This window comes from Mesocricetus auratus, unplaced genomic scaffold (assembly GCF_017639785.1).
Source record: "Mesocricetus auratus isolate SY011 unplaced genomic scaffold, BCM_Maur_2.0 Super-Scaffold_100013, whole genome shotgun sequence".
Classification (NCBI taxonomy): domain Eukaryota; kingdom Metazoa; phylum Chordata; class Mammalia; order Rodentia; family Cricetidae; genus Mesocricetus; species Mesocricetus auratus.
Genome location: NW_024429196.1, coordinates 19,320,189 through 19,392,277, shown reverse-complemented (window position 1 = coordinate 19,392,277; position 72,089 = coordinate 19,320,189). Strand labels below are relative to the sequence as shown.

Below are 72,089 nucleotides of genomic sequence, written 5' to 3'. Positions count from 1 at the left end.
TTTTGATGGCTTCCTGAAATTATAATGCTTCAAACATCTTTCCTTTTAGCTGTTGGCCACTTGAATGATTTCTTCTGAGAACTGTTAATCTAGAGACTCCAATCATCTGTCCATTTTTAAATTCAGTTTTCTTGTCATTAAAGATTTTTAGAAATCTTCATGGGACCTGGCTCAGCAATTAGGAGTCCTGACTTCTCTTCCAGAGGTGCTGAGTTCTAATTCCCACTTCCAACATGACAACACTTAACCGTCTATAATTGTAGTCTGATTATATCTGATGCCCTCTTCTGTAGTGCAGATGTACATGCAGACCAAACACCTATATACATCAAATAAAATATATAAATACGTAAAATGTAAACTATTTGAAAAAATGGCTTCATATATCCTAAATTGAATTCTCTAACCAGATATGTGCTTTGCAAGTATTTTTCATTCTATGAGTGTTACAATTTTTTTTATAAAAAACAGGTGACATGATGTGTGCTTATTCAAATAACAATGCCAGTAAACTCATGCTTGGATATTATTCTTTACACTCTTAGGCTTTTCTCTTCAATTCTTCCCTTCCTGTTTAAATTTCTGTGTTGTCATTCTACCTTACTTAACATGGAACTGTCAAAAGCAAACATTGCTTTGACATCGTACACATAGTGGAAGTCCGCCCTATGAAACACTCTTTCTTTTCATCTTATACTACAGGTTCCATTTCTCTGTATCAGTAACCAGTCTAAAAAGCAAAAGAGAAGGATGCTTCTAATAAGGACTGTCATCTTTTATGTCTCACAGAACTGAGGCTAATACTCCATCTTACAGCTCCAAGTAGTCCCCACAGGTTGCTGCTGTCACATTCTGAACAATTGAGGATGAACTTTCTGCCCTACTTGGCAAGGCTACTTTTTACTTCTTTCCTGCTGTTGGTGTTTGCTGCTGTGCTTTTAAACATGAAAACCTTCCAAGGAGCCATAATCCTTAATTGTGCAGTGGATAATCTCTATTCAGGCTGCCTTGGAATTTTAATAGCCTATAAATTTATATGAAAGGAAACATCAACCAAAAGAATTGCCATGGAATAAAGGAACTATTATACTTACACATCTATGATTATCAGTGCCTGCATAGTACCACCCTGACTACCCCCTTCCTTCTTTCAATTTTGTCCTTTATTCTCCTTCATCACCAAAAAGCTATTGACAAGGTACCACATCTAATTCCTATTTCTTTCTCTCAGTCTTTCTACGGAAAGACCCAGCCTGAGCCTTTCAAACTGCTTTTAATGCTTCTTCACTCCCAGGGTATTTCTTAGAACTCCAACTGTTCCTCCCTTAGGACTTTTCTTAACATTTAAGGAGTCATTGAGAATCTGTGCATTCTCCAATGGTCATACAGCATAAGCTCAGTATAGAGTGAGCTCAGTTCACTCTGTACTGAAGAATGTGTGACCTTCTCTGATTCAATTTTGTAATTGTTTCTACGAGTTTAAAAACACTTAATTTCAGCCGGTTGTTGGTGGCACATGCCTTTAATTCCAGCACTTGGGAGGCAGTGGATCTCTGTGAGTTCAAGGCCAGCCTGGTCTACAGAGCGAGTTCCAGGACAGCCTCCAAAACAATACAGAGAAACCCTGTCTCAAAAAAAAACGACAACAAAAAAGAACACTTAATTTCTTGGAGGAAATATTTGAAAGCTTATAGATGCAATTATATAAATAAAAATTGGGGGGACTTAGGAACAGTGCAGTGGTAGAGCACCTATTTGGCTTGCATAAGGGTCAGTATTTAATCCCCATTAACACACAAAAAATGTTTTTTTAAGACAAAGGATATAAGAATCTGGAGGAATGTTCAGCAATTAAGAGCATTTGGTGCTCTGCAAAAGGACCCAAGTTTAGTTCCCAGCACCTATGTGGGGTGGCTCATAACCTCCTATAACTTCATCACCAGGGGTTCTGACACCCTCTTCTGGCCTTTGCAGGGCCTTACACACCTGTTTTCCACCACCACTATTTAAAAGTAACAAAGATAAATGTTTTTAAACAAAGGAAATGTAGTGCTCTCATATAGCTTAAATAAACATTGCTTTGTTGTCAATAATTTGTAAGTTTCCACAAATGCACATTTGCTGACTTCAGAGCATTCTTTGTTATGACCGATCTTAACCAAGCATCCTTTGTAAGGATCCATCTTAATCTGAAAATGACCCTTCTCAATTATTACTGGATAGCATCCTGATCGCCAAGAAAACTCAGGATTATCTAGAGAAACTGAATTTATAATATAAATTTATAATATATATTCATATACATGAGCTATATGGATGAATATGTATGTATACATATACATACACATATACATATACATACATACATATATATATAGCATTTATTAGAACAGCTTACATGCTGTGCTCCTGATGACCTAACAATGGCTGTCTAACAATGGGAAGTACAAGAGTCTAGTAGTTGTTCAGTCCGTGAACTGAATGTCTCTGCTGGTCTTTGGTATATGCTGGAATCCCGAAGAAGTAGTTATGGCAGTGAAAAAATGTACTTGCCAATGGGAGCAAGCAGGCAAAGAAATAAAGCTTCCTTCTTCCATGTCCTTTGTATAGACTGCCAGCAGGAGGTGTGGTCCAGATTAAAGGTGGGTCTTCTCATCTCAAGATCTGGATTAAAGTTTGTCTTCCCACCTCAGAAGAGCTGGATTAAAAGTGGGTCTTCCCACTTCAAATAATTTAATCAAGGAAAAAGAAACAAACCTTAGAGGTGTACTCAGCCACTTGGGTCTTAGTTAATTCTGGATGTAGTCAAGTTGACAACAAAGAATAGCCATCACATCAAGCTATAGGACAGAGTTGTTAAACAAGTCAGTAAATCATCATTTATCGACTACTGATGATGCTTGAACTTCTTATTAACAAATATTAGGCATTTGATTGCTGGAAATATTGTAGTTAGCTGTGACCTACCTTAGCACACAAACCCCCTCTTCCAACCCTAGGTGTGTGGATATAAGCATTTTTGCTAAAGAACAAAACACACTTATGTCCATACAGCCATACTCAAACATTACATACATACACACATCACTGCAGCTGTTCTCCTAGTAGTTATTTTCTGTTTGATTTAATAAAGGGCAGCTATGTTAAAATAAACTGAAAAGATTTAGGTAGGACTATGGATCACTAATGAAAATCTCCATAAAATTAGAAGATAACCTTAAAAAGTGAACATAAAGCCAGCTGAGCTTAGAAATGCCAAACAGAAGTTCCATGTCCTTCAGAAGCCTGGGATCTGGTTTGCCCAGATGTTTGCTATCCATTTACCTCCTTGCTGAGTTCTTACCATGGATGAGGTTCAGTGTGGCTGAGGAATTAGGTCCCTGTGGCTTTGCAAGATAGTTGTGTTAGCCTGTGAGTCTCCACAGGACCAGCATGAATGGGATATGTGCGTGTATATACAGAAGAGAGAGGCTAATTTTTAAAGAATTGGTTCCTGTGATTGCACAAGTATTAAACTGTCAAAGCATGCCAGCCTGAATGAGAGCCTCATGCTCCACCTAGAGTCAGAAAGCAGCCAGGAAATAGAATTCTTTCCCTTCTGGGGAGAACAGTCTCTTCCTCTTAGGACCTTCAATTACATGAGGTCAATACACATTGTCTGCTTTTCTCAAAGTCTACAGATTGAAAGGGCTAATCACATTTTTAAACATTGCTTTATAGAAACATCTAGACTGGTGTTGAACCAAATACCTTGGTACCAGATTGACACAGACAATCAAATATCAGGATAAGCAAACAGAGTTTGGATCAAAGGAGTGAAATTAGATTTAGGCTCCCGGAAAGAGGAATTGGAAACAAGCTTGTAAGTCTAGGTGAGCAGACAAAAAATGTTACCAAGCTGAGAAAGGAGTTCCTAGAGTCACACAAGTCTAGCAGGGGCCTTATTTCTTGTTTCTTTGGGGCATGGCAGAGTGATCCAAAACTAAGATCCTCACATCTTGTTGTTTTACAGAGTGTAGTCCTGAGAGTGGCCAACTGTTTTTAGAAGAGGTGTCTTAATGGAGGCCCAAGCCCTTTTGTGTTTTTGGAAAAGGCCCCTGGCCATGTTGCCCAGGCCAAACTCACACTCCAGAACCCACACAATTCTTCTACTACAGCAGGCTACAGGTAAGCATCATCACACCTGTATCCCTCTTCTCACAACTTGAAACTTATCATGAATTTAACCAGAGGGAGCTAATGTCTAAGAGATTGCAAACTTCTCAATTCCTACCTGGGGAGACATTGCTCAGAGAGATTTGTTGTATAAAATGAGTGCGAATCACACAGAGGAATCCAGTGTGATCACATTTATCCCGGGGGAGGGAAACCAAGAAAACGATGCTGGACTCTCAGTGGAAAACTCACTGAGTACTTGATTGGCAGCTAGACGGTATTTTTGGTGTCAAGTTCCTCAACTTATAGGAGAGAGATGCTGCCTCTTTACCTCATGGAAAACCTTCCATCAAACTGTTCTTTTGTTTGAGGTTAGGCCTCTACATGTGTCTGTGTATGGGTATGTGTACATAAGTAAGTGCAGTGCTCACAAAGGTCAGAAGAGGGCATCAGATCCTATGGGAATGGAGTTATAGGTGGTTGTGAGCCACTCAACAGGATTGCTGGCAACCAAAGTCCTTCTGAAGAGCAGAAAATGCTCTTAACCACTGAGTCATCTCTGCAGCCTCCAGGCTGGCCACTTTGAATAGGTAATGTTTAAAGAAGGTGGCCTCAAGCTGTGAACTGCACAAGCTCAGGAATGTGCCTGCCTCTATATCTATGCCAAGTCTTTCCTAAATTAGTATGTGTAAGTCTCCCCAGTAAATGCCTCTTCCTTTCTTTTTTGGAAGTGAGGCATTGCTTTGAGACCTGTTCTAGAGGTCTCATATTTGCTGTGAATATTGTTCACTCTGTCTTCTCATTGTACTTGTCTGTGCACTCACCCAGAGAACACACTGTACTCAATCACATCATCCATAAACGACAAACTCTTTAACCATCATGCATAGGATGGTGGACATGTTCCTTGGCTCTGAAGGTAAAATGAAAGACAAAAGAATACTTACTGAACACTTGGTATCTGTCATTTAGTAAGTTAAGGAGTTTGTATGTGTTATCTTAACCCTATCCTTAATTATTAGCATATTTATATGTAACTATTATTTTTATGTACACATTTTATGTTATCTCATTCCTATATAATTGAATGTTGTTATTAATTCAGTATGAACTGAAGTTCCCAGAAAAAAAAACTGCACCTGTGTTGAACTTCTCCAGGGCTGATTGACTGGTTAGAGTGTCTGTGATTGCTGGAATGTTTCAGGTCCAGAGCCAAATTATCTTGGGCTATCTTTAGTTCCCATAAGCCATGCACTACCTACAGTGACCTAACATACATCCTTGGGATTATTAGATAAATCCTTTGGAATATAAAAACAAATCCCTTAGCTTCCAGCAACTCTAAGATTTAGCTGTCTCTAGATAACAACTGAGGATTATAACAGAGACTTCTCCTACTTTGCTGCAAATTGGATATCTGATGTTTTCACAAATGTATTTTTAAAATGTCATTAGCCATTACCATATCGAAACAGGTATTTGGATAGCTCAATCTGTGCTCTGGGCTGTGGTACATTATATGGCTCCAGGATAAATAATTTCTTATTCCTTTTGGAATAAGAGCTGTGTTTTTGTGTTGACACTTCTAGATCTCTGAATGTAGGGCCCCAAGAATGATCCACTTTCACTAGAGAAGTTATCTGAGTTGGCACCAGATGCCATCATGGGTCTGTTGTGCCCAACCCACCAGCATTGTCTCCTTGGGTAGAAGTTGGTGAGTTTGGGGGAGGGTGCTCATCCCACCCTTGGTTTGGTTGAGTGTTTATTGGTTCAGTCTAATGGCACTTGATTTTAAATTTAAGAACTCTGTGTTGCCTTTCCCCTCCCTTCCCAGAACACATGGTTTCAGAGCAGTTGGTTTCTTTCGTTCGTTTTTGTTTGCTTTCAGAACATTCAGTTTAATTTTCTATCGCCCAGCCTTTTTCTCCTGCCACTCCTCCAATATGTCTAGGAATGACATAAATATAAAGAGAAAAATTGCCATTTGGTACTCCAGCTGGTTTTGTTTTTGATAATTACGTTAATTCTACTTGTAAGTATGGGGGGGGATAAGAAAATCTAACCAGAGATAAGTCGACTTCTCTTGGCTGAAAACATTTGGTCCTAAACTGGTTCTTTTTTTCCAGACACACACTAAACTAGAACTCCCAGGCAATAAAATTAAAGATCATTGTGCCAGTTGGCCTTTTTGTTAGCTTGACACAAACTACAGTCATCTACGAAGAGGAAATCTCAATTGAGAAAATGTCCCAGTCAGATTGGCCTGTGGTCAAGGCTGTGGAGCATTTTCTTGATTGATGGTTAATATAGGAGAGCCAAGCCCACTGTGGGTGGTGCCATCCCTCAGTAGGTAATCCTGCATTTTATAAACTATAGCTGACTGAGCCATAGAGAGCAGGCTGTAAGCAGCACTCCTCCATGACCTTTGCTACAGATCCTGACCCCAGGTTCCTGCTTCTGCCCCTGCCCTGACTTCTCTCTATGATGGACTGCAACTAAGGTATGGCATAATATGAGAGGCAAAGTTACATTTTAAGTTTTAATTACTATGACTAATAGATCCACGAAACAAAAATGTCTCTGATCTGTTAAGAGAAGCTTTTTCTTTGAAGAGAAGCCTTCCCGCCAGCCTGGTTCTAGAGCCGCATCAGTCCCAAATAAACACACAGGAGGCTATATTAATTATGAAGCTGTTGGCCTTGCTTGTTTCTTACTGGCTAGCTCTGACATAAGTAATTACCCCATAATTGTTAATCTAAGTATGTTTCTTACTGGAGAATAGTTCCGGGCTTCCTACCCCATGGCGTTACATCTCGACTCTCCTATGTTTCTCTTACCCAGAGTCGCTCCTATCTAGATTCCCTATTGGCCAGACAATGCTTTATTGACAAATGCACAGGACTTCCCCAACAATGATCTGCAAGCCACTTGCTCAAGGACAGATAGTTCCTGAAATGCTGGAGGCTTTTGTTTATGGGACTTAACAAATCACATGTTTTTCACTCCTCTAAACAAGTTTGTTTGACCCAATTACACCTGATGTGCTTGGTCACATGCGGGCAGGAGGTTCCCAGGCAGGAAATACTTCAGGATGTATGCTTGTGCTTTATTTGATCTGATAGGAAATATTTAAGACCCTGCAAGATATGACTTGGGGCTATTTCCTGGGATCCTAGGTATGCACCTAGCCAGAGCCCATCCACATGGTCAGTATTTAATTAAAGCTTGCTTCAAATTTGACTTTTAAACTATAGTAGTGGTCTTATGCTCAACCAGATGGGATTAACATTTTCTCGAGGCACCAGGAAGATTCAAACCACCCACCCACATTCTAAAGCTGGACTTTTGCTCCCATCTTCCAGGCTGAGAAGCTACTTCAGGAGGCACATGGTTTAAGATATTTCAAAAAAGCCTGTCTCGTAAAAAAAATAAATAAATAAAATAAATTTTAAAAAAAGATCCGGGAGCCTTCATCCTGTGACTGATGAAAGCAGAGGCAAACACACAACTAATCACTGAACTGAACCCAAGGAACCCAGTGACAGAGAGGAGTGATGAGCAAATTGGCAAAGAATGGGCTGGCAAAACCAGCAGAGACAGGTGATCTGAACAGGGGAGTGCTCTTGGACCCCAGACCGACAGTGGGGAGGCCAGCAGGGGACTGATCTGGACCCCCCAAATGTGAGTGTCAGTGAGAAGGCCTGGACAACCCATGGGGCCCTGAGCTGTGGATCAGTGTCTATCCCTGGTATACAAACGGTCTTCATGTGCCTATAGCACAAAGAGAGATGCTCTCTCAGCCTGGACTCTTAGGGGAGTGCCTTGACCCTACCAAGAGTAAAATGACAGACTCTAGATATCCCCTATGTGGAAATTTGGCAATAGGGTGGGGGGGGGAAGGGGAGTGCAGGAAGAGGGGAGGGAGAGGGAACTGGGATTGACATGTAAAACAAGCTATTTAAAATTAAAATAAAAAATGATAAAAAAATAAAATAAAAAAAAGATATTTCAAGGCTCCAAGACTGCCTTCAGTTGTGGACTATTGAAGTGAGCTGCCATGCTGAGAAATGCAGCAAGCATCTGTGGAGACCTCCTGGTGAGTCATAGTCTGGATCCGTTATGTGGGATCCCTATTTGGGTCATGGAGGGGGTTCAACAGGACCCCAATACTCTCCCCTTCAGTGCAAATAGTAAGACATTGCCTGCCCACCTGGTTCTGGTTTGTTGGAAAGTTTTCTCTGTCTGTGTTTTCTGGTATGTCTGTAAGTTTTGTTGCAAGCATGGAGCTGAGACAGAAATGGGTCAGATATTTTTGCTGTCTCTGCCGCTGACAGCAGCGTGTCATTGTCACTGTCAGGGCTGCTTTTAGTCCGGGGCTCAGAATTTATCTCTGAGTCCTCTGGTCATTAAAAGCCTCCTCTGTGTCCCATGTCAGTTGATCCACCTGGCACTGTAGTGGGGGAAAAAAAGCAACGCAGAACAGCCAAAAAATAAATAAAATAGAAGATGGTTTATGTGACTATTCTGTAACTCAAGATTTATAAGTTTATTGGTTACGATTAAATATCTGTAAACATCATGAGAAAACAGTTAACTTAAAACGAGCAGCACTGCACATTGATAATTTAAAATCTATGAACAGATGATCTTAAAGGAACCAAATAGCATGATTTCATTTTGGGATATAAGCAGCACATGGCCTGCCACCACCTTTACACAGTCACATGACTGACAGTCACCTTTGCTAGGACTGAAGAGGGTGAATATCATGTGACTTCACCAACATTTTTCGGTAAAGGTGATCCCATGGAATGGGCCTACCAAGAAGGCAACAACAGGTCTCCAAGCTAATTTGGATTAGGATGGATTTCTATATGATAATTTCAGCCCTATCCTGAAAACAAGGTTTATGAAAGATAAGATTTAAAAATAATGCTTGTGCCTGGCAGTGGTGGTGCATGCCTTTAATCCCATCACTCGGGAGACAGAGGCAGCTGGATCTCTGTGAGTTCAAGACCAGCCTGGTCTATAAGAGCCAGTTCCAGGACAGCCTCCAAAGCCACAGAGAAACCCTGTCTCCAAAAAGAAAAAAAAAGGCCAGAGGATTCCCTGACCTGACACTGCAGCCAGGTTGACTCGCCCCCCAATAGCTGACCAAGTGACCAGGAGCCTGCAGAAAGAGCTGGTTAACTTCTGTCCACACTCAGGGCAGAGGACAGAGGACAGAGAGCAGAGGCCAGAGAGTATTAGATTTGCTTGCACCCACCAAAAGGGAACCCTGATTGCCTGCCCACCAGGAGAAGAAGAGGCTCTTTCTACACTCACTGGAAGAAGTGATGGAAAAGGGGGCAATATAAGAATACACTCAGCAACCAAAAAACAAATATGACACCACCAGAGTCTGGAGATTCTACAACAGCAAGACCTGACCACCCCAGTGCAGATGAAGCAGAAGGGAATGACCTCAAAAACACATTCATGAAAATGACAGAGGACCTCAAAGAGGATATGAGAAAATCCCTTAAAAAGTGGAAGAAAAAAAAAGCCAGAAATTCCAACAAATGCAAGAAAGGGAGGAAAACACAAAGCAAAACTTACAATTCAAACAGCACAAGGGTTGAGAGTTGACATGGAGACAAAAAAAAACACAGAAATAATGTAGAAATAGAAAAACTGGGGGAAATGGTGAAGTGGTCAAGTACTACAGATGCAAGTATAACCAACAGAATACAAGAGATGGAAGAGAGAATCTCAGGTGTTGAAGACACACTAGGAGAAATAGATTCATCGACCAAAGAAAATCTTAAGTCCAACAAATCCCTAACACAAAACATCCAGGAAATATGGGACACTGTGAAAAGACCAAACCTAAGAATAATAAGTATAGGAGAAGGTGAACAAACCCAACTCAAAGGGACAGAAAACATATTCAACAAAATCATAGAGGAAAGCTTTCCCAACCTAAAGAAAGGCATGCCAATGAAGGTACAAGAAGCTTACAGAACACCAAATAGAGTGGACCACAAAAAAGTCCCCTCACCACATAATAATCAAGACCCCAAGCATACAGAATAAAGAAAGAATACTTAGAGCAGCTAAGGAAAAATGTCAAATAACCAAAGGCAAACTTATCAGAATTACGCCTGACTTCTCCATGGAAACTCTGAAAGCCAGAAGGTCCTGGATAGATATTCTATCAACACTAAGAGACCACAGATGCTAGCCTAGACTACTATACCCAGCAAAGCTTTCAATAAATATAGATGGAGAAAACAAGATATTCCATGACAAAACGAGATTTAAAAAAGACATATCCACTAACCCAGCCCAACAGAAAGTTCTAGAAGGAAAACTCTAATCCAAAGAAGTTAGCTACAACCAGACAAACATAGGTAATAGATAATCCCACTTTACCAACAGCCAAAAGAGAAAAGGGGTGGAAATCCACACACAATTCCACCACCATCAACCATTCAAAAACAAACAAGAGTGAGCAATCAAAGGTCATTAATATCCCTCAACATTAATGGTCTTAACTCGCCCATAAAAAGGCACAGGCTAACAGAATGGATTCGAAGACAGAATCCATCCTTCTGCTGCATACAAGAAACACACCTCAGCTTCAAAGACAGATTTTACCTCAGAGTTTAGGGTTGGGAAAAGATTTTCCAATCAAATGGACCCAAGAAACAAGCAAGGATAGCAATCCTAATATCTAACAAACTAGACTTTAAACAGAAATCAATCAAAAGAGATGAAGAAGGTCATTTCATATTCATCACAGGAGAAATCCACCAAGATAAAGTCTCGATTCTGAACATTATGCCCCAAATAAAAAGGCAGCCACATTCGTAAAAGAGACATTACTAAAACTCAAACCATACATAAAAACCTCAAACACTTATAGTGGAAGATTTCAACACCCCACTCTCACCACTAGACAGCACTATCAGACAGAAACTTAACAAAGAAACAAAGGAACTAATAGAAGTTATGACCCAATTGGGTTTGACTGACAACTACAGAACATTCCATCCAAGCACAAAAGAATATACCTTCTTCTCAGCGCCACATGGAACCTTCTCAAAAATCGACCACATACCTGGCAGCATATCAAACCTCAACAGGTACAAAAAAATTGGAATAACTCCATGCATCTTATCAGACCATCATGCTTTAAAGTTAGAATTCAACAACAACACAAATTGCAGAAATCCTACAAACTCATGGAAATTGAATAATGCACAATTGCATCACTCCTGGGTCACAGAAGAAATAAAAAAAGAAATTAAAGACTTCCTAGAATTCAATGAGAATGAAGACACCACATACCCAAATTTATGGGACACTTTGAAAGCAGTGCTAAGAGGAAAGTTCATAGCACTAAGTGCCCACATAAAAAAATTGGAGAATAATCACACTAGAGAATTAACAGCACAACTGAAAGCTCTAGAACAAAAAGAAGCAAACTCACCCAGGAAGAGTAGACGCCAGGAAATAATCAAATTGAGGGCTAACTCAATAAAGTAGAAACTAGGAAAATGATACAAAGAATTAATGTAACAAAAAGTTGGTTCTTTGAGAAAATCAGCAAGATAGACAAACCTTTATCCAAACTCACCAAACGGCAGAATGTGAACATGCAAATTAACAAATCAGAAATGAAAATGGGGACACAACAACAGACACTGAGGAAATCCAGAGAATCATCAGGTCATACTTTGAAAACCTGTACTCCACAAAATTTGAAAATTTAAAGGAAATGGACAACTTTCTGGATAGATATCACCTGCCATAATTAAATCAAGAACAGATAAGCAATTTAAATAAACCTATAACCCCTATGGAAATAGAAGCAGTCATCAAAAGTCTCCCAACCAAAAAAAGCCCAGGGCCAGATGGCCTCAGTGCAGAATTCTACCAGAAATTCAAAGATCAGCTTATACCAATTCTCCTCAAAGTATTCCATGCAATAGAAGCAGAAGGGTCTTTGCCAAACTCTTTTTACGAGGCTTCAATAACCATAATACCCAAACCACACAAAGACACAACTAAGAAAGAGAACTTCAGACCAATATCCCTCATGAACATTGATGCAAAAATACTCAATAAAATACTGGCAAATAGGATTCAAGAACACATCAGAAAACTCATCCACCATGATCAAGTAGGTTTCATCCCAGGGAAGCAGGGATGGTTCAACATATGAAAATCCATCAATGTAATCCACCATATAAACCAGTTGAGAAACAAAAATCATATGGTCATCTCACTAGATGTTGAAAAAGCCTTTGACAAAATCCAACACCCCTTCATGATGAAGGTCTTGGAGAGATCAGGGATAACAGGAACATACCTAAACATAATAAAAGCTATATACAGCAAACCAACAGCCAACATCAAACTAAATGGAGAGAAACACAAAGAAATTCCTCTAAAATCAGAAACAAGACAAGGCTTGCCCACTCTCTCCATGCCTCTTCAATATTGTACTTGAAGTTCTAGCCAGAGCAATAAGACAACAAAAGGAGATCAAGAGGATACAAATTGGAAAGGAAGAAGTCAAACTTTCACTATTGGCAGATGATATGATAGTTTACATAAGTGACCCAAAAAACTCTACCAGGGAACTCCTACAGCTGATAAATACCTTCAGCAAAGTGGCAGGATACAAGATCAAATCAAGAAAATCAGTAGCCCTACTATATACAAATGATGAAAGAGCTGAGAAATCAGAGAAACATCACCCTTTACAATTGCCACAGAGAACATAAAATACCTTGGGGTAACCCTAACCAAACAAGTGAAAGACCTATATCGAAAGAACTTTGAGTCTTTAAAGAAAGAAATTATAGAAGACACCAGAAAATGGAGAGATCTCCCATTCTCTTGGATAAGTAGGGTCAATGTAGTAAAAATGGCAATCTTGCCAAAGGCAATTTACAGATTCAGTGCTATCCCAGTTGAAATCCCAGCACAATTCTTCACAGACCTTGAAAGAACAATTATCAACTTTATATGGAAAAACAAAAGACACAGGATAGCCAAAACCACACTGACTTCTATTATAGAGCTATAGTCATGAAAACAGCTTGGTATTGGCACAAAAATAGACAGGTAGACCAATGGAATCGAATTGAAAACCCTGATATTAACCCACACATATTTGAACACTTGGTTTCTGACAAAGCTAAAATTATACAGTGGAAAAAATAAGGCATCTTCAACAAATGGTGCTGGCATAGAAGGATGTTGGCATGTAGAAGACTGCAGATAGATCCATGTCTATTGCCATTCACAAAACTTAAGTTCAAATAGATTAAAGATCCCAACATAAATCCGGTAACACTGAATCTGTTAGAAGAGAAAGTGGGAGGTACCCTTGAACTAACTGGTACAGGAGACCACTTCCTGAGCATAACACCAGTAACACAGACACTGAGATTGACAATTAATAAATGGGACCTGCTGAAGCTGAGAAGCTTCTGCATGGCAAAGGACACAGTCAACAAGGCAAAAAGACAGCTCACAGAATGGGAAAAGATATTCACTTATCCCACATCTAACAGAAGACTGACTTCCAAAATCTACAAAGAACTAAAGAAGCAAGTCTCCAAAGCACCAAAGGATCCAATTAAAAAGTGATCTACAGAACTAAATAGAGAATTCTCAGTAGAAGAGGATCAAAATGGCTGAGACACACTTAAGAAAGTGCTCAACATCCCTAGCAATCAGGGAAATACAAATCAAAACAACTCTGAGATATCATTTTACTCCTGTGATTTTTAGAATGGCTAAAATCAAAAGCACCAATGACAGTTTATGCTGGAGAGGATGTACAGAAAGGGGAACACTCCTCTACTGCTGGTGGGAGTGCTAACTCATACAGCCACTATGGAAATCAGTATGGAGATTCCTCAGGAAAATGGGACTCAGTCTACCACAAGACCCAGCAATTCCACTCTTAGGCATATACCCAAAAGATGCCCATTCATACAACAAGGATGTCTGTTCCACTACGTTCATAGCAGCATTATTTGTAATAGCCAGAACTTGGAAGCAACTTAGATGCTCCTTAACTGAAGAGTGGACAGAGAAAATGTGGTACATTTACACAATAGAGTACTACTCAGTGGGGAAAAAATGGAATCTTGAAATAAGCAGGCAAATGGATGGCACTAGAAGAAGCCATCCTGAGTGAGGTAACCCAGTCACAAAAAGACAAACATAGTATATACTCACTCATATATGGATTTTAGACATGAATCATGGGAGTGCCAGTCTACAGTTTTACTGCCAGAGAGGCAGGGAAACAAGAAGGACCCTAAGAGAGATATACATGGTACCCCAGAGAAGGTGGAATAAGGCAAGATCTCCTGAGCATATTGGGAGCACAAGGTGGGGGAGGGGAAATGGAGCCAGGAAAAACAGAGGGAGACAAGAGGAAGGGAGAGGAGGACATGGGGAAGCAGGAAAGAATAGAGGAGAGCAGGATGAGAGATACCATAATAGAGGGAGCCATTCTAGGTTTGAGCGGGGATCTGGCACTAATGAGAACTCCAGAGATGTATAAGGATGACACCAACTGGCAAATTATGCAGTAGTGGAGAGACTACTTTAAATGCCCCTCCTTAATAATAACTTTGATGACTATCTTACATACCATCCTAGAACCTCCATCCAGTGACAGACGGAAGCAGAGGCAGACACCCACAGCTAAACACTGAACTGAACTCCTGGAACCCAGTGACAGAAAGAGAGGAGTGATGAGCAAAGGTGTCAAGACTGGACTGGTGAATCCCAGAGAAACAGCTGACCTGAACAAGGAGGAGATCTTAGACCCCAGCCTGATGGCTGAGAGGCCAGCATGGGACTCATCCAGACCTCCTGAATGTGGGTGTCAGTGAGGAGACTCAGGCAATCTATGGGGCTTTTGGGGTAGCAGATCAATATTTATCCCTGGCACACAAATGGACTTTGGGGACCCATCCCACAATGAGGGATGCTTTCTCAATCTGGACACTTTGGGGAGGGCCTGGACCTTCCCAGGAATGAAATGGCAGATGCTAGAAATCCCCCCTTAGAGAATGGAGTGGGGATTGTGTGGGGGACTGGGGTGTTGGGGGGAGGGAGTGGGCATGGAGGGGGAGGGAGAGGGAGCTGGGACTGACATGGGAAGCAAGCTTGTTTCTAATTTAAATGTATAATTTTAAAAGTGTAAAAAAATAAAACAAAATAAAAAAAAAAACAAAAACGCTTGTATTAAAGCTGCTCCTCCATGCTTTCATATGCAAGGATGTACCTTGCTGTGGCAGCCAAGCTTTGTAATGTAGGAGTCAAGGAGGGGTCATGGGGAACAGCTGAGACTTGCAAATGTGTGGCAGGGCTAGAGTTTCCTAAAGAGAGCCCAGTTGCATTGGTGGACCCCAGCAGTTTTGGAAATGCCAGTGCCATGTGACAGTCACCAGAAGCACCAGCCACAATGAAATGGAGCTGGCTAGGATCTAGAAGGCAGGCTATGGCTATGCTGCTGTGGGTGGAGCCAAAGAGGTGATCCAGATTCATCAACAAAAGCCAAAGAAATGTGAATGAAATCTAGATATTGAGCTTTGAATTGTTTACACTTTTGGAGCTTGTTTTGCCTTATGCAGATTGTGGTTGTGCCCTGTATCTTCCCTCTTGAAGTTAAAAAATAAAAGTACTTTAGTTTTTACTTTAGGCCCACCCCACAAGATGTTCCCCAACAGAGTGACAATGGGTATATCCACCACCAACAGATAATAGACTCCACACATTTTCTTGTTTTTTCTTTTTTGTGGTGTGTGTGTGTGTGTGTGTGTGTGCGTGTGTGTGTTTGTGTGTGTTTATTTGGTTACAGTTTGGTGGATTTGGGGGGTATTTGTTTTCTTGGTTTTGGGTGGTTTGTTGCATTGGGTTTTTGTTTGTTCTTTTTAAAAAAACTTAAATTTGGGTGAATTGGGAGGAAAGAGGATATGTAAAGACTTGAGAGGGAAGAATACAATCAAAATATTTTTTCTTTTTTTTCTATTTTATTTTTTTATTTAAATTAGAAACAAGCATGTTCACATGTCAATCCAAGTTCCTCTCCCTCCCCTCCTCCCCTGTTCCCGAGGATGGCTGGGAGTGAGAAAGGTGGCCTTCCCCAGGGTGGCGCACACTACTTGGTCATTCAGTGCCAAATGGTCAGACCTGAAAACCTAGATAAAAGTAACATTATATAAACTGAGTAGCTTAGATTTAGGAATGTATATGTATATACATCTATACACACACATATACCTAATCAGAGACACCAAATACATGCATACACACACACACACACATATATATATATACATATATATATATATGCGTGTAATAACAATTAAGGAAAGAGGCCATGAATTTGAAGGAGAATGGGGAAGGGTATATAGGAAGGTTTTGGAGGGAGGAAAGGGAAATGTTCTAATTATATTATAATGTCAAGAATCTTATTTTAAAGATATTTGCAACTATTAAATAAAAGAGCCACATTAAGTTCACAGTTATATGGACAAAGAGGCCAACTCAAACTCAGTGCCTGTAAATACTAAAAAGAAAAGCCTGGTATGACTTGAGCAGAGAGTACACAGAACCTAGGCAACGCCTACAGCTCCCATCATCACCTTCATCACCACTGTTGCCTCCACTTTCACTCAAGTGGGCTTCCCATAAGTTATGGTTTGGGAACTAAGAGCAGAAGATAATATGGGTGCTGAACACAGGCTTCAATGAGTTTCATTACAGGAAAAAGAAAAATGTGCATCAGAGCAATTAAATCTAATGCCACCAGCTGTGAGCTGGCCAAAAATGCAGATAAAAGTCTCCACACAAGTGTCCAGTGATTCAGAAACCCATCAACGATTGAGCTTTTAGACAGCATGGGAGCCATGCTGAACCAACAGGCAGTTAAGTAAATCAGTGACTGTGACCACCCCCGAGAGTGAACTCTTAACCACTGTAAATGTGGAGATTTTCTTAAAAGAGAAGGCATGGAGGGGACAGACAGCTGACTCTCTCCTGGCAGTATATGGAATCTTCATTTGTCCTCCCCAGTTTATCCTCTCCACACCAATGTCACAAAGACTTTCCCTTCTCCCTAACTGACAGCATCCCAGTGTCTCAGCAATAGAGGTTTAGAGACAGCACTATGGAAATTCAGTCTCATCCTAGGAATTGCTGATGATGACCCACACAGACTGTAGTTTTAGCTCTGAGAATCAAATTTAAGGTTTGTCTTTTTAATGGAATGGTATCAAGGAAAGTAAAAGTGAGGCACAAACTGTCCATAAACCATCTGTAGGAGACTATTCAAATAAATATTGGACCTGGGGGAATAGATTCACTGTCCTCCACCATTTGACGAGATCCCATGTAAAAGAATTAGACTTCAGATAACAAACAAGGAGTCGATGTGTGAAAGACAGAAGGATACAAAGTTTGTTTTGATACTGGGGATGAAGAAACCAGGTTTCAAAAAGCACACAAGAGGTCTGAGTGAAACTTAGAAGAATGTATTTTCTGTTGATGCTGTGGACAGGAAACTTTCTAAAGATGGTACATGGATGGTTTCCCTCACTTGACTGTCTGTGCAGAGACCAAATATTAATCCACCAGTCTGCCACAGAGGGAGACCCAACACTGGAACAAATTACTGTATTGGCCTTGCAATTCCTCTGCCTGGGATCAACGTGCAGTTGCATGAACTAGGAGACTGTCTGAGCTAGAAGGTGGAAGATGGCCTGATGCACCTGCATAGCAGGTGATGGGGTAAGTCCTTCTGTGTATATGTAAATAAAGCATTGTTGGCCAATAGGGATGCAAAATAGGTGAGACTAGGAGTCAGGAGGATTCTGGGAAATGTGGTCAAGAGTAGGGAGTCCCTGTAGGGAAAAGGAACCAGCCAAAGAAACACACCCTGAGCAGAGCCAAAGAAACACACTTTGGCCCTGCAACCAGAACCAAAGAAATGTACCCTGACTCTGAAACCAGTGCCAAAGAAACACACTGTAAGCTGCTATTCTTACTACAACCTGTGGTAGCCCTTGGCTCCCGAGCTCCAGGGTACCTTTCCATCTGAGCTGTGTAACACTCAGTATTCTGTGACTCCCGAGTGCCAGAATACCTGTCCCATCCTATCCGACCGAAATGCCTACAGTCTCGATGTGATCTCGGGAATAGAGAATGCATTAGGTTGTGTCCTCGATAAGATAAGTCCTTGTAAAAATATATAGATTAGTAATTATGGGTTAACAATTAAGTCAGAGCTAGTCAATGAGAAACCATAGCAAACAGCATTATAATTGATATAGTGTCCTGTGTGTTATTTGGGGGCTGAGACAGTGGCCGGACCCAGGCTGGCGGGAAGAATGCACATTACATATGGTGCCCAACGTTACAAGCAGGTGATGCTGGCTGTTGACTCCCTGCTTCATAACTACCTTCCTCCCACTCACTGGACTGACTTGGTCACATGTTTTAGGACAGTGTTCCAGAAGGGTGAGGAAACAGCTGCTGGCCCTCCTGACACCTAAGCTCCAGAACTCACCTAACATTAATTGTTCTTGTTTATGCATTTGGTCAAAGTCAGATATCATTGTATGAAGAAAATGTCTCCACTTCTGAAAAGAAGGAACGGCAAAGCAATGCTAGCGTGAGTAGATTTTATGTGATCTATGATATTTAAAGAAATTATCTGAATTCTGTGGGGCAATGGTGGCGCACGCCTTTAATCCCAGCACTCAGGAAGTAGAGGCAGGCAGATCTCTGTAAGTTTGAGACCAGCCTGATCTACAAAATCTAGTTCCAGGATAGCCTCCAAAGCCACAGAGAAACCCTGCCTTGGAAAAAAAGAAAGAAAGAAAGGAATTCTCCTGATTCCAACATCATATCCTTAAACTTTGGTGAAGAACAATGCAAAACGGAATATAGTGGGGTATTGTGGAATATTGCTTTAATTAGGCAAAGTTACATTACATGCGCTTATGCTGCATTTGTTTAACTGTAAATATGTGTTGCTTTGCCTGCCTAAGGCACATGAGTGGTCTAATAAAAAGCAGAATGGCCAATAGCTAGGCAGTAGAGTGATAGGAGTCGCTGGCAGGCATAGAGAATAAGTAGGAGGAAGAATCTAGGCTTGAGAAAACAAAGAGAAGGAGAGAGAACTTGGGAAAAAAGAGAGGAAGATGCCCAGAGCCAGCCAACCAGGCAGCCACCAGTCAGGCAGATACAGAGTAGAACATATGAAATGAAAGAAAGGTAAAAGCCCCAGGGCAAAACGTGGATGAAGAGAAACAGGTTAAAGCAAGTTATAAGAGCTAGTAAGACAAGCATAAGATAAGGCTGAGTATTCATAATTAATAAGTCTCCATGTCATGATTTGGGAGCTGGTTGGTGGCCCACGAGAAAGCCTGTTACAGTGGGGCATGTCCATAATGCCAGCACTTCAGATCCTAAGGCAGGAGGGTTGGTAGAAATTCTTTGCCAGTGTGATCTCATAGCAAGTTGCAGGCCAATTTGATCAGAGTGATACCCTGTCTCAATGGGGGTGTTTGGTGAGAGGAGGGTGTAAGACACTGTCTGTCAATCCTGATGATCTGAGTTTGGTCTCAGGAATCCACATGGCAAAAGGAGAGAACAAACTCCGTCAAGTTTTCCTCTGACTCCACACGTGTTGTGGCATACTTGAGCTCATACATGCGAATACATAATAAGTAAAGAAATGTAACTTTTAGAAAGAAGGGCTGACAAGATGGATCAGTCAGTAAAGTGCTTGTCGTGCAAGCATGCAGACTCGAGTTCAGATCACCAGAGCCCACTGTAAAAAAGCCAACATGGCAGCAGAATCACAGGGACTTAGTGGTCAGTTCGTCTAACTAATTGACATACTCCAGGTTTAGTGAGAGACCCTGTTTCAGAAAATAAGATGGAGAGCAATAAAAAAAGCACCCAGTGTCATCCTTTGGCCTTTGCATGCATGTACACACATGTGTGTACATGTATAACCGAAAAAAAGGAGGAAAGAAGGAATTACAATGTTTAAAGGAGAACTCTACCACATCCAGTGGGGCCTTGGGGTTTCTAGGAAATGTTTTTTTCTCTGTGCCTAGCTTTGAAACACTGAAGGTTCAAGGTTGAAAGCATGACTTACTTTGACTAGCTATGGAGTCTGACACAACGCTCACCCACACTGTAAGGCTTGAGAATGCAGCCACCCTCACACAGCCCTGAAGATGCAAGGCACACTGGACCAGGTGCTTGAGGGGTGCCACTCCTGAGCCCTATCCTGCCTTTAGAATCTTCATCTGCAAATTAGGTGACTGGCCTCTGTGATTAGCCAGAGACTCCCAAATTTCCCTGGAAAAAGCATTTTCAGTGTTCAGATCTATAAGGCCCAGAGCAAACTGGAATGCACTGGTCTCTCTGGGTGCAAGAAATACTTAGAATCATGGCATCCTTATATTTTATCACTAAGAATTGCATATGAGGGGCTGGAGAAGTTACTTGGTGGTTAGGAGCACTCCTCATTGCTCATCCAGTGGGTTAGGAGCACTCACTGCTCACCCAGTGGGTTAGGAGCACTCCTCACTGCTCATCCAGTGGGTTAGGAGCACTCCTCACTGTTCATCCAGTGGGTTAGGAGCACTCACTGCTCATCCAGTGGGTTAGGAGCACTCCTCACTGCTCATCCAGTGGGTTAGGAGAACTCCTCACTGCTCATCCAGTGGGTTAGGAGCACTCACTGCTCATCCAGTGGGTTAGGAGCACTCACTGCTCATCCAGTGGGTTAGGAGCACTCCTCACTGCTCATCCAGTGGGTTAGGAGCACTCACTGCTCATCCAGTGGCCCGGGATTCACAGCTCAACAACCACCTGGAAGCTTACAATTCCAGTTCTGTAGGACCCCACACCCTCTTCTGAACTTCATAGTAATGAATCACACATGGAGGCAAAAATCATATCCATAAAATGAAAACAAATAAACTTTAATAAAAATTACATGTAAACTGTCACTTCAGGAAAACAGCCTGCTGCCCTTAGATACTCATTTTCCCTTGTTTCATGCCAGCTTTTAGGAATATAATACATTATAAACATGAGGCAGATTTTCCATTTTCTGTTGCAAATTTGTTACATGGCTTTGAGACAGACTAACCTATATCGTCTTCTAAATCCATCTATCAAAATAACGAGTGGATAATAATGCACTTAAATCACACCATCAGCAAACAGTCTTCTGGAAAAAAAATTGTATAGACAAGTTGAGCTCTCTAGGGAGTAATAAACTAAAAATGAACAAAATTAATACTAATTGTTTCAATTTGCATAAATGTCTCATAAAAGGCCCTTTCATAACACATGAATTAATGTTTACAAGGCACATGGAAATAGGGGAAGCTGCATGCATTTATTAAATTAAGGGTTAAATGCTATCACACCAACTTTTCTTGTTACTTATATGACTTTATCTGTGTTGTCTACATATGTATCTTTAAATGTTAAACAGAAACACTATGACATATTGAATTTGTTCATTGTGAACAGAAAATTAAGACGGGGTACTATAAATCACAAGATAGCTACAAACTGCTAGCTGATATTAGCCTGTGGCTTTCAGTGACTTGTCACCTGAGGTTTATGACACTACTCTCTAGGAGTTTTTTGGTGCTTGAGGATGAAAAATAACAATGTAAGTGAAAAGTGTGATGTTGCAAACAATGTAGCTTTCAGAGCATGATCTTAACCTAGAAACCTCCACTTTCCCTTTCAGTCACACAGTCGGTGCTTGTGTCCAGACTGTGGCTGCTCATTTTAGCCTATGGCTACTTAATTTACAATTGAGCAAAAGAAACCATAGTTCATTAAAATCCATTTCACCATTCAAAGGACTGCCAGCCATACAAGCTGTCCCTGTGATAAAGGAAATTGTAATGTAATTCTCCACCACGAGGAATGAAATCAAGTCAGAAACTAGGCCAGCAAATCATTTTGCCCATACAGCTTCCCAGAAAAGCTTTGGCAGAAGGCAGGACCTGACCATGCACTGCAATAAATAGTAGAATATTTGTTGTGCCTAGCGTCTATATATTCACTACACGGAAGACCTTTCTTCCCTGGGTTGAACTAGACTCTGGATTCTGCCCAGCTTCTGCACACTGTCAATAACTGTTTTAAGCAACATTTATATGATCAAGGAATCTGATGAGTCTTAGGAATGACCACATTGGGCACATCAATGTTACCCACTTCAGTTCTGAATTATCTTCATTTGGTATTCAAATAAGCCTCGGGCAGCTGTACTACCTGTTAGTGCATTCTCATGGCTGAAAGATAAAGTTCTTTGCTCTTGAAGTGTTTTTGTCTTTCAGTATGAGTTCTTTGTGCAATTACTTTAGCATTATTTTAAAAATAATTTTTCTTATGTCTTTCTGAAAATGGAAACTATTTTATTAAATACCACACCACTACCCTCCTGGTAACATTTTTACACGTCCTTAGCTTTGATTCCATTCTAGGTGGCTTGCTTGATTCTTTCTAGGGGGTACAATTCAAGAACCTAAATTTAGTTCCTTGACATAATAACTCATTTTGAAACATTGTTTGAAGCAAACATTAATAAGCAAAGACAGAGTTATCTATCAAGACTGCCAGTTAAGTTTGGAATCCATGAGACCAACAGATGTGTGGAATAATTTGGTCAATGAAACCTAGGGGAGGCCATTGCTTTGCATTGAGCTCCTGTGCTAGATTCTAGAAGACCAAACAAAAAACAGAAATGACCCAAACAACCAAATGAACCAGTTCTCCAAATCATGGGAGATTCACAGTGACTTATCATGGTCTTACTGAAACTTTTTTGGGGGGATTCCAGGCTTCTATTTCCTCAGCCATTCTCCCTCTAATGTCCATGAACTCTACTCAAACATAGATGAAATTCTGCCCTGCCCATGTCTAACCCAAGCCTTTTAGGTTTTTATAACATAAACCCTGACTTACCAGCTCTTCAGCTCTATCCCAGTCCCCCACTATTTCTCACTATTTTCTTCTGACTATCTTTATCTACCCTCACTCCGTATAGACACACAGGCACAACCTTGCCTCTCTTAGAGACACTCCTATCAGCTGAGTAAGAAAACTTAGTTCAGAAGATCAGCTGGCTGCCTTCTCCTTTCATCTTGCTCTCATCTCTGGAATATGTTCCTACCTATCTAACATGAAAAATTGATGCAAATGCCAAAAATATAAAGTACAAAGCCACACATAGATCCTACAGCTGATGGATTTCTATGCTTTCAAACTACATGGAGAAACATTAAAACAAAAAATGTAGACAGCATGTACCCACCAAAGCTCCTGTCTGAGAGGGAGGGGATTGGAAAAGCCCTGTGCTTAGAAAATAAGACAGATGAAGACAAATTACAGCCAACACAATAGACAAATGATCAATCCCTTTATCAGATAAACAATTCTTTCAAAAGATGTAAGAAAAATACCATGCACACAAATAAGGAAAACAGATATTCATTTTAGTAATCAAGGTTACGGCAACTGTAAGTATCATTTTGCACTTAATAAAATAACTGAAGGAGATGCATTATAATGATGGTGAGACTTGGATGAAAGGGTAAATTTAATACCAGCAGACGTGGCTAGATAAAAGGTATGCAGGGATGGTTAAAATATTCATACTAATGAATCCAGTAATACAATTGGTCAATATCAAGTCCAAGGAGATAATTCAATATAAAAACTATCTGCTGAAATACACTCACTTCAGAACTGCTTATACAATAATTAAAAAGTGTAACCAAAAAGAAACCAGCTTAACAGAAGCAAAAACTATCTCAGAAGTTTCTCACTCAGGTCTTACATATGAGACAAAAATATCTGGAGTTAAGTTAGTACAAAAGTCAAAGTATGTAAATGATGATGCTGGCATCATGGACTGTGGTACATCTATTTCAAACAATAATTTAAACTACAGATATTTCACATATGTATGTGTGTAGTGTGCATGCTTGTATGTGTGGTGGCACACATCTGTATAGCTGTTTATGTGGAGGCCCAAGTGTCTACCTTGACCCATTTCTAATTTTTTTATTGAGGAAAGACCTTTCGCTGAATCTGAAACACACTGATTCCAACTAGGCTAGCTATGCCAGCTTGTCAAAGGCATTCTTTGCCTCCACCTCCCAAGGACTAGGATTACAGGTAGTCACCACATTCACACAGATCTTAAGAGGGTTCTGGGAATCTGAACTCAGGTCCTCAGCAAGTACTTTATCCAATGAGCCACCTACCCAGGCTCAAGCCATATTGGTTTTTTTTTATTCATTTTATTTGAATTTTTAAGTAAAAACTATTTCTTCATCACCATGAAATCATAGAATGCAATTATGATTTTTTTCTTCAAGTTTCAATTTTTTAGCATTTCATTTAAAATAAAGATAATGGACACTTTTATAAGGTGTTAATAGACCACAGGCCCTAAGAAAACACGTCTCAGTCAAAGTAAATCAGTGGTATGTCGTTCCTAGGAAAGTTCCTCCTGGACACCAGAGTGCTTTCAGTCTGTGTGACTTTGTGACTCAGTTTTGTCAGTGGAATAACTTTGAATGCTATTTCCTCACTGGTCCCAAAATATCTTTCCACATGCAGATTTGTATGTCTCTTCTGATGTTGTAGCTTGATACAAACAGGCACATGAGTGCAGACAGACTTTTCTTTCCCACCCGCCAGTTCCCAGATAACCATCATGGAGAGAGACTTAATATAAATTATAAATGGTTGGCCAATAGCTCAGGGTTGTTACTAACTAGCTCTTACAACTTAAATTAACCCATTTCTATTCATCTATGTATTGCCATGCGACTCATGATTTTACCTGTCCTCCATCAGTTCTTGCTTCCTCTGCATCTTCCGGTGACTCCTCTCACTCTTCCCTTCTTCCCAGTGTCCATAGTCTGGTTTTCCCACCCAATCCTATCCTGTCCAACTATTTGCCAGTCAACTTCTTTATTAAACCAACCACAGCATAACTTACACAGTGTACAGAAGGATTATTCCATAGCACATGAGCTATTCATATTTTATTGCTGTGACAAAAATACCTGAACATACTAACTGCAGAGAGGGAAGGTTGACTTGGACCCAAAGTTTCAAAGGTTTCACAGATTTTAATCCATCGTGGTAGAGATGCTGTGGTATGGTCCCTGAAGCATCTCCCATCATGGCAGAAAACAGAAACATAAAAATCTCTGTCCTGGCTGATATTCTGCTTATATTTCAGAGGTTCTCACAGCATGATGCATGATGCTGTATACATTCAACATGGATCCTCCCCATCTTAGTTAACATTCTCTATAATTATCCAGGTGTTCTTTACTATTTGAAGTGCTTCTCAGACCAATCAGGTTGTCAATGAAGATCAACCATCATAGCCATTACATTCCATCTCAGCCCCCAAAGGTTCTCAAGAACCTCATAATGTAAATTCATTCACTCCCTCTCCAAGACTCTCCATAATATTAAGAATTCCAACATTGTTCAATGTTCAAGTTCAAAGTCTCCTCTGGCATTCGGGGCAAACTCCTCTTTCAAAAAATAGAGATAGGGCCATAGAAATGAGGGATGGGACCAAAGCAAGATCAAAACTTAGTAACACATATGTATACCTGTAAGGCCATCATTGTGGTGGTTTGAATGGGAAAGCCCACATAGGCTCATATATTTGAATCATTGGTCCCCAGCTGGTGGAACTGCTTGAGAAGGATAAGGACGTGTGGCCTTGTTAGAGGAGGTGTGTCACTGGGGGCAGGCTTTGAGGTTTCAAAAGCCCACACCATTCCCAGTCATATCTGTCTGTCTGTCTGTCTATCTATAATCTATCTATCCATCTGTGTGTACCTCTATCTGTGCATGTGTGCGTGCCTTGTGCTTATGGATAAAGATGCAAGAGCTAAGCTTTTGCTCTAATACCATGCCTATGCCTGCTCTCATGCCCCCTGCCATTGTGGTCTTGGACACTAATCCTCTGTAATTGTGAGCCTCATCTCTTCTATAAGTTGCTTGGCCATTAGAATCTTTTTATCACAACAATAGAAAAGTAACTAAGACAAGCATCCGGAGGAAAATTTCAATATCTGCTGTCAGCTATAGCAGAGCTGGGCTCCCTTGGACTGCGACTATAGTGGCTTCCAAGTATCTATTTGGGTGAATGTGGGGAAAACCACCCACAACGGACCAGAATGAGAAGGGAGCCCTAAATCCTCTTTGCAAAGCAATGTCTTCAAGATTATTCAATATACTCATGCTCTTGCTTAGATAAACTTTCTTTGTCTACTATCCCCTGACATATTATTTGAGAATTCATAATCATCTTTAGCAAGGGATTAGAAAGCAACAAAATGGAGATTTATTGGAAATTTTCCAAATTAGAACTTCCTAGTTTCTATGCAGATAACCCAGAATGTGTTATTTCTTTCTCAATTTAAACTCTTCCTGTCACTCGTCTGTCCTCTCCCTTATTTTGACTTAGATTGTGTGTGTGTGTGTGTGTGTGTGTGTGTGTGTGTGTGTGTGTGTGTGTGTGTAGCTTTTTCAGACAGGGTTTCTCTGTGTAACTGTGTAACAGCCTCGGCTGCCTGGAACTTGATTTTAGACCAGGCTGGTCTTGACTAGTTTTTATATTTTATCTAAGGAAAACATCCGAATCCTTTTCATGTTGTTATGCCAATATAAGCACTTAGAAATGTCCTACCCCATATCACAGAAAAGAAGAATTATTAATTGCCTACAGCCAGTTATGTCAGGTGGATGTCTGGTAGGCATAAGTGAGCTCTCTACAGCCCAAAGATCAAGTCTCTAAGAAAGGAGAAGTTTGAGATCTGAGGGCTGGGAGGGGCATTCAAATATTCTAAAAGTATCAATGCAAATAACAAAAATTCATCCAGAAAATACTTGAAGCTCAAAAATTTTAGAGAGACATTCAAGAACAGTTGTCAAACTTCCTGCCACTGCTGCAAGATGAACTATCAGAACTTAGGTTCTTCAGCAGCTGTGGTTTAGAGAGAGGACACAAGTCATTGTTACCTGATGGTCACAATGACCAAGGCTGTGTTTCAGGCTGATCCTGAGACCTCCATGCAGCTTTTTAACGGCCATGACCCATGGTTAGATGAGACAAGGGATCACTGCCCCTGTTCCTAATGCTAGGAATGTTCTCTAGATGCTCTGTAGCTGTAATGTAAGACTTCTTGTTGTTCAGTGTGGAGCGTTTTGTGTGACTGATACAGTGATTTAAGTTAAATCAGAGATAAGAGATTTAAAGCTAAATTCTTTTGTTTATGGATATGTGTGGATGTTTGTGTATGTGACAGTTTTTGTGTGTGTGTGCACTTATGTGGCAGCCAGAGGACTATCTTGGGTGTCCTTCCTCAGGCACTGCCTATTGGTTTTGGTATGTTTGTTTTGTTTTTTGGTTTGGTTTAGTTTCGTGAAAAAGAGTCTCTCAACTAGTCAATGCTGGCTGGCCCAGGGATCTGCCTGTTTTCCTGCCTCTAGTCCTGGGATTACAGGTGTGCACCACTCTCATGCATGCATGGCAAGTGCTGGACCAAAAGAGTTATCTTCCCAGACCTCTAGAAATATGAATCTTTGAACAAAATATTTTTTAGAATCTCACTTATATCCAGGCTGGCCTGGATTTCATAAACCTCCTGTGCTATGATTACATGTGTGTAGTATCCTCAGTAAAACAAAATTTAAGATCTTCAAAAATCACAAATCATTAAATTGCCACAAAAAGAGAAATGTGCTGATTTCAGCCTATAATCAGCTCACAAATCTAATGAAATTTGATGTGTGATCACAGGAAAAGTATATTTTTAAATTGAACTCAGAATTCTATAGAGTATTTTTTTAAAGCCACTGAACTTCTCCTGAACTGGAAGTTGAGTATGAATGGCAGCATATGTCCACTGTTCACGTCTCTGATCAGGATGGGTCTCTTCTGTCCTGAGGCCTCCTCTTGGAATGGTTGCTCACTCTATGTCTCCTGCTTTTACCTGAGGCCTCCTCTTGGAATGGTTGCTCACTGTCTCCTGCCTTGGCCTGCGCCTTGCCTATGCTTCACCTCTCATCTTTTATCGCTTCAGAGAAAATGCCGTGGGTCTCAGCCTTACAGAAGAATTACATGAATTTTCTGTCTCAGTCCATTACTGCTGCTATCACAAAATGCCTCAGATTGATAATTCGTGAACAATACTCATTTATTTCTTACAGTCATGGCGACTGGGAAATCTACTATAAGAGGCTAGCAGACTGAGTTCATGGTGAAGGTGTGTGCTCTGTGTCCAAGATGGATCCTTCCTGTAGCATTTTCATACATGGCAGACTTGCTAAAGGAGGCAGAAGAGGACAACATTGTATCTCATGCTCTTCTTTTCATTTTTTTATTAATTAACTTTTTTCATTCATTTTATATCCCAACTGTAGTATTCCCTCCCTCCTCTCCTCCTGTTCTCTCCCCCACCTCCCCTTGTCCCCACACCATCCACTCCTCTTTTGTTTTTGTTCAGAAAGAGTCAGACACTCATGACACATAAAGTTGAGGTAGGACTAAGGCCCGCCCTTTGTATTAAGACTGGGCTAGGCAACCCAGGATGGGGAATAGGTTCCCAAAAGCTGGCCCAAGTGTTAGAGACAGGCCGTGATCCCTCTATTAGGAGTCCCACAAATAGACCAAGATACACAACGGTCACACATGTGTAGAGGGCCTAGGTCGGTCCCATGGAGGCTCCCTAGTTGTCAGTCCAGGCTCTGTGAGCGCCTATGAGCCCATGTTAGCCTTCTCTATGGGATAGAACCCTTACAGCCCTACCACCTCCCAAAAACCCATCTAAAGGGAGCTCTAGTTTCTAGCGTATGAATCTCGAAGGGACTCATATATTCAAACCACTGTATTTTTCTACATCATACTCCTTCAGAACTGTGAGTCTTTGCTCAGGCCACAATTAACCAGAACACCCAACAGCTAAGTAAGACCCCCATAGTCTTTCAAGACTGAGTTTCAGCCTGGCCTTCTCTCCAGGTTCCTTCCTGGGTTGGCGTTCTCTCTCGTGTTCCAACAGCACACTCACCAAGCACTTGCAAAGATTAATTTTAATTCAAATCAAAATATTCTCTTTCTCCTTGTCTCTATCTTTCTCTCTCTCTCTCTCTCTCTCTCTCTCTCTCTCTCTCTCTCTCTCTCTCTCTCTCATGTGTGTATGTGTGTGTGTCTGTACAGATCTCTGTATGTACACATTCATGTACATAACTATGTGTGCACATGCATGTAGAGGCCAGAGGTTCATGTCATGTTTTTTCTTCTACTGCTTTCCACCTTACTTTCTTGACAGGGTCCCTCACTGAATGTGAATCATAGATTTTTTCCAGACTAGCTGTCCAGAAAGCCCCAGGGATCTTCCTATATCTCCTTCCCCAGTTCTAGGATTATAGATATATGCCACCACATTACAACTTTTTACTTTGGTGCAGGGGATACAAGCTCAGGACTTCATGCTTTCATGACAAACATTTTACTGATTTAGCAATCTCCAAATTTTCCTTCCTTGCTTGCTAACATCCTTCCTTCCTATTTTTCTTCTATCATAGACTATAAACTTCTTGTGGACAGAAACAGCCTTGCACCTTGGCAAATTCCTGTACCCAGTTGGCATCTGTGATTAATACAATTGTTATACTGTTATTTAAATAAATTGTGCAACTTAAGCCCATTTTTAAAAAATGATACCATGACCACTTGCCTACCTAACACCTCAAAGTTTGAGAACAAGGCCAAGTGCCATATCACTAGAGCACTGTAGCAACTAGGCTTTGTGTTTGTTTATCTTAGTTATTTGGTTTTGTTTGTTTTTGCCAGTTAGATTTATAAATAATTTTCTGAAAATCCATAGTAATCTGTTCCACTCTATATATCAAAGACTGTCAGCAAGCATGAACAATGGGAGGTTCTGACACATACTTCCAGAATGCATCCTTCTGCTGAGAGAAGCCATGCACTCTGAGCTGGGAATTTAGGACAGTGATAAGGCATTTGCTTAGGATGTGGGTGACTCTTGGTTCAATCCCCAGAAACCCTAGGGAAATCAAAGTGCAAGAACTCATTCATTTACTTATTCTATAGACATTTCAATATTTACTATATTCCCAGATAGTCTTGATGTTGAAGATGGGACAATCAATGAAAAATGGAAAGGTCAATAGGCTTGCCCTCCTTCGATGTATAATCCAGACCCTCAGAAACATAAACTGGATAGATATGTTTTATCAATTGTTCTACAAACAATTAGGTAGAGTATAGTAAATATAAAATACAGTGGAGTTATAAGGTCTGCTACCTCACAGGGTGATCAGAAAAGACCTTTCTGCTAAAGTGACTTTCTCTTTTTATATGTATGTGTTCCTGTGTGTGCACCTGAGGTTGACAGTGGGTGTATGTATCAGTTGCTCTCCACCTTATTTTCGAGGCAGGATCTCTCACTGAACCTGAAACTCACCAACTGCCTAGACCAGCCATCCAGCAAAGCCAAAGAAATCTTCAGTGTCTGCCATCACGGTGCTACAGTGCTGGAGTTACAGACAAGCCCTGATTTGCCTGGCTGTTATAGAGGCGCTACAGGTCAAGCTTGGGTCCCTATACTTTCGTGGCATGAAGTTTACATATTGAGCCATCTCCCCAGCCCATGAAGAAACATTCTGAGCAGAAAATCAACAGGAAGATGTCTTAGAGTTTCTATTGCTGTGAAGAGACACCATAACCATGCTAACTCTTATAAAGGAAAAACATTTGACATGGCTTACATTTTTCAGAGCTTTAGTCCACTATCATCATGGTGCTACATGGTGGTGTGTGTGCAAGCAGATATGGTGCTGGAGAAGTACCCCAGTGTCCTACATCTTGACTTGCAGACAACAGGAAGTGGTCAAAAGCACTGGGTGGTATCTTGAGACCTCAAAGCCCACCTCCACAGTGACCTCCAACAAGACCACACCTCCTAATAGTGCCACTCCCTTTGGAGGCCATTTTCTTTCAAATCACCACGGAACAGATAACAAGTGCAAGGGTCCTGATGCAGAACTATGATATTTCCTAGGAGGAGTGAGGAAGGTACCAGTATAGCTGGGGCACAGTAGCAAATAAAAATGAGGTTGAAGGCAGTTGTGATTGTGATTGAAGAAGCAGCTAACTGGGGAGGGGTCCGCAGGCCTTTTTAGAGCTCTGTGTCATGGAGAATCACTGCAAGGTTTTGAGAAGAAAGAAGAGATTACTTGGTAACTCTGCTGTGGAAAAGCAGACCTTAAAGACAGAAGGGTACATTGGGAGGACCCTGTTAGGAGACATTGACAGTGATACAAGAAAAAGAAAATGATGACCCAGCCCAGAATGTTTTCTGCTGAGGAGACATGAAATGCTTTGTTATAGAATAATCTTTTTTGTACACTGTGAAGATATGTCTTTGCCAAGGCTCCTGATTGGTTTAATAAAAGAACTGACTGGTCAGTAGCTAGGTAGGAGGTATAGGTGGGACAGTCAGTTACAGAGGATGCTGGGAAAAAGAAGGGTGGCATCTCAGGAGTCACAAGCAGATGCAGAGAGAAGCAAGATGAATGTGTCATGTTGAAAGAAGGCACTGCTATGTGGCAGAGAGTAGACAAAAATTCTGTTAATTTAAAATGTAAGAGTTAGCTAGTAATAAACCTGAGCATTTACAATTAATAATAAATAATAAGTCTCTGGATGGTTATTTGGGAATGGCTGCCAGGACACAGCAAAACTCTGCCTACAATGCTTGATTCTGGATGTGTCTTGAAGATCAAGCTAACAAAAATGTGCTACGTGAGTGATAGAAAAAGCCATATCACTAATGACTGCAAGGTCAAAGAAACAGGATGCATTGACATGTCTGATAAATTGAATTATTGTGCATCTTCAGGAGAACTCAATGTCTTCATTTTCACTCTTTTGCATTTGTATATGTAAATGTGTGTGGTTTGCATGTGTAGTTATGTGTGCTTATATGTGTGGAAGGCATGTACATGTAGCATATGGAGACCAGAGGTTGATATTGACTCTTCTTCAATAGCTCTCCACTTATATATTGAGTCAGGGGTTCTTGGTGAACCCAGAGGTCACTGTTTTGACAAGTCTGGCTAGCCATCTAGCTCTAGGAATTCCATCTCTGCCTCCTGGGCATACTAGGATTGAAGGTGTGCCACCACACTCAGAAATGAACCTTGGTCCTTACACTTGAATGGCAAGTGCTTCACCCACCAAGTCATGTCCCCATCACTCATTCCAATTTTCTATCAGATGATAAGTCCTATTGATAATCTTTATACTAGAGGATTATTTCAAGATATTCTGTTTCCTCTGTATTTTTTCCCAGAAACTTTTTTCTCAGTGCTGGCTTCATTGTCACATCTATCTTTATAGTCTTCACTCATGTTTTCCCCACTTATGCCCTCAGGACTTCTTATTTACAATGATGCAGCAAAGCATCCTCCTAATTGGTCTCCAGCCTTTGGCCTTTGATTCTTGTGGTCTCTGTCACAATAAGGTGTATATGGAATTCTCGAATGTTCAAAGATCTCATATGGTTTTGGTCTGCTTACTATGTCTCCTTGAGAGACAAGAATCCACATATCCTTTCTTAGGGCCTATGTGCTGTTTCCTCTGACTTGTTCGCGATCATTTGTAGTATAAGACATATTGATTGGTAAATCATTATTTGCAATTTGTGCTTTCCAACTCTGAGAACAAGACAGACACCCTTGTCTCAGATTTGAGCATGTTTGTCTGAACCTCCTTGTCCCAAAGCAGGCTGGTCCCCCAATCCTGTAACAGGGAAGAACAGAAAACAGAGAGGTGCATTAAAAACACTGTACCCTTGAGAACAGTTAGTAGGTAAACCTCTTCCACCTGAGGTTATTGTTGTTTATCTCACGATTTAAATGTGCCTATAATGGAAAGAGAAGTTGGAAGCTCATTTGTGCAGAAACCTCTCTGTTGCTCAGAAATCTCTCAGTCTGGAACTCCGGCCAACTGTTTCAACAGGCCTCCCTTAGTTGTTCCTGCAGGTTGTTCTAAGTACCTGATTTGATTATGTTTTGCTATCATTGCTACTAGCTATCTCTCCTTTTACTTTTGCTAGCTGCATACTGAATAAATTCACTCATTCAAAATCAAAAGCACAGCTATTATAGATCATTCTCTAGGCAGAATACCGTTGTCCTGAAATCAGAGCAGGCATGCTCACCCACAAGTGACCTCATGAGATCAGGTGCTATTAACACCCCCTTGAAGAGGCTCATGAGTCTTTATAAGATGCTCACAAGACCCTATCTTCTTTCCAAGGTGACAAAAGAGGAAGGGTGACTGGGGGATGGGACTCACAGGAAGCCTGGCTGCCAATGTTACCCAGGTGGCCTCTTCAGTGGAATAGCTTTTGACGAGTCATTCATGCTGCAGGTAGGACTCTTCATGCTGAGACAGTCATAATTTCCCAAGGGAATTCCAAGTGGCAGAGCTGCTTTTGAGTCACTTGTACTCTCATGAGTAGCCCCAGTAAACTCATTTATTCACCAAGCTGCAGAATCCTTTATTTGGTCTGTTGATGCTCTCCCTATTTCCCCAGTAAAAGCCATAGGACCCCGGCTTTGTTTCTGGAGGTAGTGTCTAGAGGAGAGAATTCGGGTGAACACTGGACTTCAGCTCTGCCACTTTCAGCTGCCAGGAGGTGAGCAGCTTTGCTCCGCCATTGCCCTCTGCCGCAATGCTCTACCTAGCCACAGGTCCCAAATCAGTAAGTCAACCATGCACCAACACCTCTGACACCAACGAGTCACAGTAAATCTTCGTTTTTACTGGATACTCTTGGGTGCTTAGTCACAATGACAGGGTCTGAACACAACTCTCAGTTCAGGGACTACATGCCCTTTGTGTCCTACATGCTCTGATTCTTTGTTTCAGTTGGCTGCATAACCAGCTCTTCCCAAACTCTCCTCAGCCTCAAGCTCACTTCTCACTGTGCATGCCAAAATGCTACCGACCCTTTAATATGCAATTCCCTCCCTTCAATGAAGCCCTTCTGCATTGCCCAGGAAAAATTAATCTTTTCCTCCTTTGCATGCCCACAACCCTTTGGGCCTCTACTTAACACATTTTTAGTGTTATTTATTAACACTTTTGCACATTGAATTCTTTATGCATATGAGTCCACATCCTCTTTGAAGCAATGACTTACTATGAGAACAGAGGATTTGTCTTGCAAACCTGCTCTTCCACAGAGTTCTACAGAGTACTTCTTATAATAGGGTGTCAATAAATATTCACAGTGGGTCTTAACAGCAAATTGCTGCCGCAGTGAGAACAGTCTTAATATTGAAGAAAGATCTGCAAGATTTGTGGCTAGTCCACACACTTAAACGTTTGAACCCCTTACATTATTTTTCCAAATGCATTTTTTATAGTGTATTATTATTATCATGGACTGCTTAGAACAAAATTACCAATGTATTTTAAAGGTCATATTCAGATACTATCCATAAACATAAGCTTCTCTGGAGAAATATTTAGAAAACATTGTAAAATAAATTAGATGTTTTGTTCCTCTGAGGCCAAGTATGTTTTCATTTTCTTGTGCAAATAAAAATATATTGATTTTTCTTTTTCATTTCTGGGGTAAGAAAAAACACGGCTCTTTAAAGCATACTAGCATTGCAAAGGCCAGTTGTCTAAGGACAATGAAATAGAAAAATTAGCTCTGTATCTCATAACTTAAGGACATCTTAAGGGAATCGTGATAAATGTTGATTTGAAGCTGGAGGCTAGCTAGTTCTACTCTGTTTAATATCAGGAATGCCTCCGGTCTCCACTTCACTGCTGTATGTTACTGCTATTGGTATAAATGTATTATACCCACTAGATTATTGCCTCCAAAGCCTCACTACACTCCTGCATACTAATGTTATGGATAGAAGGCTGGGGGTGTAATACTGTGGCATAGCAAGAGCTTAGCATGTACGTGGACCTGAGTTCAGCCCCAGTACCAAAGATAAGGATGCATAATTAACAAGTAAGCAAATGTATTTTCACTAGAGTATAAATTCCTTAACTGCTATTGTCCCTCAGCCCTGTGTGCTGTTACAAACTAATTTTTTCTCTGTATGTTTAAGTTCTGGGGGGGAGCAAGACCTGTCCTTTATATTTCTTATCATAAAACATTGTACACAGCATCTACTCACACATCGGAATCTCACCTCACCTCTTGCCCATCACTCCTTTCAATTTCCCCTTCTTTGGTATTGGAAACACCCAAATTATTGTCACTGGTTGAGGTCCTCATGTTACTCATATAGATTCAAATGACTTCCACGTGGACATTTCCCAAGACTCATTCCTGCAATATGTCCTGTGTGCACAGGTGGCTCATGGGTGCTGCATGTGGTTGTGCAGGCTATGGTATTGTGGTTCCATGAACACTGGTCTGTAGGAATGGTTTCTGTTGTCCTAACACAGTGTGTTTACCTGCACTGCTGTTCCCAGGCTTCTCCCTGGAGGCACAGATTACACTTGCTCCTATTGCTCTACTGCTTCCAGGACATTCCAAGATCTGTCCTGTTCAAACTGGATCACCATCACCACACTCACATTCCATTACAAATCTGGTCATACGGGGCTGGGGAGATGGCTCAGTGGTTGACCCTAGTTCAGTTCCAAGCACCCACATGGTGGTGTACAACCATCTGTAATTTCTTTTCCAGGGTGTGTGACACACTCTTCTGGCTTCTATAGGCACCAGGTACCCATGTGGTTCACAGGCATGCTTGCAGGTGAAACATCCATACACATAAAATAAAAATAAATCTTAGGGAAAAACCTGGGTCATAAGGTACTGCTTCACTCACATCCCACTGGCAAGGGCTTAGTGACACAGCCATGCGCAGTTGTCAAGGACACTGGAAAATGTCTTTATTCTCAATGACAAGTTAAAACTGAAGGGTTCCATAGACTAGTGCCTCACTCAAGCCTCATCACAGGCTTCTTATAGTATGCAGGAATTAACAAATGGACAGTGTGCAGAGTGAAAGAATTTGGAACACTTGGTTATAAATGTGAGGTCTTCAAACCCTTCCCCTCAAGGCTCAGGGAGCTATGCAGAAGAGGGGGCTGAAAGACTGTAACAGCCAGGAGTGACAGATGACTCCAGGAAACAGTGTCATGCAGACACAACATGCTAATGCACATATGAACCCACAGAGACTGTGGCAGCATGCACAAGCCCTGCACAGGTTCCAGTCAGATGAGGTCCCAGCACTAAGAGGGAGAAGTGTACAAAGAGACCCAACCCTCACCAAGAAGCTGTCTGCAATTGATACCGGCTGACAAAGGGAAAATCAGTTTTCTCCAGCGGAGTCTCACTGAGTGTATTAACCACACTCAGGGTAGGCCTGTACCCAAGAGTAGCTGCCCAACACAAAACAAAATCAATGTTATTGCTGTGGACTTTTTCATTTTGCTTTGCTTTGGGTTTTGTTTGCTTGCTTGCTTCTGTGTTGGTGTTATTTTCCTTCTTTGTTTTGATTTTGTTTCTGGGGGGATATTTTGTGTTCCTTTCTTGTTTCTAGTTGTTTTGTTGATTTGTTTTTTGAAAGAAAGAGAGGAAAAGTTGGGTAGGTGGTGAGGTGGAGAGGGATTTGGAGGAATTAGGGAGGGGGAAAACATGATCAAAACATACTATACTAAAAGAATGGGTTTTTTAAAAAGTAAAGGATTCAATTTCTACAAAAGCAGGGACTGGGTTTGCTTGGCAAGCCTCTCCCACAAACCAGAATGCTACCTTCCATCTCTGCAGTGCTTCCTACAGCTAACACTCCCCCTTCGTAACTAATAGCGTGGTGTCTGCTGCCTGCTCCACCTGCCAGTACTGCCTGAACTCCACAGTCTCAGCTCCAGCCCATGGCTGAGGTGGTGATGCTGAGCCTAAGCTGTCTTTCTTCCCTGAGCATTTCCTGCTGCCTCTCCCATGGCCTCTCCTTTTGTTCCCATTGGTCTCCTTGCTGTTCCTTGCACACATTCTGTATTTCCCACCTCAGCATTTTCATTCAACTTGCCAAGATTGCCTTCCTGCTCCTAGTTACCTGTCACCATTGTAACTGTTTTAAAACGTCTACTTCAAGAGTAACCCTCCCATAGTGACTTAATCCCTAGTCAGTTTTCTCTTACACGGCCACATAGTAATTTTGACTTAACTTTATGTATATGTGCATGGTTGGGCGAGTGTGGTTGGGTACCAGAAGATAACCAGGTGTCATTATCCATTGCTGTCTACCTTACTTTTTGAGACATGGTCTCTCAATGAACCTGATGCTCACTGATTTGGTTAGACTGGTTGTACAGCAAACCTCAGGGACCTTCTCTGCCTTCACTGGGATTACAGTGAATACACCCACACCTGGCTTTTACCTGAGGGCTACGAGATGCGAACTCAGATCCTTGTGCTTGTGAGGCAACTACTTTACCACCTGATCCATATCGCCAACCCTGACTTAACTCTTTATTGAAATACAATGTTCATGTGGAGAACTGGGCTTATTTAAGGATCCAGCAGAATGAATTTTTACACTGCATATGCCTGTAAGTGTGGTGTAAAGGGTTCTTCCAAAAGTTGAAGGACTTAGTCCCCAATGATCCAATACAATGATTGTGAATCCAATCATTGAGAGGTGATAAGATGAGGGAGACTGTGATCAAATCAATGGCCTAATTCACTGCTGGCTTGAGTCTGCTCGCATTATCAGGGTGGTGATGGAAACCTTCAGTGATAGGGACTAGTTGGAGAAGTAGGTCACTTAGAGCATGTCTTTGGAGATGCATATTGTCCCAGGCCTTTCTCTGTGTCTCTGTTTCCTGGCAACTGTGAAGTAAGCATCTCTGCCTCACTGTTCCCTGTCATGCTGCACTTCTCAATGGTCCCAGAAACAATACAATTTAATACCGTGAACTGAAACTTCTGATACAGTGAGCCAAGATGAATATTTCCTCCTTTCAAAGTTAACACAAAGCCTATTACAGGAAACTATATTTTGGTCTAAATGATGTTTACCTCCTACTGTCTTGTGGGTGATTATTCCAAGTGTGAGAAGGATTTGATGTAACACAACTGTTTTGGAAATAAATGAGACCATGTGAGGAGTATGCTTTGTGTGAATTATGCATGCATTGCCCAATTTTCAAATTCACCTTTCCATAATCAGTATATGTAATTTCTTGGTGCTCCACAACTTTACAATGAATTTTAATTTCATCCTTTTTTATGTGTCACATCTCATAGCTTTAGATTCTTCTGTGGTAACTAGTCATGTGCAATGAATATTTGGATAAGTTTTGGTGAAGTCTTCAGTCTCATTTTTTAAAATAGTTTTTCATTTTTAAAGGCTTATATGACTAGCATTTTACCTGCTGATCCAATAGTTATTTTTATATGTGATTTTTGGTTGCACTTAGTATACAGACCATATGGCCCACTTTGGGTATTGACCTTGTATTTAGCAAAATTGATAAATTTACTTGTGAGTGTTACCTATCTTAAGAGTTATTTATTTGTACAAACTCATCACCTGTGAGTGATGATTCTTTCTCTGTCCTCACTTTCTACTCCCTTCTTTACTAATTGAAATTTCTAAAAGGTTAAATTGGCAACAGTGGAATGCTTGTTGCTAGGAGGAAAACATTCATTGTGTACTCATTTAGTGTGGTGCCCACCGTAGGCTTCCTCCAGAATTTCCTCTTGTTGTTAATTTGAAAAACAGGGAGTATACAAGTTTGTGACTTCCAGGATGACCTTTCTACCCACTTATGACTTTTTAGATACTTGGGAGATCTGACAGTCCTTGGCTCTGTCCCATGTTCACAAACTCATGCATTCAGTCCTCCGAGTGTAAATTTAAATATCTATCTCCATCAGTGACTAGTGTTGTCACTATTTATGAATTTGTTTTGTTTAGTTTACAAACAACTTTCAATTTACTAGGACCAAGCTTTAAAAACATATATGAATTAACCTTGTGGAAACTACAGCTAATGTACAAAACACTACCAAGGGAGTCAATGTGTGAGTTCATGCAGCTCATAATCCACATCATCATTAAGTTCACATGAAAGTCTTTACAATTTTAATCTAATATATTGTAGGCTTAGTATTGACTGCAAGAAATGATGATATCAATTATTCATAGGCCATAGGAATTTCCTAGCACTAGGATTTAAACAACACCAAAAACTTCTTTGGTGCTTTAATAACTATCACATAGGTCATGGAAAGGGCATATCCAGGACTCTGAAACACAGCAGAGTTACTTTGCTTTCCTTCAGTAAGAAGAGAGCATAATTTCAAAGTAGAACTCCCTGAACGCAACTGTCCAAGCTCCCAAAAACTTTACACTAGATATTCTGTACTAATGATGCTCTTCTTCAAGGCATCAGGGGTTATGGGAAGGGATATTTGTTTCCAGGAATGGTCTTAACTTCTTCAAATACATTTGTAATTCTCTAGCTGGAGTGCTTTTTTTCTAGTGAGTTGTTCAGTGAACACTAGTTATGTTTAATTTCTAATAAAGACTTCCTTAATTCTTGTGATGGACTGAAGATGGTCACAAATGTTCTGCACTCTCCCCATGAAAATGTGGCTTAATTTTCTTTCTCTTTAAGTCTGGTCATGGGTCTGCCTAATCCATAAAATGTGGTTCAAGTAACATATGGCCAGTTCTAGGGGTAGCATTCATGAGAGCAATTTCCCCTTTTTTTCTTTGGTATCCAGATCCTCAGAACACGGACTTTAGAGAAGCCTAAGCCAAAGAGAAACATCATACACAGACAGTCCAACTGAGATAACAGCCAGCATCAGATGCCAGTCACATGTGTGAGTCATTATGGATAGCTCAGGCCCACTGAATCCCAAAGCCTAGAGTCTCCCTTGACATCACAGGGAGAAAACACAAGCCTACCTGCTAGCCAGTACTGTTTGGCAAGATGGTGGAAGATGGTGGTCGTTTAACAGGTGTTTTAAACTACCAAATTTAGGCTTGTTTATTAACTTGGTTGTGTCTATATAAATGTATGTGTAATTCATAGCAGCTTTCCATTTCAGAAGGCCTGCTACATAGAAACAAACACATGTCGGTTATGATTCATCTGGCCAAGAACTTATGATTGAGAGGCTTATAGGCCCCAAAGTTGAACCTATAGCTATTAGTCTGCTACTGGGACTTAGTATCAAACTACCTTCTAAATGTGCATCTCTCTATTCATAAATTGGTGCAGTTCTTAGGCCCTAGCAGAGAAGTATCTTTGTCCAGTGGATGGCAGTTTATGCAAAAATTAACAACTGACCAAGTGAAGAGAATAAGTGTCATGGAAATAAATATTCAGCCACAAATGGAACATCTATAGCACACCCTCCCTGACAGAGCTCAGGGACCAGCACAGAACATGGGACAGAAGACTGTAAGAGCCAGAGGTCACAGAGGAACAGAGCAAAACAGTGTTTTCTGGACAAGGACTGTTTGTACTCATGAACTCACAGCAGCTGTGGTTACCTGCACAGGACCCAAACATGATCAAGTCAGTCAACATTCTAGCATAGAAGGAGAGGGGGTTTACAAGCCCCCAGCCCTAGGTGAGAAGGTATGGGCAGTTGATGGCTTCGGGAGGAGGGAAGGTGTGGCCCACGGTAGGTCAACCACACTCCGATCCACTTGTGCGGATGGCTCCACAGAAAAGAGCATGCAAGAAGCGCAAATTAGACTCAGTGGGTTGTCTTTTCAAAAGGACACACAGCAAGAAGTGGGGGTGGGAGGAGAGGTGAATACAATCAAAATACATGACATGAAATTTCTGGTGAATTAATATAGCATTCAAAAATAAAAATATCGTTTCATAAGAAACTAAGAAGACGTGAAACTGCCATCAACACATCAAGGGTTGACATGAAGGAAAGGGCTGAAGAGGAACCCAGACTTGCTTCCTGTATCCTTCGTTGTTTTAATTGTGTCCTCTCTAAACAGCCAATAAAGCTCCCTGATCTCATTACAGCCAGCAAACTCTATGCATCCAACCACAGCCACTGGGCCATTTGGCTTCAGTCATTTCGAACCAATCTATTTAACCAGTTTTTCAGGTTGGAAATAATGGGAGATGTTTTATGAACTACATTTTGCATAGCACTCAGAATTAACGAGATTTACAATTATTCTCTAATTGAGATGGTAGACAATGAGCTGAAGCTTTGGGATTTTTTTTTAAAGAAAATCATCCTATTGCTGGCAATGACAGATTAATGAAGTGGTTCTGACCAAAACTATTTTAGCAGATTCTGATTAAGGAACTCCTCATTTGAGAAACCCATAAAACCTTTTTAATCTTCAATTAATGGCACATATACAAATTATTAACAATACGAACAATGTGCTGACACCACAGAATTCTCTAAAAGGGTCCATAAAGTAATAGTCCATAGGGTTCCTGTCAGTGGGTCAAAGTCCCCTCTGTCTTTCCTGAAACCATTGCTGTGGGTGGAGGATGGAATGCTTAGAAATCCCTCACCACACTTCTGCCTACTCAAGTTTCCTATCCAAGCCCCAGCACATACATCTCCAGTGCATGTGGCTGATGAAAGATTGTAAAAACATGTCACCAGAATCCACTAGCATCCTAAGATGCTCTCTGTAACTTTTAAATTTTGTTAATATTTAAGAAGAATATCTAAGCCTGGTGGTGTTGGCAAATGTTGTTAATCCCAGCACTCAAGAGGCAGAGGCAAGTAGATCTCTGTGAGTTTGAGGCCAACGTGGTCTACAGAGTGAGTTCTAAGACAGCCAAAGACATAGAGAAACCCTGTCTTGGAAAACAAAACAACAAAAAGTGAATCTAAATATATGGGGAGTGGTGCAGGTGGTTCTGGATGTTGAACCCAGGCCCTTGTGTACACTAAGCAGGTACTCTACTATTGAACTACTCACCCAGTCGAAGCATGTACTTCATCCCTACATAATTCTAACTTTAAATGAGTCAATTTCATTCACTTTAAAGTTATAACTAGGGACTGGAGAGATGGCTCAGAGGTTAAGAGCACTGTCTGCTCATCCAGAGGTTCTGAGTTCAATTCTCAGCAATCACATGGTGGCTCACAGGCATCTATAATGAGATCTGGTGCCCTCTTCTGGCCTGCAGAAATACATGCAAGCAGAATACTGTATACATAATAAATATCTTTTTAAAAAATGGAGCCAGGCGTTGGTGGCACACACCCTTAATCTCAGCAGGCAGAAGCATGAGGATCTCTGTGAGTTCGAGGCCAGCCTGGTCTACAGAGCAAATTCCAGGACAACCTCCAAAGCAAAACAGAGAAATCCTGTCTCAAAAAACCAAAAAATAAAATTAAAATTAAAAATTAAATTATATTAAAACTAGGTGTGCGGGGCAGGGAAGAGAGGCAGCTCAGGGGTTAAAATATAAAATATCTACTACTCTTGCAGAGGACCTAGATTTGGTTCCCAGAACCCACATTGTGCTCACAATCATCCATATTTCTAACTCTAGGGGAATCAGATACCATTTTCTGGATCCTCAGATACCAGGCACACATATGAGGTACACATACATACGTGAGGCAAGCACACACACGAAAAAAAGGAATACATTTTAATGCTATAAATGTAATTACTTTATAAAATATCTGGTATATGCTAATGTCAGAAAAAAGAAATTCCAGGCTTTAGAGAAAATTTTATGCAGATAAGTTTCAAATAAAGTTGTAATTTTGTAAAAAGTTAGTATTTGATGTCCCTCCCAAACTACATTCTCCAAGCTAAAAACTGTTTAGGTTGATGGGTTTTTTTAAGGGGGGGGTGTTTTGTTTCTCACTTACTGTTAATCAATCTATCAGTTTCTTTAGTTCTTAAGATTGATTTCTGTTGTAAGGGTTTCAGTAAAGTTCAGTTAAATAGATTCGGGTTCTGTGCACATTAATGAAGACACAGGCCTATTCTACCCAATTTATGATAGTAGAAATTATCCAGGCAAATTAGAATTACTTCCCATCATACACATACGTATCTTGATACGGTCATTCCTCTCTAAGATGGTGGTGTGGGAAGAAGATTTACTCTAAAAACAGAAAGAAGGGAAGGAAGGGATGGAGGGAGGGAGAGAGGGAGGGAGAGAGGGAGGGAGAGAGGGAGGGAGAGAGGGAGGGAGAGAGGGAGGGAGGAAGGAAACACTGGAGGGTCTCTGGTCCTATTTAGTTATCAATATCGCTGTGTGAACTATCTTTTAATTTATGCCTGTTATTTCATGCCATTGCACACAATATGAGAAAAATGGACTTGATTTCACTATTGGTATTTGTCACTAAAAGCATACACAATATGTCTCACGGCTTCATGGTGTGAAAATATTGTTTTTAAAACTTAAAGCAATGATGTTCGTTTTGACAAGAAACAATGAGGAATAACTATAAAAATGCTGGTCTTTCGTTCTGTTGGGCACATAGATTATAGCACTTGTAAATCATCATTTTTCCCTGACCCTGCCCTGATTGATGGTCTTCTATTGCCATATTTCTTCCTTTTCCTTTCATTCTTGTTTTTGCTTATTATGGTGTGTATATGTGCATATGTGTTGGGCAAGCACTCTATCACTAAGTTACAACCCCAGGTTTTTTATTTTGAAACAGAATCTCGCAATTTACCCAGGCTGGCCCTGAACTCACTCCATAGTCCAAGCAGGCTTTGAACTCAATGTTCTTCTGTCTCATCCTCCCAAGTGGGGAGGATGTTACATCACCAGGTCAGGCTTCTGCGGTGTTTCTTAAGGCTGGTGGAATGATTTAACCGTCTGCACTGAAAACATCATTTCTGACCTCATTGTCACTGATGCAAGAGTCCCTAAGGAAGGGACTCCAAGGTGCCCAAGCTACTCTTTTTCTTACAAAGTATGGACTGAGAACAATTCTACTGAAGCTATCCTCAAAGTTAAACCACAAAGTGGTTTTGAGACTATGTTAACATTTCAACCTTTATAAAATGCATTTTAAAATGAGGGGAGAGAACATCAGAAAAGATGAAATAAAATATATTTTATGGTAATCTCAGCCTTAAATTATACAAAATGTTAACACAGTGCTATCAAGGCAAGAGTATATAGTAGAACAGAATATTGTAGTCAGGGATATTCAAGCAAAATCAAGGTGCATCAATTACAGAATTTCACAGAGTACAATCTAGTGGCATAAAAGTCAATATAAAGGTTGAGTTAATAAATTTCCAGGAAAGTGTATATAAGTAAAGGACTGAGTACTTTTTCATCACTTAGACATTAATGCTCATGCACTGTATCCCTGGCACATTAATCTGGTTTTAATAATTTTTAAAAAAGACTCAATGCTTTATTTTACAAACTCCAAAGAATCAGAACAAAAGATTTTCTATGGAACTGGGTATGTTGGCACACACCTGTAATTCCAGCACTTGGGAGTTGAGGCAAGAGGATTGCTGCAAGTTTGAGGCTGGCCTGGGCCACATAGCAAGGTCATATCTCAAAAACAAAACAATGACTTTCCTCACTAAAATCATTATAGGAAATACTCTCAAACAAAAACCTTAACAGATCAAAGCTAGTGAGAGTGAAAAAGAGAAAAAGAAATATTCCTACCAAGAGTCACATAAGCTTATCAAGGAGAAACACTGTACAACCCCCAAAATGAAGGACTTCCTACAAATCAACTGTCTTATACTAAAACACTGTGTAACCCCCAAAATAAAGGACTCCCTACAAATCAACTGAACTATACTACTGAAAATCATCAAAGTCATGAGGAGCCAATGACCTGTCTCCAGAGGTAAAGGTGTTTTTCATGCAAGTCTGAGAATCTGAGTTCTGACTCTGGAATCCACATAGGGGTAGGAGGAATCAGGTCCACAAAATTGTCCTCTGAACTTGGCTTAGAAATTGACCCAGAATGTACACTTGTGCCTGCACACCAAGACTAGAAGCAGTGGTAGATAGCACAAATACATGACAACATTGGTTGCCTAACTATGGTCACTAAACTGGGAAGATGTAAGAAGTGTTCCTAGAAAATACACAATAAGGAAATTAGGCACTGATATTTTCAACTTAACTCTGAAATATGGAGAAAACTGTGCTAAGAGAGAAGGCGCCACAGACAGAGAATTCTCTGGAGGCTCTAAGAGCTCGCTATGCTGTCCTTGCAGCCTGCCTATTTGTCTGCAGTTATTTCAAAGCAAAAATCAAGCAAAATATTCTAGAAGCTGACACGAGAATACTAAAAATCTAAAACTTTTAGGATATTCAAACTTCATCTCTGAAGGAACCATTTGTGTCTTAGTATTTTATACAATTATACCAAAACATGAACAAATCTAATTTTTCTATTAAATGCCTTCCTCCTCCATTGTGTTGCTTTGGGGGGTAGGAATTCTTTCACTTTTGTATTTTATTTGGTGTGGCATGTACATGCTACTGCAGATGGAGATCAGAGGGCAACTTGGAAGAGTCTATCTTGTTTCCACCATGCTGTGTGCTCCAGGCTCATGGCGGATGTATGTCCTGTCCCTGTTTCCCATCTAGACACAGGGAGTGCTGTGGTACCAGATGCATGCCACTCCTTCAGGTTACTTCAGATGGGTTCCAGGGATCCATCTCAGATGTCCAGGCTTTCACTGCTAGCATGTAGGCCCAATGAGCCTCTTTGCTACCTTTTGTCTTTGTTTTATCAACTGTGGGCATAATCCAGATCTCCAGTATGTGCCAGAAAAATATATCAACAGCCCAGGTACTAGCTTGAAAATACATTAAGTGTTGCTTTTTTGCAGCTACCCTTTCTTTGAATGGTCCCTTAATGGTTTATTTTCAGTTTGTTCTGAAGTAGCTCAAATACAGAATGGTGGGTAGACACACAAAACAAAAACCCTGCCACATTGTCATATTAACAACACACTGTATTTTGTTAAAGTGTATATAATATTCCACAAAGTGACCTCATAATTGTACCAAAGGGTTTCTGTTCAGGACAAGGAAAGACAAGAGAGAGCTAGTTGCCCACCCTGTCCCCACAGTACTAAGCAAGTAAGAGGCTCAAAATAATATTGGTTATTATTAATAATAATGTATAATTAGGAATCTGGAGCCAGGTGGTAGTGGCATACACCTTTAATCCCAGCACTCCAGAGGCAGAGGCAGAGGCAGACGGATCTCTGTGAGTTCAGAGCCAGCCTGGTCTACAGAGGGAGTTCCAGGACAGCCAAGGATCAAGGATACAGAGAGAAACCCTGTATTGAAACTCTAGAAAGGAAGGAAGGAAGGAGGGAAGGAAGGAAGGAAGGAAGGAAGGAAGGAAGGAAGGAAGGAAGGAAGGAAGGAAGGAAGGAAGGAAGAAAAGGAAAAGGAATTGAGTTCTGTCCCTGGAACTCATATAAGGCAGGAGGAATCAGATCTACAAAACTGTCCTCTGAAACCGTGTCTAGAAGGTTACTGAAAGCATGTGGCAGCAGCATGATAAACAGATGCACAGAAATCTCAACATGCAAACACACTTCTGAAAGTGAACAGATCTCAGGCAACAAAGGCTTTCAATGAGGGCACATTAGTATTTATTTTGCCATTTTTGTAAGTTGCAGCTATCAGGCCTTTTACTGATACTAAATCAGCATTAACACATTCAAAGTCTTTCAATTTGCATATTATATAATTTATTAAGTTGTCAAGCTTACATAAAGAACTGTCAGAATTTTAGTGATTGTCATCAAATGTAACCAAATGTTGCTGGTAACAAAATTTCTCAGTGTATATTTTCAAATGCTTATGGACTTCAAATTCTATTTGATTCTAGTTCTGCTTCACAGGTTGGGATGACTTCAGGAGAATATCAGAGGTGCAGTCACAGCACAGTGAATTTCAAAACCTTTTTTTTTTTGTCCTAAAATCAAACCACCACTTAGCACTTGATACACAAATTGAGTTTAAAATCGCTTGATTCTAGGGGATACCAAACTAAATCTAAAGCTTACACATTTTAAGTATATGAATGTAAGTCACCAAACAGTTTAAGAACTCACTTTTATTAAAGCTGATGATAATTCCTACTTCAGGATAGTCTATAACTGGAAGGGGGGAAGTATTAATTACAGCTTCTTGGAGAGAGTGAAGATTAGACAATGCATGCTTTAGGAATATGCTTGAAGACATTCCCCTAAGACAGGCATTTAATAAATGTGAATGTTTCACACTTTGTCACCCAAAGTGGGGAAGTTCCCCAAAAAACTCTTCATCATAAAACTCAAGATGAAAACTGGCCAAGCAGTGTCAGAGCAGAATAAGGGGCAGCACTGATAATGAGTGATCTACTACACAGTACTCATTCAAACCGTCAGTAGCAGAGGTAACGGCAAAATGCAGTGTAACAAAAATAGCACCTCTGAAGAAAATCAAGTCATTGACACAAACCTGAAAAACTGTTCTGAACTCCAAACCACTATATGAAGACTTTCTATAGCAGCCAGTTCCACACAAGCCAGGCTGGATAGGGTGTGGTAGATGTTGACAGCAAACACACACAAGACAGAACACTTACAGCCACAATTGCATCTACATAACTACTGTAGGCAAAAGGTTCCTTTTCTTATCACATCTACATTAGCTCTAAAGTCAACCAGTCAATCCTTCCTATATTTTACCATAGGAGGGAAACCTCTAAAGATCCCTTTTAATTAAAGCAGAGGTGAGGTATTCTCCTTACGTCTTTCCATTAAGCAAGAGGTCATGGGCTTTGTTGTGAGACTTTTGCTCCCCAGTGTAATTCAGAATAAAATGACTGTTTAGATGACAATATAAAGTACCACCGAAGATTATCATACCATGGTTTTATAAGATACTTCCACAGATCACAGCAGCTTTCTCAACTAAAAATCTAGAAACAATTAATATGATTGGATATGTTCGTTAAACAGTAGGTAAAATCAGTGGTTTATCTAACCTCTTACAATCCTTATGATTGAGAAAGCTTTGTCTAATCTCTTACAATCCTTCTGATTGAGAAAGCTGTCCTTGAGTGACCAATGCAAACAAGAGTTGGTTTGCTCAATAAATAATGTCAACAGTCTAGAAAAATCCTCAAAGAACATTTTCCTGTAGCCGAGGATTCCACTCGGTGACAGGGCACTCGCCCAGCGTACTCAAGTGCCTGGGCTGTGTCTCCAGCAACGCCAATCCTCTCCCAAAGTAAATGTTTTCCAATTGTATCATTTACTCAGATATTTTTATGTTTCTTTTTATATCAAGAGCTTACCATATAAAATTATGTCCACACTTCCAGATATTGCTATTAATCTTAAATGTTGCCCTAGAATTTGAAACAATGAATCAGGGGTTCTAATACATTATTAATCACTTGCTACAGTTCTGTGTTGGCCTTCATTTATAAGTAAAATATAAATGTCATTGGTGGGTATCATGTTAAATGAAGCCAATTTCAACCTATTGATGTTAAAGCCTTGAGCATATGTTATAAAATATATTAGTAAAGGGAGCAAAACGTTCTTTTTCTCAGGTAATATATCCAATTGTTTTCTAAATGATTCACCCTTACCCCTCACCCACCAGTTTCAAACATTTGCCATTGTCAGAAATAGACGCAGCACAGCACGAAGACAAAGGCTGGCAAACACCACGTTCTTCCTTATATTTCAGGAAACAATACGATTCATGGTATTCATGAAGTTGTTTATTCTCGTTATTAAAACTTGGACTCAAGTAATCCGGTTTTTCTGGAAAAAGCACCTTGTTTGTAGGGGTCATTTAATCGTCCTTTTCTACAATCACCTCGCCATGAAGCACCTTTCTTCTTTGACGTAGCATATGAAAATAGAGTTGAGGAAACACTTCATTGGAGAAAGAAAACAAAGAAGGATGAGCTCTTGCTTTAAACTGCTTGAAGCCTGTAAAATGTGAGCGATCAGCACTTCATATAGGACTACTACACATACAACCTCCCAGTGCTTGTGGGGCTCACTCTAAGAGCAAAAATGGAGGCCACACGCTATGTAACACAGAAACTGCTGGAGGTTTTCCTGTCCTAGAAAATTCACATACCTTGATAAATACATTTTACATAAGAACATAGTGGCCATGTTTATTTTTAGAAATCAATTAACACTGAAATATATCAGAACCAAGGAGAGCGGGCCCACTCTCTGCTTTTCTCTGCTCTGTCAACTGTATTCGGCTCCATGAGTACCTACACGCACATGCAGGTGCACGTCCCAACACGCATCCAACCTTCATCCATAGCCACTATGAACAGCTACCCCATGCTCTCAGGACAGCACACATTGGTGACACAGTTAACCTTTGGTTTAGGGAAGGGAATGGATGGAGGGACTTCTGTCTTGCACACACATAAACATGTGCATGGATAATACCAGCTGGGTACATGATTATCTGTACAGGAAATCTGGAAAAATTTTAGCTGATATGAATCAAGACTTTTTTTGTTGTTGCTTTCAAGACAGAATTTCACTGTATAGCCCTGGCTGTCCTTGAACTCACTCTGTAGACCAGGCTGGTCTCAAACTCACAGAGATCTCCCTGCTTCTGCCTCCTGAGTGCTGGGATGAAAGGCGTGCGCCACCATATCCAGCAGAATCAAGACTTTCAATCACAGCATAAAGGCTGGTGGCTGAACAAATATATGACAGATACAAACTCCAAATGCAAAAATCTCCCAGAATGGCAAGGAAATTGATCACAAAAATTTTCAATATCTTCTCCAGGTAAACTTGTGGAAAATATTTTCAAAACATTTTTTTAATTTAGGCCAAATACTACAAGAATGTGAAATGGGTTTGATTTTTATTTATAAACTTCCCATCTTGATAAATGCAGTCATAGTATATCTAGAGGTCTAAACATTCAGGTCATGTATATTTAAAGCAAACTGAGCAATTACGATGAGCTCTCCTAGAAAATCCTAAGTAGTTTAATAGAAGGCACTGCATCTTGAGTACTTTTAAAACCATTCACTGAAATTCTCCCATCTGGAATGCCCTCACTGGTGAGTGAGAAACACATTCTCAGTGCCAAAAGAAATACTCAAATGTTACTTTTAATTATCGAAGAAAAATCCGTTGATTTCTCTAGGAATATCAGTAAGGATGTGAGACACAGGCCTCTGATAGATCGATCTTGGGCAAGAGGGACCTCCGTGACCACAGGTACAATGAGCTAGGAAGTTGCTACTGGCAGAGGTCAGACATGTCTCCCAGGTGTTCAGAAGTTATAGGATGAAGCTTTAAGTTACCTTCTCTTAAGATCTTAGTTTCTATGGAATAACCTCAGAGGTCACAAGAGAGGAGACCACAAACAGTTTACATGACCGCTGCCTCTGCTTGTGGCACATTGGCCCCATCTAGACTCTTATAAAGCAAGGGGTGGGACAAACAGTGTCTGTCCATCTTCCTTAGCTCACCAGTGCTGGCTGGGTGGTAAATCAAGCAGATGGAAAAGACAAGGAGAAGGCATCCTCTCACCTCTATTTGGCTTCAGAAAAGCTCCAAAGTTGGAGCTCTCATGGGCTGGCCAAATAATAAGCACATCCCCATGAAATAAAGAGGCCTTGTAGCCTGTCCAGCCGGATTTGAGACTGCATAAATGTCTCGCTTCTACTTCCTACTGGCATCCACCTCTAATTTTACTGAGAGGTTGAATGAATCTTGTTGACTTAAAAGTTTACCACTATTAGTACCTACAAGAAGAGAACGAAGTCTCATCAACTCACTGAAGCTGTTGGAAATGGGGAGAAACATGTGGAGAGGCTGAATTATTCAAAACATTTTAAGAAAAGCAGCTTTATTTCTGTCAAGTACATGGAACAGCACAAACAAGACCAAGAAAAAAAAAGCACTTGTAATAAATCTCAGGTATGCCAAACGGATAGAAATGATCTCAAGTTTTCTTGAGAATGCTTGTGATTCATACATAGAAATGTAAATGCTTGTCAACTGTTCTATTGATGCATGCTTTTAGAATGATTTAGTTTTTCTGTTAACTATACCAGGCATATTTAAATGCTTCTGAGAAAGCAATTACTTGAATATTAATTTACTTGCCTTTTCACAAAATCAGTTAAAAAAAGAAAAAGAAAAATACCTGACTCACTTCCATTCAGTTATTCTAAAGACAGACAGGTTAATACATTTTTGAGCAATTATTCCCCTTTCCCCCTCGCTTTTTAAATTAGTTTAGTGTGATATTCCAAACACTTGCATATCATATCTTCAATCAAAGTACTAATAATCCTATACTTACACGGTATATAAGAGGCCATGGTTATAAGAAGAAAATAGTAGTAGTCAAAAGAGACATTGTATTTGTTAGGAAGCCTTACTGAAAACATTCCTGACTTCTTCACGTAAGGCAAGGCAGCATATATTGTGAGAAGTTCCCCAGCAACTCCAACAGGATATAAGATGATAAAAAAATTATATCTGGAGAAAGAAAAGATAGGTGATAGTTTTTCTAGGCCAGTTCTTATATTTTATAGCACACCTCTTCTATTACTATTGTATTTAAACTTAGAAATCTCTCTGTACGCATTTACAATATCACACACAGTTGTTTTTTTTTAAATCATCCTTTTTCTAGTAGGAATTCCTATTCTAAATGACAACATAGGAATAAGAAGTCAGTTTACTCTATATGGTATTCAAATGTTTTTATAATTTATTTTAAAGTATATATATGCACATTTTGTTTGTCTCTTTTGAGATGTGGGAGTGTTATGTTGTCCAGGTCTGTCTTGAACTCCCCCTGGCCTCAAGTGAACCTCTTGCTTCAACCTCCAAGTAATTGACATCAGATGGGGCCACCGCGCCTAACTACACAGCTCTGTTTGATTCATTTAAGTGTTAAAATAATTGCTTCTTTGAGGTATATAGTTGTAACTGGTCCTTTTTTCCCTGTAGCTGGTCATTTACTGATGAATGCTGAGCCTAAAAAGGACCATTTAGGACCTAGTTTGATAGTTTATGCTTCAAGGGACTGAAACAGATATTTTAGGTTATTTGGAACATACTACTGAAGGAAACTGACAACATGACTTCCATCACCAGCTACTAGTAATTAGTACACTGTGTATAACCACTTTCACAACAAGCAAATTTTTACAGGAAAACCATCTGCATTTCATTTAATCCCCCAGTTGGTATGAAAACACATCTACAAAGAATAGTCATATAACTCAGCTGGTAGAGTGTTGCCAAGCATACAGTGGGGCTCTGAATTTGATCCCCAGCATTGCATAAACCAGATGATATGGCACACCTGTAGTAATGCCAGTACTTTGGAGATGGAGACAGGAGAAGCAAAGGTTCAGTCATCTTCCACTACACACTGAGTTCAAGGCCAGCTTGGGATGCACAACACTCTGGGGGGGAAGGTGTCAGGAGGGGCGTGTGGGGAGTGTTTAGAGACAGACAAACAGGGAAACAGAGGAAGAGGAGACAAAGATTAGAGAGACAGACAGATAAATGATATAGGTAGGTAGATAGATAGATAGATAGATAGATAGATAGATAGATAGATTATAGACAGACAGACAGACAGACAGACAGACAGACAGACCACCTGATTCCCATACACCACAGACACAGGAAGAGATACGTGTAGAACTACAGAGTAAAGAAAGGAGAGAGGCCTTTGCTGTTCCTATTTATTCTGCCCTGCTGATTTATGCTCCTCTGCTCTTCCCAGTCTTGTATAATTTGTGTATTATTCAAATCAATAATTTCCCACTTTACCTCTTAAGGTTCTATAACCAAACATTTATAATTCCTTTTCAAACAAAATACCTAATCTATTTTCTTAACCTCATGAAGTTTTCCAGTGAACTTTTTAATAGCATTTTTCCTGTTTTTTTTTTTCTTTGTTTTTGGTCTTTTTTTTTCTGTAGCTTTGGAGCCTGTCCTGGAACTCACTCTGTGGACCAGGCAGGCCTCAAACTCACAGAGATCCGCCTGCCTCTGCCCCTGAGTGCTGAGATTAAAGGCGTGCACCACCATAGCCCAGCAATGGTATTTTTTAAATAGTATTTTCACTCCCAGGCTGGTAAGAAGGTTCAGTGGGTAAAGATACTTGCTGCAAAGCCTGATGTGACGATCTGAGTGCAATCCCCAGGACCCACACAGTGGAAGGAGAAAGCTAACTCATTGCAAGTTGTTCTCTGACCCTCTTAGGAGCATCTGGAATGTGCAAGTACCTAAACACACACACCCCAAACAACAAAATGTAATTCATTTTTTGTTTGTTTTGGTTTTGTTTTTTAAGATAGGGTTTCTCTTTGTAGCCTGGGTTGTCTTGGAACTCACTCTGTAGACCAGGATGGCCTCAAGGTCAGAGATCTGCCCACTTCAACCTCCCAAGTGCTGGGATTAAAGGTGTTCATCACTACCAACTAGCATCACTCTTAAATAAATAAAAATTTAAAAATAGTTGAAACCCTTAAGGTCAGTAACAATTCATGAGATGGGAATAAATTGTGTAATTTATTTTACTTTACTTGTTAACCCAAAGATTCCCAATTGCTACCTAAAATTTCTTAGAGGAAATGCACTTCTGAAATTAAAATGAAAAAATGTATGAAATCATAACCCAACATAAAATTATCCAGGAATACTTTCAACTCATAAATAGAATCAAGATAGTCAATAGTAGGTCAAACTATAAATAGGAAACCATTTCTAAAGTGAAGTTTTATTTGAGACTAATGGTTTCCACATTTGAACTCAAATATGAATATTATTTTAGAATGTTTAATGAACCTGTAAAATATATTACATAGCTGTAGTTTTCAAGAGTGTTTGGACATGCCAGGTGGTGGTGGCACATTCCTTTAATCCCAGCACTCAGGAGGCAGAAGCAGGATCTCTGTGAGTTCGAGACAAGCCTGGTCTACAAGAGCTAGTTCCAGGACAGCCTCCAAATCTACAGAGAAATCCTGTCTCAAAAAGACAAAAAAAAAGTGTTTGGACATGAAATATGATTATCAATGATTTTGGCTGGGTGTGGTGGCACAGAACTTTAGTTCCAGCAATTCAGGAGGCAAAGGCAGGCTAATTATTGTAAATTCAAGGCTAGCTTTGTCTGCATAGTAAATTCTAAGCCAGCCAGGATGACACAGTGACACTCTGTCCTAAAAAATACCGTTAATGATTATAATTAAATGATACACATAAGAGGACACATATTTCAATGTTGAAAGATTTTATGTAAAACCTTTTGTTCTTGTTATTGTTCAACATGGTCTCACATAATGCGGGCTGGGTTTGAACTCAATAAGTAATAAAGGTTGGCCCTGAACTCCTTATCTTCCAGCTCCACTCTGGAAGAACTGGGACTAGGGGTATACACTACCATGTCCATATACTAAACCCTCAACACTAATGAAATAATGGAAGATTCCAATGCGACAAGTTGAAACATGAAATGGCAGAGTTCTGTACTTTTCTAGAAATTTATAACATGCAAATACATTCTAAACAAGAGACTCAAAACACTAAAAGCTAATAGGACTGACCTATGAAAACTTTGTAAACACAGTTCATGAACAAAGATGATGTGCTGAGTTAGTATGTTTGAAAAAAACAGAGGTTCCAAAGATTATCGTGGAAGTTGGTATGGACATGCATTCTAAGATTAGGGCCAACAGCATGCAAAGCTTCAAAGCTCTTCATAGTCTAATCCTTAAATGTGAATATATTTTCATATAGAACAAGAAGAAAAGGAACCTAACATGTAACAGTGCAACCTTCTCAAGACAAACGATGAGTAAAGATGTAATGTTAGAGCATTTGATTGTATGTAAACGTTAAGTCACAAATGTCTAAAAAGGAGCCAGAAGAATATTTTAAAAGTCTAAGAGTCTCAAAAATACAACCAATAGTGATACCTCTGTGTAATGGAATTATGAATAATTTTTAAAGTTTTATTTCCTTCTTTTGTATTTATATGTTCTAGTAATGTACTACTATAGAAATGATCCCTGAAAGTATAGTCTTTATTTATATGTTCTAAGTTATTATCATTAAACATGGATCATACATGAGTTTTTTTGGGTTGTTGTTTTTTTGTTTTTGTTTTTGTTTTTTGAGACAGGGTTTCTCTGTGGCTTTGGAGGCTGTCCTTGAACTAGATCTTGTAGACCCAGGCTGGTCTCACAGAGATCCGCCAGCCTCTGCTTCCCGAGTGCTGGGATTAAAGGGGTGTGCAACCACCAGCCAGCTTGAGTTTTATTTATTTTTATGTGCATTGGTATTTTGCCTCCATGTATGTCTGTGTAAGGGTGTCAGGTCTTGGAGTTACACACAGGTGTGAACTGCCACATGGGAGCTGGGAATTGAACCTGGGTCCTCCGAAACAGTAGTCGATACTCTTAACCACTGAGCCATCTCATCAGTTCCAATAAGTAAGTTATAAAAAGGTAATTATTTAAGAATATGTTAGGCCTTTATTATATGGGGATCTAGAGCAAGAAGGTAAGCAGCTAGCTATTAAGCATGTATTAACACAAATGTCAGAGGTGGTTTTGCTTTTTAAGACAGATGGTGCTGGCAGGGTTGGGACTAATTAGGCCAGGATGGCTTTGAACCCACAGAAATCCGCTTCCCAAGTGCTAGGATGAAAGGTATGTGTCACCACCTGAGCTTAAACATAAGTTTTGAAAAAACAGAAATAAGAGACATGATATTGTCTCTAATATCCTATGGCATCATTTATAATATCAGAAAGTTGGGAAGGATCTGAAGCCTATCACTAGAGATGTCTACTGTTCAGTCACCATGGAACACTGTGTGGCAGTATCCGAGTACCAGAGTTGAAGCTAGACTGACACTCACTCATGCTGGTTTGAAAATGCACAAATGAGAGGCAGCCTCAGCAATTAAGAGTGCCTGCTGTTCTTGAAGAGGACCAGAGTTTGGTTCCCAGCACTCACATCAGGGAGCTCACTAACACCTGGAACTCCAGCTCCAGAATCTGATGCCTCTGGCCTCTTAGGGCACCTGCACTCACATAGAGATACACATATATGTATATAATTAAAATAGTAAAAATAAATGTCCACATAACAATACTGTAGAGCAATCAGTTAGCTACATTTTGAGTAAACTTTAATATAATTCCCAAAATGGATATGATACTTCCCAAAACAATAAAATAAATGACCAACTGAGATTACTTAAGGATATGATTTGCTGGGAGATGTTTTTACACAAACTACATATTGGCGTTATTATTTGCCTATGACCATTAAAACTCAGATTTTAGAATACACTGCTAGTGACTCAAATGGCAACATTCTGGCATCATGGAGCTGTGACACAAACTGTGATTCTCCAGTGTTAGCTCAGCACACAAAGTCAGCATGCACGGGGCAGTGAGGAACTAAAGGCAAGACATTGCCACCTGGCCCATTTAATGAAGTGCGGCAAGTGGTCGAGGAGACTGAATGTGTAGAAGGAATAGCGAGTGATCTCGGTCACAGTCCAGGAGACCAGAAAAAGCGCCACGCTCTCTTCATTCTGGATCTGCAGATGAGAGAAAGCCACAGTGCTGTTGAACCTTGGGCCTTTTGTTCAGTAAGACAAGAATTTCCCTTCCTAAGATTTGTTGCCTTTTATTGTAATGGAATACAGGACACAATGCAGTCACCATTGTGTAATTGGTTATAAATGCAAACCTTAACCGTGTCCCGTAGTTGGAGTGGCTGACTACTTACTGATATCCCCCCCTCATTCCTCAGAACAGACAGCAGGTGCAACATCCCAGGACATCATTTCCTTGAAAGCTGAGTGGGAACAACTGACTCTTCCAACTTCCTATTAGTCATTAAATCACACAGCCTCCACTGTAATACTATGGTGGTTTGAATGAGAACGGTCCCCACAGGCTCATCTATTTAAAGCTTGGACCCCATCTGGTGGAAATGTCTGGGAAGGAGTACAAGGTATGGTATGCCCCTGTTGGAGTAGGCGTGGCCTTGTTAGAAGAGGTATTTTTCACTAGTGGGTGGGCTTTGGAGTTTCAAAAGCCCATGCCAAGCCCAGTGTCTCTCAGTCTTTGTCTCTGTCTGTCTGTCTGTCTGTCTGTGTGTGTCTGTGTCTCTGTCTCTCTCTGTCTCTCTGTCTCACTCTCTCTCTTTGTCTCTGTCTGTCTCTGTGTGTGTCTGTGTGTCTGTCTCTGTCTCTTTCTCTCTCTGCCTGCTGCCTTCGGATGAGGATGTTAACTTCCAACTACTGCTTCAGCACCATGCCTGTCTGCTTCCTGCCCTGATGATAATGGACCAACCTTCTGAAACTGCAAGCAAGCCCCGAATTAAATGCTTTCTTTTTAAGAGTTGACTCAGTCATGGTGTCTCTTGACAGCAATAGAACAGTGACTAAGACAGATGCCAACTCACTAATCTGCTCATTCATCTTTGTCCCTCAATTCGGACATTATAATTTCTCAGCTGGACCATTAAAACCATTTCCCAAGTGTTTTTCTTTTTTTTATTTGTTTGTTTATTCTCCTCTCAGATGACAGTTTTCTTGAAAATAAAATAAAGCATATAATAATAATAACAACAAAAACAATAATAATAAAATCAGATAGGTCATAAGATTTGAAACTTAACATTGATCTTTAACAGGCTAAAAATGTACATTCCAGCACCCTAACACTACATAAAGGTCTTTACAACCTGAGCTCTGCAGTTTCTCAGCCTCTCAATTTCTCGCTATGCTCATGCTATACTTTGTATTATTTGCAGACAGTGCCTGGGAACTTCTGTGTCTTTACACATGCTGATCCCTCTAATTAGAAGTATCGTTTCCTATACAAACCCTTTCTCATCTCTTTAGAGTCAGCTAGAAGATCATGGTCCCTGCAAACTTGCCTGTTAGGGTTTAAATTTGAAATGTCCCCCACAAGCTCATGTGTTGAACATGCCCAGTGGTGACACTACGTGGGGAGGTCATGGAAACTAGCAGGTGGGACCTAGCTGGGGGACACAGGTGTCTGGGTCTAGACCTCTTCAGGTTACACCTGCTCCCTGGTCCCTTATTCTCTCTGCCTCCTGTCTACTATGAGCCTAATAACCTGTACCATGTTCTTGCCTTCAGGATGCTCTCCGTCCTCTTGGCCTATAGTCAGTGGAGCCGCGGACTGTGTGCTGAAACCTCTAGAACCATGGCCTAAAGTGAATCTCTTCACCATTAAGTTGTTCCTGTCAGACATAGTGTCACAGTGATTCAGTCTAACACATGTCCCAATCCCGTGCCTGCTCAGCTTCTTGCTTGCCTTCCCATTTTGATATCACTCTTTGGAATAACACTTATCAGTCTGAACTACAATTTTTCTCACTCTCATACATCTGTCAGTGCCCAGCTTACATATACCTTGTCTACAGAAGCCTTCAAGCACTTCCTAGAAGAGACTAAACTCTAGATAGATAATGTAATGCATACTGGGCTTGCTCTTGTCTCAAATGCTTAAAACAAAGGCAACTACTTATTTAGCTTTTCTCCATCACAGGCTCCAGAGAGTAAAACCACGCTGACGGCCACATCCTCAACACACAGTGTCAGGCACAGAGTGGCTGCATAGCTGCTACCTCCTGCATGACCAGTGTGTCCCAACGTCCAGCACAGTGACAGCTGTAGCTTGCCTTACTCATTTCTGGAAATCCAGGAATTATCACTTCCAGATGTATAGAGTATGTTCAATAAATGTTGGTTGAGGTAATTGGGGAGTTGCTGATAACCGTCAATGGGAAGCTACTGTTGGATAAAATCAAATAGTAAAATCGAGGGATAGAGCCTCTGGGGGATGAAAAGACCCGGAGGTTCCTTTCCCCAGTATCAGGAAGTCCCCGTTTCTAACTTCTCTTTAATAACCCCCCTCCGTCTTTCTCTTCCCTCCTTCTTCACGTCCCCTGTAGTTCTGGCTAAATCATTATACGCATTCACTGCCTTGAATGGTCTTTCTGCTGTTCTGTCGGTGGTAGTCCTGCTTTTAAACTGGTAAGCAATGAGCGAACCTTTGGGCTGTGTGTGAGGTGTACGCTCAGTACTGTCTGTACTGCATAGGGTTAGGGACAGGTGGTTCATGTCACGTCAATGAAAGGTCCCAGTCAAGAGGGCCAAAGTGCAGAGTAGCGAGAGGGCACGAAGTCGGTGATCTGTCCCCACCCAGACAGGAGGCCAGGGAGGCTCAGAGGAAATGGAGAGAAGGTTAGGTGTCAGTCCCAAAGCACAGAAGAGACCGGAAAGGAATCTGCAGGACGGAAAAGGGGCCAGAGATCTGTCCTCAAGTGGACAGGAGATACGGAGGCTGTCAAGAAGGTCAGAGGGGTTGAGCTGAGAAATGTTTCTGACATGGGTTTAAAAGGCCCAACATCCTCCGAGAGACTTGCATGGTGTTTGTTTTGTCTACATGGTTGAAAGCACTAATTAGACTCAGCAATTAGGTCTGTCTGCTGTCATGCCTCCATAAATAACATGTCTTTTTTTCCTCTAAGTTCTTTAACTTTAACTTTCAATTTTTATTTTAATTGGCAAATTAAATTGCACATATTTATGGTACATAGCATGCTGTTCTGAAATATGTATGCAATGCAGAATGGCTAAATGAAGCTAATTAATGTGTACTTTACCTTTGCATATTTCTTAATTATTTGGGTAAACACAAGATCTTCTGTCAACAATTCTCAAGTAGACATTGTCATCATCTGCAGTAATCATGTACAACAGCTCGCTTAAACTTACTCTTCCTGTCTGAGATTTGTATCTTTGGATTTAAAAATGATAACTTTTAATTCAGGTCTTTTATATGTGTTCAAGGCATGTGGAACTACATCTACTTTTGCCCATTCCTATAACACCTTGTGCTAAACAAGGAAAAGCAAATGAGTCATTTACACCGATGACTTCAAAGATTAAAAAAAAAATGACTTGGTTAAGAAGAAACGTCATAGAAAAAAAATTGGTTGGATGGAAATGAGTGTTCATCTTAACATCCCGAAAATGCAGGAGGAAGAGATGTTATGAACTAAAGGTGACAGGACTGCCCCGTTCTATATCAGTGGAGAATCACTCACTGCCCAATCATTCTGCCCCCCAAAACATGGCAGTATTAATACTTTAGATTTGTAGGAACGAAAAGCTCTTACAACATGTCTGCATCACTTACGGGTTTTATACTGTGAGTAACGAGCCATACCATGAAGATTCTTGAACTCACTTGGACCCCTGTCACAAGCACAGAAGTGGGTACAATCCCTGGAAGAGAAATCAGGTTAATGATTGCCTCAAAGGTAGCTTATAGCAGTAGTATAAAATTAAAGCAAAAACTCACCAATCAGACAGTGGACTACCTGTAGGGAAATTGAGAAATCACAAGTCAATAATGTGAACATTCAATACCATCAGCAGTGGTAGCAAAGAAGCCCACAGGTGTCACATAACTAGCAAATTAGGATTTGATTGTTCAGCTGAAATACTTGCAAATAAACACCAGAGTAGACAAACAGTATATTGAAAAACTTACCTCAAGCAAAGCCAATGTTTGGAAAAATTTAAGTGTCTTCTGAATGCTTTTATATAAACCTCTGTGTGTTCCTTTTTCCATATAAAAGCGTACCATAGCAATAGCTAGAACCAACCACCTAGAGGAAATAAAAGTATTTTACAAAGTTCTATCAAAACTAACATTACTGATAATGCGCATGCAATTATAGCAGCATTATTTACTATTAGCAATAGCTAAAAGGCGGAAGCATCTAAGGTATCGATCAGTGATTGAACAGATACTTCATGTGAACTGTCAATACTTTACTTCTACAGCACTAAGTCAATCTACAGCGACATCTAAATTCAAGCCCACCTTTTTTCATTCATTTTGTTTTCTGAAATATTCCAGTATTAATATTTTATATTACTGTCCATGAAAAGCTTTCTTTTAGGCCCAGGTTATTATTTGGTCTTTAAAAAGAAGGGACTTCAATATATGCTATGACACAGATGGACCCTGAAGACATCAGGCTGAGGGAAATAAGCCAATCACAAAAGGACAAATACTGTATTTCATTCACATGAGGCACCAAGAGTTATCAGAATCATAGGCACGGAAAGGTTGGTGGTTGCCAGGAACTGGGAGAAAGGTGTGAATGGGAGTTAGTGTTTAATGGATACAGAGTTTTGTTTTGCAGGATGAAGTTAGGGATATGAATGGTGATGATGACTACACAAATTTAATGTACTTAAAGCCACAGGACTGCATATGTTACAAAGTTTAAGGTGGTCCATATCATGTGTTTATCCCAATTTTAAAAACTCACTAAATCTCTTGAAGAAATGCCAATAACTGTATAATAATATTTGTGTTTTATCATTCTGAGTTCATTATATTTAAAAAAGCATCCCAAGGGAAAAGATAACAAATGACATTCTATAGAATATAGATTCTAGGTTCTATAACTTAGAATCTATATTCTAGAGTAATAATAGAATTGTATATTCTATAGAATACACAGTGTGCCAACTACTAACAAAACAATGACTAGGATATTTTTGTTTTTAGCAATTAATCTGACAGACTAATGGAAGAAGTTGAAGGTAAAAAAATAAGATTGTCAAAGCATTCATAATTATATGATGGTATGGTCCCAGTTTCTTTCTATTTCTGTGATAAAACATTCTGATCAAAAGCAGATTATACTTCCAGGTCACAGTTCATCGTGAAGGGAAATTTGGGAAGGAACTGAACAAAAAACCACGGAAGGATGAATGGCTTACTGGCTTGCTTCCTTGCTCATGCTCAGCTAGCTTTTTTTTTTCTGTAGAGAGTCCAAACCCACTTACCTAAGGATACAACTGCCCACAGTGGGTTAAGACCTCCCACATCAGTCAACAAGTAAGACAATGTCCCACAGACATGCCCACAGGCTAATCTGATCCAGGAATTTCTCAGTAGATTTTCCCTCTGCCCAGGTGGCAAACTAACCAACACAAGTCTCAAAATAAAAAGCTGTATTCATATAAAATATAGTATGTAGTTTACATAGGCACACCTAGAAATCTTTAATCAGAAACATTTATTGATCTTCACAAAACAAAACCTATGATATAAAAAAAAGATCCATACAGATGGAATATGAGCCTGCTTTCAAAGAGTTACTGTTGTTGGAAACAGGGTCTTCCTATGTAGGCCTGGCTGGCCTAGAACTCACAGTGTAGACTAGGCTGGCCTCAAACTCACAGAGATATTCCTACCTCTGTCTTCCACATGCAAGGATTAAGGATACATGCCACCACACCCAGCCAAAAGTTGATTTTTTTTAAAAGAGGAAAGAACCCTTGTCAGCTTAAAGATGTATGTCAAATATGCACTCTCCTACATGACCCTAATTAAATATGCACTCTCCTACATGACCCTAATTAAATATGCACTCTCCTCCAAGAGCTAACACTTAAAAGCCGCACTGTGGACAGAAGCTTTCTAGTACACACATCTCACTCTTCCTATAGTTCCTGATGAGTGCTAACTTCTTCCTGTTCCCTCTCCACTCCTAAAGGTCAAGAAAGTTGCCTTATCAGTAGCTTTTAAAAGCCTGGAACACTCCATCCATGGACATGAGTAGCTATCCTAGGTTTTAAGATAGGGAGGTATCAAAGTGTACAGTCAAATGCATTTCTGAACTATATGATTATCATAGTTTAACTTTTTTACTAAATGGCTTAAATGGATTCCTACAAAGACAGCAGAGACTAGTGCAGACTTGACAGAATGGAAGGACAGAGGGACACATGTAAGACCACCCTCCCCTCCCCCTGCTCAGCATAGAGCATACTGAACAAAATGACACAAAGCCAAGCAAATGTTTAAAACCATCAGATTCTTGATTACAGCAAAGACAGGGATCTATGTTTCAGACATGGTCACATACATAACCAATGTTTGGTCCTTGCAGTATGCTTCTGAAGGATTATTCTCTTTTCCTGCTGAGGAAGCAGACAGAGGGACATACAGCTGAGCCAGCTGAGACCTAAGGCCACTCTCTCAGAGTGACGACATTAACTTATTAAGCTTACTGCTGAGGACAACATGGCTCAGCAGTAGATGGATGAAACCCTAGTCTCAATCCTTAACAAAAAGGGTGCTGAACTTGGAGTAAGATAATGGGCAAGACTGGGATGGACCCTCTGCGGTCCCCAAACCTCTGTCCCACCACATCACAGCTCTTTTTTTTTTTATTCTGCTCATGAATCTGTGAAGGCCATTTCTGGAATCAGTACTGAGCTAATCTAAAGCACTGGCTTGACGGTGTTTTCGTGTTTTAGGTACCTTCCCAGCTCAAATTGTAAAGACTATCCACCTCAGTTCTAAGTCCCCTGGTTCTAATAAAACCAGAGAGTTAGTGAAGGCATATTCATCCACTTTTTCCATATGCCTGTCTTTTGGAGGCAGGGACAACTTAGCCACCTATAAAATTTAAATTTGAGAGGCAGTTACTAAGTTAATAAAAAAGTCATCAGAGCATTAAGGACATTTTAGACAGCATTTATGTGGTATTTCAATTTTGGTACTTTCCCATAGGTGGCAGCATTGTACCAGCTACAGACTACACAGCACAAAACAAATGGACACGATGCAACTGGAAAGGACCACCAGGGATATATTCTGACTCTATCTGCTGTTCAGTAAAGAAGGCCAAGACCTTATATAAACTAATCAGAGCTCATTTCCCAAGCATACCCAAAGTTTCTCTAAAAGCCCTACATTTTGCCAACTTTGGGTGTCAGTTTAGCAATTAAAAAAAAAAGCCATAAGCAATGGGGATTTCTCTCATTATGAATTAGTTTGGGGGGGGAGTTCTGTTCTATTTTGCTTTTCAAATGTGCCAGGGATATTGATTTCATGAACTCAAATAGATTCAATCAGCCCTTGACAAACCAGATTCTCAAGCCAGGTGTATTGGTGCACACCTGTAATGCTAGCACACCAGAGGCAAAGGAAAGAGGAAAGCTTCAAGTTCAAGGCCAGTTGGATCTACATAGCAAGTTCCAGGCCAGCCAGCGCTACATAGTGAGACTGTCTCAAACCAACAAACAAAACCACCAGATTCTCTTTGGGCAAAAGCAAATAAACAAAAACCGTTTCAAAGAAATTTTTGCTTGTTTGATTTCCCTCATTCATTAATTCGTCTTTCAGCAAGTATCAATAAGACAGGTAGGCACTAAGCTAGATGCTGAGGACTAAAGATAATTAGGACATGATTTTTTTTTTGCCCTGGGCACTAAATTAGCAAGTAAAGATTAAAGGACAGTGCTGTGACAAGAAACATAAGCCAGAACCTACAAAATGAAAGGGTCTTTTTATGTTACTCTGGCTACAGTGTCCTTAAAAAGCTTATCTTTTTCTTCTAGCTACCTTCTGGCATTTCTTTTTTTTCTAGATTTCTTAGACATTGGGTGGCTAGGCCTGCAGAGTGCCCCACTGTCTAGATCTTGCTAATTGGATACCTTAGGTCATTTACTATATTCTGCTTCCTACATTCTTGTAAATTGGCAGTTAGTTCTAGGGGCTCTATCAGACTCTGGCGAGAGTACTTAACAAGTTGTTTGGTGTATTTCTAAAGGAGCAAACCATTTCTAGCTGTTCTTTCTTTGTGATGTTAGTAACTATGGATGTTCTCTGTCTGCACCCACCATTTCAACTGTTATTGGAAAAATAACACCCTAATTTGAAATTTCTTCTTTGTACCACCTTTAAGTTAGTGATTAGGCCTGCAGAAGAGATGGTCTCCAACTCTCACACAGCTGAGCTTTCATATACGATCCATTAACACCTCTTGATTGCATTTCCTAGACTGACTGCAACAAAGCACTCTTGCCGATAGAGTAAAACTGGAAGGTTCAGAGAACTAGACTTAAGCTTTGGACCACCTGCTCTTTGAGAGCCACTGTTAGAAGATGAAAGACAAACTGCCACCAGAAGATATTCGCAAATCACATACCTGGCAAGGGGCTATTTAAAGAAATCTTAAAAGTTAATATTAGGAAGCCAAACAACCCATCAAAGGAAAATAGTTGGCAAAAGATGTGACCAGAGATTAAACCCAAGAAAACATACAAGCTTGCCAGCGAGTAAGTGATGAAAATATATCCAGTATCACTAGTCATGAAAACGAAAATAAACTCAAAATGAGAATATACATATACTTGCTGGGTGGCAAGTTTGGCACAGGCTAGAATCATTTAAGAGACAGGAACCTCAATTGAGAAAATGCTTCCATAAGTCCAGGCTGCAGGCGAGCCTGTAGGGTATTTTCATAAATAGTAATTTGATGAGGGAGGGCCCAGTCCATTGTGAGTGGTGCCATCCCTGGGCTGTGGTCCTGGGTTCTATAAGTAAGCAGCACCCCTCAATGACCTCTGCGTCAGCTTCTGCCTCCAGGATCCTGCCCTGTTTGAGTGCCTTTCCTGACTTCCTTCAATGATGAACACTGATGTGGAAGTGTAAGCCAAATAAACCCTTTCCTCCTCACCCTGCTTTTAATCATGGTGTTTCGTCACAGCAATAGCAACCTTGACTAAGACACTGGGTGTCAAAAAGGAAGACCACAGGCCGGGAGTTGGTGGCACACGCCTTTAATCCCAGCACTCGGGAGGCAGAGGCAGGTGGATCTCTCTGAGTTCCAGGCCAGCCTAGTCCACAGAGCTAGTTCCAGGACAGCCTCCAAAACAATACAGAGAAACCCTGTCTCGAAAAACAAAACAAAACAAACAAATATTTTGGATTGATTGTCCTATCAAAGCACATTCAGTATAGCAGTGAAAAAAAATCTGTTTCTTTCATAATTTCAAATTAAGCACTAGGGACTGGAACTAGTATCTTGGAGTGTTCACTGTCCCCCAAACACTTCTGCTAAGAACTTCAGATTCATCACCTCTTGACCCTTGTCATAATCGAGCAAACAAGTTGTGTTGTTGCAGTTTCACAGATGGGAAAACTAAGGGTCAGAGGCCAAACAGCTTATCCAACTTGACTCCCCCAAAGAACAATAAAACGGAATCTTTAAACGATGTATTTTATGTATATGGGCACTTTGTCTGCATGTACATCTGCACACCAGAAGAAGGCATCAGGCAGTTGTGCTGCCAAGTGGGTGCTGGGAATTGAACTCAGGACCTTTGGAAGAATAGTCAGTGTTCTTAGCCACTGGGCCATCTCCTCAGCCCCTAAAACAGATTTTTTTTTTTTTTTTTGGTTTTTCGAGACAGGGTTTCTCTGTGGCTTTAGAGGCTGTCCTGGAACTCGCTCTGTAGACCAGGCTGGCCTTGAACTCATAGAGATCCACCTGCCTCTGCCTCCCGAGTGCTGGGATTAAAGACGTGCGCCACCAACACCTGGCCTAAAATAGATTCTTTAATGAACCCTTTTTTTAGTATTTACAAAACAAAAACCACGCGTCAGCAAGGCACTTGAAGCCTTGCAATGGGTGGGTCAAGCCAGCTGTCTGTCTGTACTTCCAGCCATTGCTGTTGTTTAACCCATGTCTCCCAACCTCGCATCTCGATCCTAACACACGTAACACATGTATCCTCATCCTTGCCCGGCAAGTCCTACTCACCCTTCCGGTGTTTTCATCTCCTTCACAAAGGCTTCTCTCAGTCTCCCCCTGCTCCCGGTACTCAGGCACTTGTTTTGTATGCACGTATCCTAGTCTATCTTTATTACAGTTATCACCTATATATAAACGCCCAGGCTATGTTTCTTCAAGGATGAGCCTGGAATATTTGTCTTATATTCCCCACTTGACCTAAGGCAATGCACTACCATCTACAGGCTCAACGGTGTTTGTTGAAAAACAAGGCACAGGCGCTCACCACTCTAGTTAAGAACCTTTTCTGAGTAAGCCACCTTCCATCCTTCGAGGGTGCCCCCAACTCTGGATTTACCTAGAGCCACTAATTCCACAGCATCAGGGTAGGGGAACGTTAATGACACTAGGGCCTGACTTAATCTGTGATTTACCTTACTTCTATACAGTCTTATGTAGCTATGAAAGTCAAAATGACTTAATTACATTTTAAGTGAAAATGGGAGTTTATAGAGTAGCTATTCATCCCCAACGTTTTACAAAGTAAAATAAGTATTCATTACTTTCTGGAGCTTACAATGAAGAATTAGTAAAATGCATGGTGTTGTTGAGTGACAGTAAGTGGGATGGAGAAAAACCAAGCAGTCAAGGTGTGCTAGGATGTCTGTGAAGATGCCCAGGTAAAGTCTCCCTGACGACAGAGAGTTGAGCACAGACTTCAAGGAAATCAGATACTCAAATAAGAGTAAGGAAAAAATGAAAGCTTATAGGAGGCTTATGGAATTATATGGAGTAGTTCATCTGGATGGACTCTTGATGGAAATAACACTGGGCCCTCTCGGTACAAGCAGACAGACATTAGGGTAAGCACTGGCTTGCTGGATGGGGCCGAACGGGAGTGAAGCATGAGAACGCACAGCACAAGTCATTTCAGCTGTCTCCGCTGAGGTCAGGGGAGCCTAAAGAAGTCCAAACAAGCTGACTCAGTCACCAGAACAAGGATGACATCAAATTCTTGAAAGCGCGAACAACCTGTGCAAAGATGGAAAGCGCTGCAAAATGAACACTGAAAAGCAACGTTGGAGCGTGGACTGGCCGGCAAAGGGTCAGCCAATCAACTAACATGGGGTGGGTATTCCAAAAACGTTTAGTGACTGGATGAGACTATCTGGGAGGAGAAGCGAGTCTCTCAGCCCCTGCTGCATTTTAAGGCAGCAGCCCACGGTGGACACTGAACTGCCTGCCAGGTGTTTGAAGCCTGTGAGTTTTCTGAACTTTCAAATGTGACGAGAGCCAGGACAGCAAGATGAAGTTGCACAGCTCTGTAGTCAGTCTCAGTGGAAATCCATGCTTGACACTTTCTGGTTAGGATCTCTTGACAGCAACTTAAGGTCTCTCCATGCCTCACTTTAAAATACTGTTCTGTACCCCTCACGGGATTGCAGAAAACTAATAATGAGATCATGTATCAAAAAAAAAAAGCAAAAAGCACAGCCCCTGGCATCCAGTAACCCCCACAAAACACATATTTATGAAATGTTTGCTATTCAGTATCATAAATGCATAATACATGATCAGCAGGAACACTTGTTAAGTAGAACAACCACATTTTTCTACACTTAACCAAGAGGTCAATTCAATCACACTTTTTTCTTTAAACCTCAGAGATAGTTTAAAATACTAAACGTTTCCTCACAGTCACGTAAGTTAAAACTTCCGAGGATATTGAGAAAGTTACTTTCTAAAGGCAAGGTAGCTAAGGGCATTTTCATAATGGTTGGAGTCACCGTGGACACGTAAGTCATTTGACATCTCTTTGAAGACCGATCAGTCACACTAAGCCTGAAACTTTTAAAGAAGGACGGGAATCTGCAAAGGATAAGGCCACAGCGATGCTGGACACCTGCCCTGACCCAATCAGGTTAGGTGTTCCAAGCCCCAAGTAAGCATTTCTAAGTGCCATGCTTAAAAAGAAACAGTAGGTGAAGACACTGCCTCCCGATTGCAGCACTAGTAACCACACGCCCGGGGTCCAGTGTGCACTGCTCGCGGACAGCTCCCGGCTGGGGTGAACAGACCCCAGCATTTCTACAACAGCAGCGGGAGGCGACAGGGGCGGCCGGGCCAAAGTCGCCTCCCCCTTGGGTCGGCCCCGCATTCCTGCCCAAGTCTATACTTAACCTCCGGCCCGCGCCCCGTGCCACGCCGTGCACCGTATTAGGCAATGCCCAGCGAGCGGCGGCCGGCCGCCCCGCCCCGCTCCATTCAACCCTCCTGCGCCCCTCCCCCACCGCTCCGCGCGCCCACGCCGCGCCGCGACCCCCAGGGGCCCGGCACGCGCGCTCTCGCTCTGGGCGTCCCGGCCGCGCGCCCAGAGTGCTCCGACAGTCAGCGGCCGAGCGCCTGTGCTCCCCGTCCATGTGCTCCTGCCGCGCCGCGACCCCCGGCCGCCCAAGAAGCGCGCTCTCGCACCAAAAGACCCCCGCCGCGCGCCTCCGCCTCGACCCCTCAATGCTCCCCGTGCTCCCGTTCCACCCCATGCGCGCGCCCTCGCCGCGGCTCGACCCTCTCCCCCGCCCCCAGCAGCCCCGCGAGCGAACGCGCGCTCCCCGCGTCCCCGAGCCCGGATAGCGGAGAGATGGCTCAACTGCGCGCGCGGAGCGTGGCAGGACCTTTGCGCGCACGTACCCGGCGGTCATGGCGATATTGTAGAAGGTGAGCCAAACGGTGGCCAGGAAGCCTAGGCGTCTCCTCTTGCCGATGGCTTCCTTCTCGTCGCCGGCCTCCGAGGAGCCGTTGGTGCCGTCCTCCTCACTGGACGCCATGGTGACCGCGCACGCTGGCCTGGAGGAGCAGCGCACAGGAGCGGGAGGGGCCGGCCGAGAGAGCCACTGAAGCGCCGCTGCCCGCTGCCGCCGCCGCCTCTGCCCAGCGCTCCATGTGCGACGCGCGGGGGGTCGGCGCCGCCAGCTCGGCCGCCCGCGAGGGGGAGGAGCGCGCCCCCGGCCGCGCGCTCCGCCCCGGCGCCGCCTCTCGGGAGCGCGCACTTGGGGCCCCGGCCGGGGCTCAGGGGTGGGCCAGCCGGGGTCACCGCTTCGAGGCGGTACTGCGCAGCGCGCTCCCGCCGAAGAGCTGTCCGCGCTGGCTGCGACCTCTTCCTAGAGAGACGCGGGCAACGCGCGTCCTGGCGATGGGTGCCTGGCTGGTACGCCTTGTCCAGACTGAGCGAGCGCACATGGAGTGGCGAGGGTTCTGCCCCGGGAGCAGGATCTCCCCACCAAAGCCTGACTGTCTTCGAGCTTCTGGATAAGCAGCGCCCGTGTAGCTTTGTCCCGTGTTATTACTGGGCCAGATGGGTTTGTGGGTTCTAGCGAGTCTTTTCTAAAGTTGCAAAGGGAAGCTGAGGGAAAGGACATGGCAAAACTCGGATAGGTGTTAGGGTTCACACAGGAAACCCAGACGCAGGGTTAACAAGTTCCCTGTCCTATTGGGAAGAAATGCCCCACTGCTCTGCACACGTAATCTCTCATTTTTCTCTTCCTTTCCAGAACCATCCTTCTGATAGCCTCCATTCCCTTTATATAGTACGTGGATAAGAAAGAAGGCTCCGGAGTCAGCTTCCAGAAATTCAACCCCCAAATTCCTGACTCCACCTGTGTGTGACTTGGTAGTTTGTGTATGCCTAAGTTTCCTCAAATAAAAATAGAATAACGCACCTCAGAGATGTAGAGTTAAGTAAAATATCCATCAAAAGCAGGTATTGACATGCTACAGTTTGTCACCTCAAATACGCATGTTAATACTTTTCTGATGACCTTGCTTATAATCCAGGGAAAGAAATTTTGCGAAGGGCAACTGAAGGTGTTAGGCTGTTCCTGAATGGGAGTCTAGACACTGGCAGAGAGGACAAATGATTACAGGCTGCCTCATGAGCAACTCTCAGTGTGTACATCATCCTGGGCAAGGACTAGACCTGGGAGAGCTCATCATGGCCAGGAGCATTTTCTACCTAATTTGGGAAATGTAGGGTGAAAAAAATTAAGTTAGTCCTTGCAACAGGAAAGTGTAATATGGATAAGTTTACTATGCACATGCTAGGCCTGCGCACTGAAAGTAAATCACTGCTTCAAGAGAGACCTTGGAATCCCAATGTGTTAGATTGTCAGTTCTCTCCAAATGCCAGTGGATTTTATTTGACAAGCTAAAATCTAAAAATCCATGGAAGTGTATGTGTATGTACAGAGCCTGCTTTAAGCCTTACCCTAAAACGACAATCTTCAACACAGCATGGTAAGTAAGGGGAGGCGTGGACCAGTGTTACTGCAGAGTCCAAATACACTAAAAGCTGAGCTAATCCAGTGTGGGAATTGTAATCTTTTCAGTAGAGGGAACAACTGGATGACCACATACAAATGAATCTCACACCACAGACACGTGCTAATTTCAAAGTAATCATAGAATTAAACACTATAAAACTTCTAGAAGAAAACAGCAGAATCTCTGAACTTAAGAATGGCTAAGATTTCTTAGGTGTGACTACCACAAAATAAGAAAGAACAAAGTTCAGGGGTGGGGGGGTGCAGGACAGGATGATGACAACAGCGGACATACAGGGAACCCAGGTATGGGCTCACAAGTCCCTGTCCCAGTGGGAAGAAATGTCCAGGGAACCCAGGTGTGAGCACACAAGTCCCTGTCCCAGTGGGAAGAAATGTCCAGGGAACCCAGTGTGGGCTCACAAGTCCCTGTCCCAGTGGGAAGAAATGTCCAGGGAACCCAGGTGTGAGCCCACAAGTCCCTGTCCCAGTGGGAAGAAATGTCCAGGGAACCCAGGTGTGAGCCCACAAGTCCCTGTCCCAGTGGGAAGAAATGTCCAGGGAACCCAGGTGTGAGCCCACAAGTCCCTGTCCCAGTGGGAAGAAATGTCCAGGGAACCCAGGTGTGAGCCCACAAGTCCCTGTCCCAGTGGGAAGAAATGTCCAGGGAACCCAGGTGTGAGCCCACAAGTCCCTGTCCCAGTGGGAAGAAATGTCCAGGGAACCCAGGTGTGAGCCCACAAGTCCCTGTCCCAGTGGGAAGAAATGTCCTACTGCACTCCACACTTAACTCTCTTCATTTTTT

At 41.3% G+C, this 72,089-nt stretch overlaps 1 protein-coding gene across 1 annotated transcript; it reads right to left on the bottom strand.

The window, feature by feature from the left end:
* Positions 1 to 46,906: 46,906 nt before the first annotated feature.
* On the bottom strand, positions 46,907 to 69,951 carry Hacd1 (3-hydroxyacyl-CoA dehydratase 1). Its single transcript, XM_040755460.1, has 7 exons — positions 69,657 to 69,951; positions 60,914 to 61,031; positions 60,722 to 60,740; positions 60,557 to 60,645; positions 56,792 to 56,913; positions 51,641 to 51,819; positions 46,907 to 49,215 (listed from the first exon to the last, which is right to left on the bottom strand). Exons 1-7 carry the CDS (start codon positions 69,791 to 69,793, stop codon positions 49,133 to 49,135), a joined length of 747 nt encoding a protein of 248 aa, XP_040611394.1. The 5' UTR covers positions 69,794 to 69,951; the 3' UTR covers positions 46,907 to 49,132.
* Between the last annotated feature and the right edge of the window lie 2,138 nt (positions 69,952 to 72,089).

Excerpts from the sequence above, each read along its gene's own strand:
- Hacd1 (XM_040755460.1), bottom strand. The coding sequence starts at position 69,793 with ATGGCGTCCAGTGAGGAGGACGGCACCAACGGCTCCTCGGAGGCCGGC. Across the intron at positions 61,032-69,656 it reads AATATCGCCATGACCGCCGG|GTGGTTGGTTCTAGCTATTG; the intron begins GTACGTGCGCGC and ends TATTTCCTCTAG. Across the intron at positions 51,820-56,791 it reads CACTTCATTAAATGGGCCAG|ATATAATTTTTTTATCATCT; the intron begins GTGGCAATGTCT and ends TTCTTTCTCCAG.